We start from the raw sequence: 70546 nt of genomic DNA on the forward strand, positions 1-70546 counted from the left end.
TGAACGGACCTCCTTCTCTCTTTCTATCATGGATCCGCCAAAGTCAAAATAGCGGAAACAAAAATTCAGCGACAACAAAGTTGACGCTCTCTGACATCCCTCCACACATTACAGTTTTTCTCGGTTATTTACACACATTTTCTGAAAGAATGCCTCATATTCTCAGAACTCTACACACAAATCAAAAAACACACACACAATGGGCAAATCCCCTCAATTCTCCTGCAAAATGAAACTTTACATTCAAAACAAACAAACATTTCTTCTCAAAATGGTATTTTGTTTTCAAATGACAAACACAAACCATCATATGAATAGACGTTTATAAGAACCAGTTGAACACTGATGTGCTCAATGTAAAACACTATGATGAATGGAAAACACTTCTTCTCCATTCATCATAATGACTTAGGCCTTTTTTTTGTTCAGTGTTACACTTCCTACAGACAGTACATACATACGTGTGTTGTAAAATATATGAGAATATTGTTTTTATACTCAGAACACACAAATACACGGTAACAAATATATTTTATTTTTCCCACAAAAACAATGTACACAGTGTACATCCCATTCCCAACCAACACTAAAGTTGCACATACACTATATACAAATGTAATGTTATGCCGTTGTTTTCTAGGACCATGTTTATGATTCCATTTTTCTATTCAGGAGACAGAACACGTTCCCGACCACCTTGTGTTGGTAATCTTTCAGTTCTGCCAAACAAATAGTAAAATACTGTAATTACAAAGTAGGTATACATTTCCTAAATACTTGAAACATACTTTACAGTATTTTTACAGTCCTATAGAACAGTCCACAGGCAATACTGTACTACTGTACTCATTGAGTACTGTATTGATATGCAATACTGCAATTTGAGTAGATTTCTTACCTATTCTCATTTCGGAAAGTCCGGATGATGGATTCTACAGTGTACTTGCTCAGATTTCCCATTGAGGGAGGCTGGGCAAAGAGGCCCAGCCTCCCTCATTGTTAGACCATGGTTGACCAGATGATCAACCAAAGTGGCTCGGATCTCATCAGAGATTACGGTCCTTGGCCTTCCTCGTCCTCCTCCTCTTACTCTCACTCCTCTGGCTCTGCCTCTGTTTCCAATGTTGGGATCCATTGCTCCATTAAAGAGCTCACCTGTTGCCCTTTTATGCTAAAGCTCTGATTGCTAATTGTAAAACTGTGTGACGGGTGTTTGCCCTTGTGATGAGTCAGGGTGCATGTTTGAATGGCAGCGTGTTCCTTGTGAAAACAAGATATTTTCTGCATGAAAATTGTGCCAAAAGAAGAGAATTGTGTGTAGTGTTTTGAAAAAAGCGTGTTTTAGACCTGCAATTTGAGTGTAAATCAGGAATTGTGCTTGTAGTTTAGCAGAATTGGTTCAGGGGGTTGGGGAATGAGTTACATGTTGTGGTCATTGTGTCTCAAGTACCACAATTTGTGTGTAAACAATTGAGAAAAACTGTAATACGTGTGAATGGGTCCTCTTTGTGGACTTTGACAACAATACAAACAATGACAGACTGGATTGAGTTAAGATCTGGGTTTCTCCAAAGCAACAAAAGTAACATGAAAATATGTCCCGGTGTGTAACTCTACATACAGTATGCCTCCAAGTGATAGCTCTGACACAGATGCAAAAAACTACTCACAATGTCATTAAAAACTCTTTAGTGCCCCCCGGCCCCCGGGTGACAGATATCAATGGTATTCCCTCAGGCTAACTGGACCCCGACAGTGACTAATGCTCTGGCAACAACACTCAAAGAACAGGAAGTAACCCAGTGTCTAGATGGCTAGTCGGGGCACTCACACTCACTAATACCCTACATTTATTATCAGTGGTGAAACACCAATTTGAAGCAAACGAGTCCCCTGGTAGACATTTTTAGTTTCTCCACAGAAACCTTTTGATGGCATGACATCTCCCACAGTCCACCGGTGAATAAATGTCAGCTTATTTAATGAATTATTATAAGCACATGGGATTTCAATAAGCCTAATTTTGTATAACACATTGTACCAAAGATGTACCTACAGTATATTTAAATACAGCACTACGGTTACATGGCCTCGATAATGGATCAGGCGGTTTAGGAAAAGAGTTATGTCAACCAATCTCGTCCTCCAAGTGAAGCAGCCACCTTCTGGCACTTTGGATCTAATCCAACATACGAAGTAGATACGGACATTCACTTTCGACGTGATTGACGAGCCCTTGTGTTAGCACTACTTACCCATCATCTCATGTTAGACTTAGAACACACTTGATGACATGGAGACTTGCTATTCCCACTTAAGATACACGTTTGTGTGAAGGGCAGGATAGCAGGTTTAGCTGTTTATCATGTTCATTTCAGTAGATATCTACTCATCATCGCACACAGACGTTAAATGAAATGTTTTATCAAAAATACCACTTCCCCAATTTGAGACAAGATAGTATTCTAATAAAGAAGTTGTCAACACACGTGGTCATTTAACTTGTTAATATGCATGTCAGATGATCCTTAATACAAGTATTTGGCCTGCAGAGGGCTGAAGTCCAGTGGACGGACTGTACCGACCTCCTCAAAAATGACACATTCACAGCGTACCTGCACCCGGATGGCAGAGAGTCAACAAAGTTTGTGTGTTGATGGTGTGTTCAGGTGCTCCTTATCAACTCAAGTCTGATTTATTTAGTAGTTGTATTCAAGCAAAAACCTCAAGCAATATCTGCAATAATAAACTTTGTTTCACTTCAACTGTCCTCAGCAGATTTATGTTGGATATATTTTCGGTTCCAATGTCACTATATAGTCCAAACAAACCTTGTTTAGTGAACTTTATCACAGACTTTCCACATGTGATGTTTTTACTTATTTAAGTTTGTGCTCATGATGATTCTCCCCTTTGTCCATGTGACATTGAAGAGGTCCATTTATAAAGACACACGTAATGTAAAAAAATGCACAGTCCTCATTCTGTGCAAAGAAAAGTTATCTAAAGATTATAACGGGCCTCATTAGTATGGTTAGTGAGTGTCTTCTTTTTTTAACATAACATTAACACACTTAGTGACATTTATTTCTCTGCAGAGGAGGAATAGTAACACAAGAGGTTTAAATTCATAATAAAAGGTTACAACTTTGGATGTTTCCCTCTTGATTTGGTTAAATTGGTGCACTGATGCCTAACTTTGCCTAATTCAAGTAATGCTTTTTCTGCATAGAAAGAGTACTGTACTGCCATCACCTATTGGTATCAAATAGGAAACTCTCTTTCTAGTTAGTAGGCCCGTAGTTAAGAGTAACTGAAAAAAATGAACCTACTTTAATTGATGCTGATCAGAGGACAGGACGGCCCCAATGGTGTGCTGGAGGAGTGACCGTCGTAAACATAAGGTGAACCAACAGCACGCTGTATGGATTCAACTGCACTCAACAGCCGGCGAGGAAAACTGCCAGACTGATAAAGGAGTGTATTGTGAATTAGCAAAACCAGGCTAGATGGCAGACATTAAATAAAACAATATGCATTGAACAATATAAATGATTTATAAAGACTTTACAAATGTCTCGGCCTTTAGGCCTCATATTTTTTTATAGATGAGTTACAGCCACTGTCATGTAGTTCTGAAAGTCAAACATCCAAACAGGGTTTAACATTAACATTAAATGATCTTTTGCTAGAGGGAGGGATACAGCTAAGCGGGCAGTGATAGTCACCAAACTAGCATCATTAAAATGATCATATGGCCAAAGAAAATAAATAAAAGGACAGGTGAATACCATTTGAGAAGGGCTGTGAGGGAGGCAGATAGAATGCATGTCCTCCCTATTCCCAGCAACAAAGCAGACATCACGCTGTCCCCCCGTGACAGTTTTATTATCAGAACTGGTATGCAACCCAAGAGTAATTTCCCTTAATGATCTCAGACACCTTCCACACCCCAGGACAAGTGAGTGTGGCTGACATGAGTGGACAGAGGGAGAGAGGGAGAGAGAAAGGGAGGAGGAGACGGAAAGGAGATAATAAACATATAGGAAAGCAGTTGGGGATCAGGCTGAAAAGAAACACTTTCTGCTGATTGGTCAAAGAAAACGGAAAAACCCAGTTATATTATATAACTTTATTATAGATCAATAGACAGCTCAACTGTCTTGAGCGAAGTAGACAGGCAGACAAAAACTGTCCAATCTTACCAGAGAAGAGACACACACCCACTCTGATCTGGCGTTCAGAGGGAGTGAGGCTATCGCAGCCAACCTGCATGGGTTCCTGTAACTACTTGTCACCCCACCCAGAACTCTACCCAACTCTTCCCAGTACTCCGCCACACTTCTTTGGTTCTGTCTGAGATTGAGCAAACGTTTAGTTCGGATCTCCAGCACAAACATTGGTTTGGTTGGTAGGTTGCAAAACTGATGAAATGTGTCTCACAAAATTTAACCTGTTACTTAACCTGTAGAGCGCAGTGATATAGAACACTCGGGTCAATGTGAACAGGTACTTCATTATCGCTCAATAATGTACACCCCGTGAATCACTCTCAACCAATCAAGACTTTTTCCTCCGATTAAAGCTTCAAATAATTTTCGTTGAATGTTGATGTGTAGCGAGTAAGTATGGCTGCAAAGTTCAGTATTTTTAGCAGGTTTATTTTTTTGGAAACTCCATACATTCCAATGGAGCATTTTTCCTCGGTTCTTAGGGATTTTGGAAGGCAGAATAGTCACACTAGAGCACACTTTGATGTATTATGAGGCATGTGCTAGCAATGCTGCTGGAGGAGTAGCGTGCCACTTTTTGTACAGAAGGAAGATAATAGAGAGGAAGACGAATAATACAGAGTGTGCTCTGCTTTGCAGCCACACTGAAAAATACAAGTAGGAGACAGAATTGAAATTCTATATTTCTCCGGCGGCAATATAGACAATTGGAAGATAAACATACTTAAACAGAGAAGGTCTCTGGACAAAAACAATATACGTAATGTTTTATACCAGTGGTTCCCAAATAATTTCAGTCAAGCCCCCCTTTGGACACAACATTGGAGCCCCCCCATACTAATTGGATCGTACCTTTTTTGTTTTTAATTAATTGCACTATAGTATGTAAAGTCTAACTCTAAACTATAACAATTTATAACATATTACTTATTTATAAAATGAATACATATTACCTCACTTTTGCACTTCATTTTATTATTTTCGTTTTTACGAAAATAAAAAACAACAGACAACAAACAAACACAAAAAGTGCAAACATGTTGGCCATTTTTCATTTAGAGGACTTGAAGAACCCCGATGTGTGTGATGATATGGGCACTGAATGTAATGTTGCTTTTTATCAAACCTCAAATAAAACAACAAATCCTAGCTGGAGTACCACACCTTCCTCAATTCCTGCTGCCGTAGACTTCATCGGGAGGAGAGTGATGACAGCTCTAGAGACGGATGTCCTGTCCTTGGTCTGAATCTGTGAGATAACCACACTCCTGAATCTGTGAGATAACCACTACTCATTAGGACAGGAAAGGAAATACGTGTGAGAATAACTGATTTAAATTGGACAGTGTGAAGGGGAAAGAACTGAAATGAGGGCAGGCTGCTGTGCATTGAATCTAGAGAGGAGATGATGGAGCAAATGAAGTGTTTACTGATCAGATTTGACGTAGAGACCACCAGCCATTACTTCCCTTCTGTGTGCAATTGTAACACATGAAAATATTGTCATATTGTATATTTGTCAACAACTGCTTGTCTACCATTTCACACAAGTGTTTCTATTCTTATCTTGCTAATCCTCTATAATGATAGAGACCTGCTCTTCACACATCTACTCACCCATTATGCAGAAAAGGCCATGGTTTAATTAGCCCATAGTTTAAGGGTGGCATTTTGTTAATTGCAACATTAAAAGGAGATAAATGACAGCACGGCATTCAGTCAGCCCGGGGAAATAAGATCCTCTTGTAAATATCATCATTTCTCATAATGAACCCACAGTAGACAAGCTGCTTCAAACCAGAGAAAAACAAGCTGACTGTCACTGTTTGGGTTTGGGTCTTATTTTGTAGTTTTCTGCCTCTTGTGTTACTGGGTAACTTCACTTCCTGCCTTGTCCTGTCACCCCCTGTCTGACTGTTTACACCTGTGTCCAATCACCTGCACCTCCCTAGTGTATTTAAGCCATGTGTGTCTCTTGTCGCGTCATTGTCGCTGTCGGACAGGTGGGGAAGGCAGGACTCAAACGCAGAGATTCAAAAAACAAAAATAGACTTCAGTAGTCAAGACTTTAAAATCAAAAGCCAAGAGGGCAAAACGCAGAGACTCCAAATCAAAAAAAGGCCAAGGGAGAGAAACACAGATATGAACCAGGAACACCCTGACTTGGACTTCCGGACATTCAACAATGAACAATGACTCGACAAGAGACACACAGGGCTTAAATACACTAGGGAGGTGCAGGTGATTGGACACAGATGGAAACAAGGCCGGGCACGAGGTAATGATGGTCTCTCCACTGACTTCTACAAGATGGTCTGAGACATCCATGGTCTTGAATTTTAGAACAGGGTCTTTTCCTTTCACCCACAAGCGGTGCTTTTCTTGCTGCCGAAGACAGACGACCTGGAATTAATTGTAGTCAGATCATACATATTGTGTACCCGACAGGCCAATGATTGATAACCCTATCTATAGAATATACACACACTCATAGGCCACATTATCAGGTACTCCATTCTAGTTAAAGGTTGGACCCCCAGAGCCTTCAGTTATCAAGTTCCTCTTTTGTGGAACCAGCTCCAGTCTCAGTCAAGAGGGCAGACACAGTCACCTCATTTAAGAAAAAAGCATTTCCTATTTGATAACACTTATAGTTAGGGCTCAAGTCGGCCTCGACCAGCCCATAGGCTGCTACAGGCCTAGACTGCCAGGGGACGTCTTAGGACGCACCGGGCTCCTCTCTCACCTTCTATAATCCACACCTCATTATTGTGCATCACTAATTCAGCTTCTTCCCCAGCTTTCTCTCCTCTCAGGTTTCTGTGCATCGTGGTTCTATCTGATGGTGGATGCTCCTGCAGTGGTCCTGCCTGACATCCACTGCTACTGTCTTTGGGCAATATAAAATAAAATGAGTTGTTTGAATAAAATACACAAGGATACACTAAGTTTAGAACAGAAAGAGCTTTATTTGAACAATAAAAAAAGGCACAAGCCAGAGGTCTCTCTGCTTTTTGTTCCACGGTTGCAGCCTTTGTTTGCTATGTGCTAGTTCAAATTCACAAACAAGCACAGGGCGCTGTCTAATATCTCAACAGAAGTCATATTCAACAAAGTGTTTGGCAAACAGTCTCTTGGGTCTGGCTTCACAGAAGGATTTTGACTGTCCACAGATTCTCTTTATCTCGTATTCTGCTCGCCACTTGCCATGTTAGATGTAGTATTTAGTATGCGCAACATAAAAACAACCCTTTTCAAATAACAGGGCAATTCCTAACTAGAAACAATATTATTCAACACAGCATTGGTCCATTTAGAAATCCCATTATATAACAAATCCTTCACAGCACAGGCAGCAAATCATGAACATAAAATCGTATTATCTTAAAAAAATAATCTCTTAAATAAAACAAAGCAGAGAAAGAAACAGATAAAGAATATTTGATGTATAAACATGTAGTCACCAATAATCCATCAACCTGACGTAAAGTGGCTTGTCCATTCCACCCAGTCCCATTTAGTCCCCTTTAGTCCCCTTTAAACAAATGAAACAATGCACCAGTCTAAAGGACGAGAACTAACGTCCTATATTCAACACAAGAGTTCTACTACGACGGGGAATGCCCTGATACAAAACCAAACCTTGTTGATCTGAGTGAGTGACAAAGAAAACATTACCATGTGTCACGAGCGCAAACCACTGCATTGTATTTAAGGTGGTTAGAGTGGTTCCACGTTACCATCTATGTGCAAAGGCTGAAACACTCACAAAGCAAACTCCTCTCAGAGGTCCAGGCAGTCGCAGGCTGAAGGGACGTCGGCCTGCTTTAGTGCATATATTCCAGGTTCTTACACAGTAATTAAAAATGTATAGACAACAATTAAAAGTAAAAGTGCTACAGTGGTAATGACAATAAAGCATGATAAAAGGACATCCAGCAAGGAATCATTTGCACGTGATGTTTCCTGCAAACATTATTTAACGCAAACATTATTAAACGGTTGAATTCAATGCAAAATAAACTGTGTTAGAATGCTAGCAAGCTATTTGGGGCTATGACCTCTTTACTCCGAGGTCTGCCTGCAAAGCAGATTAGTCCATTGTGTCTCCAACCAGCAGAAACAGGGATCCATCGATCACTTGAGACATATGTTGAGGTCATTACCTCAACATATCTCTCCAGTGCTGTTAAATATATTTGACGAATGTAGTCACCATCAAAAAAGCAAAGTGTGCTGCTGCCAGCAAGCCCCACTGATTTTTTTAAAGAAATATTCTGTAATCAGTAAATATTAATAAAAACTAAAGTAGTTTTCAGGGTGGAGGACTCATGTCGGAGGAGCATGATGATAACACTGTGGTCAGCCAAAGAACTGCTGATGTGGCTTATGTCTTAATGCTGAATGCTATCAGATCGTCTGATGGTGTGTCAGAGGAGAGCCACTCAAAGAAAGTGATGAGGAATTATCACATGGATTGCTTGCGGGTACCTGTGGGGTTCCTACACACTGAAAATGACTTGAGTGAAATATAATGGGTTTCAGTGACAGGAGAAACTGTGATTCCATTGTAACACAGACAAATGAACAAAGACAAAGGCTCAGGACCGGGACCAGAACCGGGACCAACCGGGACCAACCGGGGCCAGGCAGTCTGAGTTGGAAGGACGGCAGATTGTCCAGTCGGGTCAGATAGTGATGCTGTGCTGGTGCAGTTTGGCCACAAGGACCTCGTGGGTTAAATTATGTCTTGTGATTATTCCAACAATCTGGAAAAGATGGCAGACAACAAAGAACCAGACACAACATAAGCTCTGTATGCTGGACTGAAACATAACATTTTTATTTTATATTATTTATTAATTCCGCCTCATGGTCTTGATGGTCTTAGGGTATTTAGAAAAGGGCTGCATAAAATGACTACTTACTTCTCCTACAGCGTTAACCACGGGGAGGTGTCGCAGCCCCATGGTCCTGAACAGGTTGAACACCTGGGAGATGTGGGTGTTGGGCGACACTGTGTAAGGACATGGGTTCATGTAGGGGGCGACATCCTGGGAGCACAGGGAACATATTTATTTTCATTGACTCGTTTTTCATCTGTATTGAAATATCAAATTGAATTCTTATTTTCTTTCCCTATGAAACTTTGGACAGGTCGTACCACTATCATGCGGGGGTTGAGCAGGGCCAGATCGAGGTCATGGATATCAGGGTACCGCGGGTAATCTTCAGTCATCTCTGCATACGACAACCTGGGCTGAGTGGCACTCTGGGTGTAAAGAGGAAACCCGTCACAAAACAAACTGAGCGAGCAAGTGAGTGAGTGAGTGAGCGAGCGAGAGACAGACCGACTGGTTTTCAGCATAGCAGACCCCCCTGATGAGCAGGTTGACCAGCTGGGAGCGCAGGATGAGGCCGTGGAAGGTGAGTGGTCGGAAGCGCTCCTCCATCGTCCACTCCTCACTGGGAGACTGGTCTGGGTTCAGGTTGGGGTAAGGAGCGTGTCTGCATGTGGACAGCAACAACACAAGACATATTACTGTACCAAAACAAGACTATACTTATTATATTTATATTTAAATTGCCTAATAATCTAACCAAGAACTTAAATCCAATACAATGCAAATGAATTCCTTATTTTCTATGCATTCATAAATGAAAAAGAAATGTTAACCAACATCATTTCATTAGATGATTGTGTTTTAGAAGTATATGCTGCTCCCTGGTGGATAACATTAAAACAGTTGATTTCAATGCAGCATGAAATATAATGGCAATATGCAAAACAGGTCAGTCAGTAAATAAAGACATAATAATTGTCCTTTTTAATGAATCTTTTCATTTAACTGTGACTGTGTGAATTAGTTTCCTTTCCCTTAGACACTTGAAATCTCTCCTAGTACAATAGTGTGTCCTACCTCCTCTCCAACATCTGCTGCAGCAGGTCCTCTCCCTCCTCTGCCGGCTCCACCGCCACGTTGTGTTCGTCACAGACGTTCCTCAGCTCGCTGGACGGGTACGACTTCATGGACTGGCAGCGGCGCCGCTGTTCCCCCGCACGAGACACAACACTGGACTTCTACATTCAACCGTGGAGGAGAAGAACGCGCCATCAGTGCACACGAGACCCAGATCCATTCTAACACCCTCAAACACAAGGGCAAGTTATACTGCTTCATTCATGTTTTGTGTGATCAGGACAGCCAAATGCTGTTCTCATAATTCACTTAAAAGTTGTATTAGCGATTAGGGCGCATTTTATTCATCGATTGACTGATTAGAAACTCTTTTTGTTCCTTATCGACGTGTTAAAACGCGGAAATGCAGTGAGACAGCTTATTGTCTTTATTGAGAAAAAATACACTGAGGCTCTAATACTTGGTCCTTAGCTGATGACACACACCTCTGCCTCCACCAGCTCTACACTATGTCAGACTGCGAGGCCTTGATGGCCAAAGATGTGAAAAGCCACTGGATATACCTTGAAGCGGATATTGTTGCTGACCAGGATGTTTCCCTTCATGAAGTCACGTTCGTTCTGCCGGTTTTCAGTGACCACAGGGAAGGCGTTATAAACAGTAGTTCGCAGGATGCTGACCAGAGACTGGACCCGGGTGTGGGGGTACACATAGGTCAGGTTTGGCTCCATGATGTCACTGGCTGTCAGCCTTGATCAGATGACGGGAAACAAACACAAAAGGATTCACCCAGGACGGGTTGGTAAGGAGGTGAGAGCTGATGCCCGATGTCTGACCTGGAGAAGCGGGGGACTGCAACAGCAACTTGGCAGCTCTCGCAAGGCCAACAGACGAGAGGAGGAATAGGAGTTTCCTTACCATTACATCAGGGGGCAACACCGCCCCCCTAGAAGGTCAGTTATTACACCAGAAGTCATTTAAGGTTACTTTTCCTATAGAACACGGCTGTACTTTGTTCTTGTATGAAACAAACTAAGTATCTTATGTCATCTTTCATATTTATCGAACCTGTCCATTTCAACCTCAGTCTCCCACTCCAGCAGCGGCACTCCTCTGAGCTGGATGTGGATGTCATAGATGCCCTTGTTGAAGAAGTCTCCAGTCCACTTGGCAACCTGATGAACACAAATCCATTTACAACAGGAAGCACACGACTGAATCGTTCACACTTCTTAAGACAAACAGGAAAAGATTTCATACAGTTGTTAGAATTCAGCGCTGAAACACGTAACATGACGTACCATTAGAGTGATCATGATGGGCAACCCGTATGTGATTTCATTGGTGGATTCAATGAGGATGACAGTCAGACTGATGGTCATTCTGACTACGCCTCCGAGGAAGGCAGCAGCTCCAATGAGAGCAAAGGTCCCCGAGTAGATGTCCAATCCCAGTTTCCTAACAGAAGACAGACACACAGTAAGAAGCAGCATCGCTCCACTCGGAGGGCGAGACTTTAACCAACAACCGTCTCCCCCACCTTCTATTGTATTGACACGCATTCCAGCATGTGGCTGTGAATCTGTATGACCCGGGGCGAGGTCACCGAGCCCTCTGACACAGGAAGGGTCTTTGTTTAGTCATCAGGTGGGTCCCGTATTTCATCTCTCAGATAAGTTAAGTTCACCAGCTAGTCTCTGACCGACGACGTGGCTCTTAGTGAGATCATTTAGTATTTCATAGCCATTGGGATGTGGGGGCAGCCCACATAGAAGACATTGTTCTTACACTTTGAGGATGTTGGCAACCAGACGCCCAAAAGCCGCCCCACAGAGCAGGGAGGGGACAAAGAGGCCGCTGGGTACAGACACGCCGTAGGTCCAACAGGCCAACAGGAAGTACAGCAGGAAGAAGACCGACAAAGTCACAGGGCTGAAGGTACCTGACGGGAAGAGCAGTCTTCATTAGGACTTGACATTGAGTAATATGGACCACCAAGTGAGCGATAGGAAGCTTGGAACATTCTTAGCACTGCACTATACCCAGAGAGAGACTTTTGTAACGCATTCCACCTACTGTGCCGCGCTTGGAATGACTGAAATGGGCTTGGCCGCACCACTGAATGCAGCTCTGCGTAAAGGGCTTGCGCATATAAAAGGCAGTGTATGGTCTGCAGGGTACGATCAATCACCAGTAGCCAGTTTGACGATTAAATTGTAACGACAATAATACTAACAGCCCAGCTGAACAACACTTAAAAAAAATCTGCTAGGAGTTTCTAGAGAGTGGCAGGGTTTAAAATGATATCATTCAACCAGCAAGCAAAGGTTCTGAATGTGTGTGTGCATGGATCTCACCCTCCTGGTGGAAGAGCTGGTGGATGGCGGCCTCCTGTGGGTTGAAGAACAAGGTGGCCATGTCGTTGTACGTCTCGTTGGTGCAAAAGAACTGTCGAATGGTTGAGTTGATGTCCTCACCGCCGGACAGCTAAAAACACAACGATCACGACTTAAAACCCGTTGGAGGAATGCCATGTCACACCCAGGACCCAGGATATGACGCGACCTGACAGACGGATCAACCGTGGAAAAACAGCTGCACTGAGTAGTGACAGTGAATAGCTGCTCAACAGCGGGACGCTGAAAGAAAGGGAGCTGCTACTTACTGTGGTGTTATGGGCCGCGGGGGAGGAAAAGTCACGGCATTCGCCCAACAGAATGGACGCCGCAAATATCACCACGGTCGTCACCATGCTAACCAGCAGACTTTCGAGAACTCTAGAAAAGTGCATCAGACCAACTACCAATGAGTGATTACACGCCGCAACGGACACGAGCACCACATCCCCCCCCCCCCCAAAAACAGGCGAAGACTGCGTGAACACGGCCTGGAGCACTCACCTGATGAACTTGGCCTTGGGGTGGATGTGCTTGATGCGATACTTGGACAGGTACTTGTTCAAGCAGTTGAAGAGCGCCCCCAGCAGCCCCCCCACGACCCCCATCAGGACAAAGAAGGCCAGGTCCACAGCTGTCCACAGGTGGCAGTTCTTGTCTCCATCTGAACACTAAAGACCAACAGGGTAACACAGCTTCATTAGTAGGGATGCGTGTTCACTTTTTCTCTCAACCTGCTCACATAAATCAATGCGCTACATGACGCAACTCACACATTTCATACATTTAAACACACCTGCACCACCAAAAACACCTGGGAATCCTTACAAGATGCAAATAACGTTTGTTAAAGTTGATCCGAGTTTGTCAGCAATAAAATACAAGACTGAATATAATGATTTCAAGAATACATGAGTAGAAACCACACATTTAAACAGCTATTTTGCGTCAAATGAGGAGACAGCAGGAACGAATGATTTCTTTACTTTGAACTCTCCAAAGTTGAGCAGACCAGGCAGCTGGAAGGAGCCCCACTTGTTAAAGTTAATCCCAGAGCGGAAGAAGTTGAGGGTGAAGGTGGCCGACATGGAACAGAAGAGCTGAAACAAAAAGGTGACAGAAGAGCTGACGGAGGAAAACATTGCGCGCTGCTCTACAGCTGTGATGAAAGTGCAAAGCTGGCAGACAGCTGGACGATATATTTCCCTGGTTTATTTGCATCATATCGGAGGTATAAGCAGGTGAGGGATGCCCACTTTATGTGGACCATTAGCCTCTGCGTAGAGTACTCATGCCCACTTGAACAGACTCATTCAACCAGTGTTAATATAAAAAAGGGCAACTGTGGCCCAGCGATAGAACAGGGTTTGATGCTTGAGGTGTCCTTGGGAGAGTCAGCAGAGAGAACACAACTTTTGGACTTGTGCGTTCATTGAACAGGGTGACGCACCACTTTCCAAGTGAGGGCCTGGTTCCAGAAAGAGGAGCCCTCCTCCAGACTGAAGAGCGTCCCGCCTATAGGAGCGCCAAAGGCAGCGGCGACTCCAGCAGCAGCACCCGCTGACACAAAGTCCCGCTTGTCCCTGGAAAGACACACAATGAGCTGTACCTCACAGTGTTTGCCCATAACGAGACGCCTCCGGAAGCATCGCACAGTGCTTTGTTAATAACGGTGCATCACATCCATACCTGTCGCTGCGGAAGTAGGGAAAATCTAATTTGATCTTCTTGAAGGTGATGCTCTGAAACTAGTAGGAGTAGAACAATGTTGATGATCAAACCTCCACCATGATGAGCTTAAGAAATACCACATGAAGTGCTTTTAAAATACCATTCATGATATTTGGACTGTTAGGGGCCTAAAGTGCATTTAGGCTTACATGCAAGGCTGGGACATGGGTATGTTAGCATTAACGCTAGCTATGTGTAGCTGCTAGTCAATCACAAGCATATGGAACGGGTAACGGCTACTCTCTACTGGCGTTAATACTCCTTTGGTTGGTGACTAAAGCTGCCTCGTCATATGACATCCGCCTCCGGACCAGCCAACAGGACATTGTTAACACAACATGTAGAATCCAAAGACTTAGAAGGACTATGTCATGACCTTGATCTGAGTTCTCATTAGGGATTGTTTAGGAATAATGACAGCAAGTCAAAGCTGTTGACTGATATATTGTGTTGTTATGTCCCATCTGTTAAGTGTAGTGCTGCTATTTTGTTCTGAGGAAAGAAAAGCTGGAGGTTAAAGTGAATTATTACATGCGTAAATAGGTATTACTGTATACGCACACAACATTTTAAAATAGTAATCTCATCATAAGCAGCTAAACTAGTCGTACTTGTAGGTGTGGACATGTGGCGGTGTACCTGAGGAAGGCCGGCTCCCACAATGGCTCCGCTGTGTATCATCGGACCTTCTTTCCCCACAAACAGACCTGAGAGGACATAAATGGACAATACGGGGGTAGGGGGGACGCTACAGTGCGGCCGATCGTGAGGTTGAACCTCTGCGGCTCATTTTATCGCATGTTGCAACAGACCTGGTGACTGTCACGCTCAACGCGGGACACTTGTGCGCCCGGCAATGTTGTTGGTCAGCTGTTGGAATTGCTGTCTGAATTATAATCAGACCCCCCCCACTTAAAAAAAACTCTTCGGATCTGCACAATTCAAACTGACGTGAGAAAAGCAAGAGGCGGCGTAAAGCGCGCTGTTTGCGTCCCTGCATTTTGCTCTTTGCTGATGGGGATCCTCCCTACAGTGTTACTTTGTGTGTGCTCGAGATGTCTGGTGTCAGCTTAGTAGAGTAACATTTTCTGGTGCACGTTACTAGGCCTGTCGCAATATGCGATAAAGTGACATATCGCACACTCGCGTGCAATAATGATCGCGCTGCCTCTGCCCCTTTTCCTTGTGGAAAGGGGGGCGGGGCTTATGCAGCACGCACACAGACACGGAGCGACACCGACACGTGAAGAGAAGCAGTGAACCCAACTAAGCTGAAGTCTCGCCTAAAACAACAACCATCCGCCCGTCTTTCAACCTAAACTACTTTCCGCTGGGCACATTTCCTCGAACCCAACCGCGTCGCACCAAGCACGATGCTTCGTCCGATGCTTCGTCCGATGCTTCGTCCGATGCTTCGCCCGATGCTTCGTCCGATGCTTCGTCCGATGCTTCGTCCGATGCTTCGTCCGCCTTGCACTTATTTTTTTTGTTTTATTTATATAGGATATATTTTTTCCACACTCCGATTCTAATGTCTCACTACTCTGACAAATAAAACGTTCTTTGAAGTAGCGTACTTTTATTACTATGCTATTATATTGTCATAACTCAGTGGCATGAAATGGTCTGAAAATTGCAATAATATCACATATCGCAATAAATGTTGCAATAATCGCACAACAAATATTTGATATGGTGACAGCCCTGCACATTACATACTGTACTCGTACTTTACCTCCAGCCACACTGAACAGGACTCCAGCAGCTTTGCAGAGAAAAGTTCTCAGCCGGACAATTCCTGGCATCTTCACTCCGTTCAAGTAACTCTTGATTTCAGGGATCCCCGAGCCGGCAGCTACTGGCTGGAAACAGGACACGAACGCATAGCATGTTCTACAGATTAGTGTATTCTCTAGTATGACAAAAAACTCATACTCATCCTCTTGAAGTATTTTTTTAATTCTTTGTCAAGAGTTCCAGGAGGGAAATGTCACGTACATGTCAGTACGGGTTCAAGCTCGGGTAAAGTTAAACATGATAAATCCAAAGAAAAGAACCACTCATTAGAGCGGTCTTACCTCAATGAGGACGAGCACACTGGCGATGAAGACGAAGGTCATGTTGAACCCCAGGAGCTCCAGCAGAGACAGAGGGAGACAGCCTTTGTCCGTGCACCTCTCTACAGCTGGAGGCATTCAGCTAAGGCAGAACAACGCAACACTCAGGAGAAGCCTGTCTCTTTAGAATACATCCATCCATTGTTGTCAGAGGTATTTGACTGTAACAAGGCAACACATTTACACACAGCAGTTATATTTACACATTGCATGCAAGTATCACAACTAGCTGCGACTTTAACACTCACAAACTGTATTTAGTGTATACCTCGTTTTCATAAAGGTTGATCTCATGTGGATCATTGAACTCGGCCGTGTCCCGTTTACATGAGTGTTAAAAGGATACAATCACCAACCACAGTGAATTTGATTTTGCTGAAGAGGCGCACAAAGAAATCCACAAACAGGCCCACCTGGAAGACACATGAGGACATCGCTTCCTGGTCATCTGCAACATGTTGGAATCCAGCAGACTAACGTACCCAGAATGCACCTACCAGACCCACGGTGACTCCGATGGCGAACATCATTATCCAACGTACTGCTTCATACTTTTTGGCTTTCTATAGAAGACAATTTGAATTAAAAATTTGAAAGAATTATTGTGTTTTTAAATGCATGATTTTTTTTCCCCACTTTTGTGTGTTTTTCGTGACACTAACAAGAGAGTGTACGGCAACAGACTCAGATTAGCCCTGTTTTGGAGGTCTAACTCCATCATGCAATAAAGGCCGGTTGGGGGGCTCGCGGGGTAAAGGGTTTAAAAAGTGACGGCCTGGAGTTTCCTCTCATTTTTGTATCCCCATTTTTTCCTAAACTAAATGAATTGTGTTTTAACAGTGAGTGGAAGTGTATGTAACCTGTTGTGATTTACCAGAGCAGCAGATTTTCTATAAGAATAAAACATCAAATATTAGATGCCAGTTTAAAAACATTATACAAAACCAAATTATGTGACGGGAGAACATTAGTAGTTCTAACGTAAAACCCTGTGGAACACCGTGTTTCATTTTCAGGCAATTCGAGTTCATACGTCAGCAGGTTGGTAAATTCCCACCCATGAAGAAAGCTATAGAAACACACATCTGTCGTCTAAGAAGACACACAATACACATCCAATCTGCACGCTCTCTAAAACCACTGTCCACATGGGAGCGATGACTCAACACGGCACGCATAAAATGGTCAATGGTAATGGTAAATGGTCCCACCTGGTTGTCCATCCCCTCCAGAATCTCCACATAGGGCTCATTGATGCAGCGGTCATAATCCAAGCTCTGTCGAGGCCCAAACAAACCCGTGTGAGTATTACCAGGGACACACATTCGGTGGCTCTCATTTCTCCCTGGTCACTTGTCAACGTGGAGCTCTTGGCCGTTGTCCCCAAATGTCTCACCTCATAATCTTTCCTGGGGAGAATCTCATCTTCGTCACCTTGGATTTCCCCAAGAATTGTCTTGAGGAAAAATGAAGTTTATATTTAAACAATAGAGCCGGAGCAGGGGAAGTAAACAGGACATTAATGCTTTGGATATTCAATAATAATATTTAAAAAAAAACAATACATGAGCTTGTTCCCCAAACAGCATTATCATGAGACAACGTTACAGTTACAGGATAGATCCCGAATGGATTTAAGGTCACTGAGGTGCACTGAAGCCACAAACAGCTCCCCGAGCAGCAGGGTGGAGCAGAGAGCCGGAGGAGCCGCCGTGCGGAGCTCAGGAGGACTTCTGGGAGGAAATATGTCTGATACAATAAGGAGATTCTCACTTTGACCCGTTGTAATGTATTTGTTTATTTACCAGTTCCTCGGGCGTCCGTGTCTCCCCTTCTCTGCAGCAACATTGGCAACACAAACAGCTTCCACAACACGCCATCTTCGTTGTTGCGTCACGCTGCGTTCAGGGTGGATTGTTAAATTGCCACATTTGTAATTAAACGTACCCCGTAAAACCCGAACAAATCACATATTTAGTGTGTAGAACATGGAACATAGAATTTTATAGCGAATAAGACGTTATAAAGTTGTATTTTTTAATATTTGTTAATACTATAGTTGTAGGGTTTTGGGGTTTATATTTCCTATGACATCTAAATGCATCTTAAGCCCTCATACGGTTCAATGTCACGTGAAAGGCTGAAGATTATTTAAGAGTCAAGCCTGCGTTTAATTTACGCATAAAACGTTATCCTTTCATAAACACATCTGATACCAGTAAGATGTATGAACAACACATTGTTAGAACTACTTCACCGATTAGATTGCAAAGAAAAATTATTTTACGAGCTCGTTTTCCAATCATCATCTAATCATATTTTACTACTTACTTACTTATTTACTAAATAGATGAATACACCGTACTGCATTTTCATTTCTGTGGGATAAGCCGTTAAAATATTATTATTATTGTATAAAAATGGGTTTATTTTACGATTCAGCATTGACAAAAAGTATATTAATTCCAATCAAGCTCAACTAAATTAAGACGCACCTCATACTGCGCGAGGCAAATGTGGCGTGTGCGCGATCGAGTGTTCTATTTTTGTTTGATACAATAACACAATTAAATTGTCTTTACAGCGTATGCACGAACACTGCTTTGCGTTCATGCACTAGCGAAGAACCGGCGGTTGTAAACGCAGCACGGTGTCGGTGACGCCCGCTCCGGGCCATCGCTGCTCGGGACACCCGGCGGGGGGGGGGGGGGGGGGCGTTCGCTTTTTAAGGGGTTTACAGCGCTGCAGCAGGTAACGCGCTCAGTGCTGCGTGGAAGACGGTCTGGGAAACGTTACAGACTGACACATCACCGGCAAGACAACCGGCAGGTGGAGGTGGGAGACGCACCGTTCACCCGCCCAAAACCAGCCACAACACAAACGGAACGTACCCGGGTTTAGACCCGGCAGGACGGCGCGAGGGAGAGAGTTGCTTCTGAGTGTTGTTTTCGCTTGACGTTGCTCGTGGGTTACGTAGCTAACGTTAGCTCCAGAGAGATAGCGCGCTCCAAATAACTTCACTACCATACTTGGGACGCGCATGCCCGCGCGCACATGTGTGTTATACGTGGTTTTATAATGAGTGGCTTGTGACACGCTGTGGGTCCACGAGGGCTCCCTGACATCCACTCCAGAGATTAGCCTGTTCCGAGTCGGTCCTTGTTAAAGCTCCGTCACGGTATAGGACGCGGAGGACGGGAGGCTTTTATGAACGTATGTGAACCTGCAAGCGGGACTTTCAGAATATACTTTGATTCATTAATTTAGGTAGAAATCATTTGAATCCCCCCCCCCCCCCCCCCCCCCCCAACGCTATCAGATTATGACTTTAACATTGTTTCATAACATTGTGTAATTTTCCATGTGAAATAACCGGATGCTCTCGTGCTGACCATATGGCTGAAGGCCTCCACGTGTGGACGGAACTCAGTCGGAACCACGAGTGTCTGCTTTCGTTCGCAGCATAATTGGCCGGCATGGTGAACCAGGTCCAGCGAGGCGACAGGAGTTCGCAGTCGTGCAAGAGCGACTCCAGCGGCGGGGAGAGCTCCAGGGAGAGCTCCCGGAGCTCCACTCCCGTGCTGGACGGGGACCGCTGCGACAGGCTGCGGGACAAGATGCGCAGGAGGACGGAGTCCGGAGACCGCTGGTTCTCGCTGGAGTTCTTCCCTCCCCGCACAGCCAGTGGAGCTGTCAACCTCATCTCAAGGCACGTCTCGAGTCACTTGGATCAACGTTAACGTGCTTCTCTGGTGGATGCCAGCCCTCCTGGGATTGACTCCATGTGAACCATTTTGTTTCTTTAGATTTGACCGTATGGGCTCCGGGGGGCCCTTGTTCATCGACATCACCTGGCATCCTGCAGGCGACCCGGGCTCAGACAAGGAAACCTCCTCTATGATGATTGCCAGCACGGCGGTCAATTACTGTGGCCTGGAGAGCATTCTCCACTTGACCTGCTGCGACCAGACCAAAGGGAAGATCACCGGCTACCTGGCCAAAGCGAAGCACCTTGGCCTCAAGAACATCATGGCCCTGAGGGGAGGTAGGGCCGATGACGTGTGCTCACGTCCTGATTTGCAGGAGGGGTTGCGCCGTGAATGGGTTGCTCCGACAGACGCTCATTTGCTTCTGCCAGGTGACGCGCTGAGCTGTGTTCTTCTGACCTCTCCACAGACCCAATAGGAGCAGACTGGGAGGAAGAGGAGGAAGGTTTCAACTACGCCACCGACCTTGTTAAACATATCCGATCGGAGTTCGAGGACTACTTTGACATCTGTGTTGCTGGTACGTTCTCAGCCCCCGTGATCGGGGGAGGACGGTTTAAGCAGAAGTCCATTTGAAGCTTCAGTGATTTTGATCTTCTTGTTTATGTCTGTATGTCCAGGTTATCCCACAGGCCACCCGGAGGCCGAGAGCTACGAGGAGGATCTCCGGCACCTGAAGGAGAAGGTTGACGCTGGCGCGGACTTCATCATCACCCAGCTGTTCTTCAGGGCAGACACTTTCCTCAAGTTCCTGGATGACTGCAGGGCGATTGGTATCACCTGTCCCATCCTGCCTGGCATCTTCCCCATTCAGGTGAGTCACTGCTGCTTCCAGCGATGCTGTCCTCCTACCCGGTGATCACAAGTTACACTGTTTGTGCTAGCGCAGTTTAGCAAATTACATTTTTATTCATAATAACAGACCATTCAGGGGCGCGAAGCTGGCCTTTTAACCTGTTCCTCTGCAGGGTTACCAGTCTCTGCGGCAGCTGGTCAAGCTGTCCAAGCTGGAGATACCAGAGGAGATCACCAGAGTCATCGAGCCCATCAAAGACAACGACGCTGCTATCCGTAACTACGGAGTCCAGCAGGCGGTGGAGATGTGTCGCGTGCTGCTGGACAGCGGCAAGGTGCCAGGCCTCCACTTCTACACGCTGAATCGAGAGGTCGCCATCATGGAGGTTCTTCGACAGCTGGGTCTTTGGATAGAGGACCCGAGGTCAGACATCCCTCCACCTGCACACTGATGCTTTGAGCTAAAGTCAGAAGTAGTAGAGGAGAAAGTCCTAGTACCTGCAGGGCCCCGGTATTCTCAATACTCTAATTCATACATATTCCCTGCTCTGCAACATACAGTATTTTTCTTTCTTTATATTACTGTGCTGCTTAAGTTCTCCATGAGAACTTGTACTAGTTCAGTAAATTAACCTTTTAATCATCAGACTCAATTTGATCTGTATCCTGAGCCTGCCTCTCTTAGCTGGGTGGGAATGTCATTCTGGATCAGCTGTGCAGCCACATGTCTCAGATGTTCTGTGGTCCAGTGTTTGAGGGCTTGTGTTCTCTGCCAGGCGGCCTCTTCCCTGGGCAGTGAGCGCTCATCCCAAACGGAAGGTAGAAGATGTCCGACCCATCTTCTGGGCGTCCAGGCCCAAGAGCTACATCTACAGGACCCAGGACTGGGATGACTTCCCCAACGGCAGATGGTACTAACACGCGTGAACTAGGGCTGGGACGTATACCGGTTAGGGCGGTCAAAATTGCTCAAAAATGACGAATATTCGCTTTAAAAAAACACACATATTCGATTATCTGGTTGTGCATTAGGCACGTCAATAACAGGACAAATGAATACGAGACATAACTACTTGTATAGGTAATTTATTTAAGTTTAATTGCAGCACATCTGTCTCATGTGTCCACTGGGTCATGAAACGGCAAATAATCAAACTAGTGCATGAAGCTGTTGTAGCCTATCTAGTCTATTTTATTCGTGCAATATATAGTCAGTATCCAGGCGCACGCCGACCCGCTAAGGAGGCAGTCGCGCTGCCGCTTTTTTTAAATAGAATTTGTCTTTACCTTTTGGATATTAATTTTCCCATTCAAATAGTCGTTAAATATATATTTGAATATAGAATATTCGTTGACAGCCCGAACACCGGTTCTACCATTCAACAGCTAATGCGCTAACAAGCTAACTCGCTGGATAGTTGCGAGCGGTGAAACGCTGTTTTCAGCGTCAATGATATGCTGCCCAGCCCGAGCTCACAATATCTCAATATGCTGGAGTGTTTATCGTGCTGTTACACAATGATGAAGCCAACTGTCCAACGTCCTGTTGTGGTTCTCTTCAGGGGAAATTCCTCGTCTCCAGCCTTTGGCGAGTTAAATGACTACTACCTGTTCTACTTGAAGAGCAAGTCACCCAAAGACGCTCTGCTGCAGATGTGGGGCGATGAGCTGAAGAATGAAGAAAGCGTCTTTGAGGTCTTCACCTGCTACATCACGGCCCAAACAAACTGCAATGGACACAAGGTAGACCTTCTCTGCCCATGACTTCTAACACGCCTCACAGGAAGCAGTGGTGTCTCCTCCTGCGAGCGCGTCAGTAGGTCGAAGTTGGTATAAATGTGGATCTTAGTGGGAGCTGAAAGATGAGGAACACATATTGATGTTGTGCTATGACAGACATTAATGTCGTGCCAACTCTGAAAGTTAATCTCAGTGAAAGTATTTACTTTTAAAATTTTGATCTGGAATTAAAATGTATTTTTATTTTATATAATGGACCATAATCAAAAATATAAATTGGTGTAAAAGAAAAACATTTAAAAACTAAAACCTGGGGCATGCATGTGTACTTGCCACCTTTTTGTATCAAGTGTATCCTTTTGAAATGGAAAGAATATGACACCACGATAAAGCTGCCAAGAGAAAAAAAGGATATTAATCAGAGAGCATGGACCACTCTGAAGGGCTGGAGAGCTCCACAGCACCAGTTTAAGGCGTGCACTCCATAAGCGGCGCTCACTGAAAGAGTGCTTTAAGAAAGAAAAAACAAACTTGTTTGGAGGACACAATCTTTTGTCTCTGGCTCAGCAGATTTGAGCTTCTCTCTAAAGATGAACTGGAGCGTGATGAGAGCCCCGCAGCATGAGGCGCCCTTTATGCTGTTTGGCATGGTTCAGGTGCGATATTATGTTAAGTGTGGAACGTATCCACATCACCTCTGCCAGGCATCACCAACTGTCCTTACATCCTGATTGTTCCTTCAGCTTTGTCTTCAGCAAGTGAGACGCATGCTCAATGCATTCAGGGCAGGTGATGATACATCGTCTACATGTTTTCTGATAATAAACCCTAAAGGAAGGACAAAGGCTTCAAGGGTTGATGCTAGGCTTACCGTGTCCTGACCCCACTTCTGTACTGGACACATGAGACACACGTGCTGCTGAACATCCCACTCTCTGAAAATGTTCTAAAAGTGAGAGGATGTCAGACTAAGGTTTACACTGCTGCCAGGTGTTGTGTTTGCCATGGAACGATGAGCCTCTGGCCCCAGAGACCAACCTGCTAAAGGATGAGCTGGAGAAGGTGAACAGACGAGGAGTCCTCACCATCAACTCGCAGCCCAACATTAACGGCAAACCCTCGGCAGACCCCATCGCAGGCTGGGGACCTCCTGGGGGCTACGTCTTCCAGAAGGTAAATATACAGATCTATTCCTTTTCCGAGAGGAGACCTTTTGCTCTGGTTTGTGCTTTCTGGACGGGGGACATATGTTCATATGGTCTCTGGTATCTTGTTTGAAATCCGACAGGCCTATCTTGAGTTCTTCACCTCCAGTGAGAACGTGACTGCTCTCCTTAAAGTACTGAAGAATTATGAGCCCCGTGTCAACTACCACATTGTTAATGTGCACGTGAGTGTGACCACTAAGCATCATTATTACCTTACATTTAGCTGTCGCTTTTATCCAAAGCGACTTACAATAAGTGCATTTCAACCGTAAGGAACCAAACCAACCAAAAGAACACGACAGTGAGTTTGTGTTATTGACGTGTCCTTATGAATGTGCTGTGTGCAGGGCCGAAACCTGACAAACGCCCCCGACATGCAGCCCAACGCTGTGACGTGGGGGATCTTCCCCGGCAGGGAGATCGTGCAGCCCACAGTGGTGGACCCGGACAGCTTCATGTACTGGAAGGTAAGACCGACGTGCAGGACGAGAAGCAAACTGTCCTCTACTGGTGATGGGAGTACCATCATCACTCAAATGTTATGTATCCATCTTAATGATGACTGTGTGGAGTGGAAGCACACTTAAAACAATAACTGAACATTGTGAACGTCTTCAGGCCAAGTCCCATTGAGCCGAGAATGTACTTTGAATCCATTATGTACTTCATATCCCAGCTAAAACACAACTAGATTTGGTGGAATTATATCTAAACCGCTTTTCATAGAATCTGTTATCTTATTAGACAGATTTACATATTACCATTTGCTTTATAATCTTTTTAGACCATGTACAGAAATCAATATTTTCTGGCTGTTTCTACTTGATAATAGACGTATTTAAAGTAGATACTTGCATTAAAAAAAGCAGCAGATCCAGAAATACTTTTTGTGATACGCGGGGACAGCAATATACAACTGTAATGTTCAGCAGTTTAGTAGTTCTTTGTATATATGTTGATGGAAGACGGATTTTCTTTCACATGAAGTTTGGTGATCGGGAGTGAAACTGATTTAAAACTCCATTCGCTGGATTAAAAAAAAAAAAACTAACTAATTAATCTATCTCACATTTTGAAATTCATTAATCTAGATTAATCTCAATTTAAAGTGGTTTTCTTCTAAAGACTAAATCTTATAAATTAACGAGTGATCGCTTTAGAAAACGTGTATTTTCGACATTGAAGTCTAAAAACATACAAAGTTTAAAGTACACGCGTGATCACCTTGGTGGTGAAACATGTTGAACTAGCGACTCTTCGTGTTGTCCTCGTGCACTTTGCTCTCAACGCTCCATAACGGCTGTGTTTGAAGTGCCAACAATCTCCCCACATTTAGCCAGGACGTTTTCCAAACCACTGTCTTTTAGGGACACAGTGGTGGTCCTCTGCAGGGTAGATGTTGTAGACAGAAGCAGGCTAGCTTAGCTTAGCCTAGCAGCTACCAACATGTTTCGGGCAATCAGTCCTAAAGTGGTCCATTTGGCACTCATCCCCCATCTCTTTGGTGGAGGAATCCCTCTGCACAGTTCTTCTTTTTGTTTTACCTCCAAGCTCTTTCCATCTTAACTACCGTGAGGGATCAACGCACACCGATGAAAGTTGAATTAACTGCGCTTAAATATTTCAGCGCATTAATCTCACCCACAATAATCCCATTGAGCTGAAAGGACATTCTGTGAGCCATAACTCTTGTTCTCCCGTTGTTCAGCCATGTCCAATCGCTGCTCACACTCCTGTGTGTGTGTGTGTGTGTGTGTGTGTGTGTGTGTGTGTGTGTGTGTGTGTGTGTGTGTGTGTGCGCGCGCGGTTTGAAACCCTTAAGGATGTGGATCAGATCGCTGTGGAGAAAGCTTGTGGAGCAATCTGCTCTGGGGAACATGCTTCCATTTTGATTTTGTCTATTAATTGATTCATTATGTTTGTATATCAATAGTAGGGCTGCAACTAACAATTATTTTTGTTATCGACTTTTTCCGATTATTTGACTAATCTAGCGATTATTTACCACCGTGTAGGAGCGTGGAAAGTATTCCATTTGGCTACAACGTGTGATCGTTTATTTCCATCCAATCACTTTGGATTTTGAACGTCAAATGTATTTGAGTAACAAGTTAATACAAATGTAATCATCATAATAAATACATTGAATAGTAATATAAAAAAAAAAATACAAGTGCAACGCATCCTCCACGAGACGTTCTGTTCTCCGACACGTAAGTGATAAGCTAACATGGCTAGCGTTACTTTAGTTTGCTAAAGCTGCCCATGAGGAGAAGACGTCGTGGCTCCAGCGCGTTTTGAATGTCCGTGCGTTGCCGTGATGCTGCTGTGAAACGACAACTCTGTTTTGCTTTGGTTCGCTGATGAAATACTACCAGACCTTTTCGACTCGTTCAACTTGATGAACTTCTTTTCCTTGGTGCATGTAGACAATAGAAGCGACGGCGCCCGCAGCACTTCCTGTGGTGTATTGCAATGCTGAAGGAAAAAGACCCGTAACTCTGAATCTTTTTATAATATACGACGCGCCGACAATTTTTTATAATTAACGTCGTTGATTACGTCGACTAATCGTTGCAGCCCTAATCAATAGGTAATCTGAATACATGATTTGTTTGTTTTCAATGAGAATTCTTAAGTCGTTCACAATGTCAGAGGCTCCAAGAAGGATCCATTTTTGTATTCATTACTGTTGAAGCGTTTGACCGGGTAGGACTCCTCTGAGCCATCGGCACGAATGGAAGGGCTAAGTTCCTCTGATTTAACAGATTCTGGTGGTCCGGTCTGACACGATGAGTAGTTCTGAGGAGTAGTCTGTGTCCAGCCAGGCGGATGTCCATTTCCTCAAGCCTGTCCCCGTGTGTTCCCCAGGACGAAGCCTTCGCCTTGTGGATCGAGCAGTGGGCCAAGCTCTACGAAGACGAGTCTCCTTCACGCATGATCATCAAGTACATCCACGACAACTACTTCCTGGTCAACCTGGTGGACAATGACTTTCCTCTGGAGAGCTGTCTGTGGCAGGTCATCGATGATATGTTCAAGATGCTTGATGCCCCTCCAGAGCCTGAGGACGGATCCGTCTCTGAATGATTCTATGATGGGATTGTTGCTGCTTTCTACAATACAGAGCATAGAATAAGGAGTGTACCTTGTGGTATTTTTAAAAGAGTTTTTAAGAGTGAATAGAAAGTGGAAGCACACTATCAAGGGCTAATATGCGCGCACATGGCCCTCGCAGCAGCGGACAGACTATTACCTATACCTCAACCCCCTCCTAAAGTTGGAAACCTAGAGGAAACACTATCTCAGCCAACCAGTGTTCAACATGGACTCTCTTTGACCTCCATGATCCGTAGCTTCACCGCACACACTGCTGATAAACTACACCTGTGTGCATACAGGTTTGGGCTTTCCTTAAGAACGGAGCTCACTAAAAAACACCTAAGACAAATGACTGTCTCTAAAAGATTATTTTCATAAGTCAAATGTTGTTGTTTTTTTAGTTTGAACTTGGGGTATAAACCCAATGTAGGTGTACAATGGAGATCTACGGTGTTGTGTATGAGTGAATTTCTGATGATTCTGTAAGAAAGTAAGAGTTGAGCTGCTGATGACTCTGCTGTACCACGGACATAGCTGCCTATCTGCCCTCTGCCTTAACATGTTTTATACGTGAGTCATATTTATTTGTTCTGCCTGCTCACCAAAGCATTAAATCGATTTGAAATACTATATGACTTGGTGAGTTTGTTACTGAGCGTCATGTCATGAACGTATAGGTAGCGGAGTTCAGGCCAGATGACACTGGCCGCAGGTGGGCAGTGTAAACATTCAGGGCCCCGTCCAAACCAAATCTGCACATCACTTCTAAAACATGGCCTGCAACAAAAGTCCTCCTATAGAGGCTGCTTCCTACTGCTGTCCTTTTCTTTCTCTAAAAGTCGGCATTATGAACGGACAACTCGTTTCTTAAAGTGAACTAAGACTTTTGATGTCCAAGGTGACATGTAAAGATCTCAGCCTGTCTAGATGGAAGTCACTTTGCATTACCACCAGCGACATGGGGAAGTGGTAAAGGATAGTATGAGGGGGGTCAAGCAGGAGGATGAAGCCAAGTGTGGTCATCTCAAAGCTACAAGGTCATCTCCAGAGAGATCACTGTGGCAGGGCCCAACATGTTTTGATGACGACTTAAAAAACAAATCTACCAAAGGCAGCGGCGAGTAACTGTGGGAATGGTGGAGAAAGATGTCGGACAACTGTAAGAACGATTCAAGCTAACTTCAGAACACAATTTCCAAATCTATGGTTGCCTAGGGGATGAAACCCTTTTCTGAATGGTAAGTCAGTGAGCAATGGAATAGACTTTGATATGTGGCCTGATCCAAAAGGATGGACTCATGATCCCTGGAGATACCACTGTAGAGAGAAACTGTCACACAGGTGTCCGAATATCTGCAGTAAACAACTGGTAGAAAAAGTCTGATGGTATTATTGCAGAAACTCCTGCGTAGAAGTGGGGTTGTACACATGTAGAGGACATGTGAAGAAGCCTCATGCACTGAGCTGTGAGCCTCCTTCAGTGCTCATTGTGCACAGGATCAGGATGCTGCACAGCCGCTTCTCTCCTCCTGCTGCTCCTCGTTACCCCCCAGTGGACACGCATAGCACGCTGTATTACATTGTTCCACGGTGGCAATGTCCCCTCCGAGTTTCAAAGTTTGGATTTTGCTTTTAGAAATGTAATAACACTTCATGTGACACCTTCACATGGAGCATGATCATCACATGAATGTATTGTAAAGTCTGGACGGTGGTTATTCCTGTCGTGGTCCTGCTATCGTTATCAGTAGTGGTCACATTACTACTATACTGCTAATGTACTACAGCCATTACTGCTGTTATTAGTAGCTGTAGAATGTTTTTACATCATTCTTTTTCACCATATTTAACCCTGTGTTAAATACTCTGTCACAATCTTCTTTTGGTACACATGACATCCACTACAGTCCGTCCAGTACACAAATGTGTCCAGTTTGGGGGAAATGATGTTACAGGACAAAACAAGTCAGAAAACTCAATACTCACAAGTTTTTCCACATCAAACTATGATATTACATGTATTTATTTAATATTGTGTTTCTCTCAAATGACATACTTTCCACATTATTCTCGCAACATGTATTTTCCTGAAGTTTTAGACTTAATCAACACGGTAGTGCTGAGTTTAACTTGACAATGAGAACATTTAAAAAAGACAAACAATATTGAAACAAAGTATTTTTGTTTTACAATATGACATTAATTTAAATATCCTTACAAAACAAAAACTAAATCCGGTAATGTGTTTCTTCTTTTTACGTTCACGTCTGCTGTCCTTTAATCGTTGAACTACAGTTTAAACGTGCATCCAAAGGGCCGTGTTCTCTCCGTTATCATAAAAGGTGATTGTTATCAGCAAATCTTTGTCATATCCTTTTTTTTTTTTAAACGCTGTTCAGTTTAGAACACAAGCATTTCATCACAAATCACTGCACACTTCATTTATTCTGTAATAAAAAGAAATCCTCCTGCTGTTATCTCTCTCAGACACAATGTGTTGACTGGAATCTAGAAACTTTGTAATCCATCTAAATTAATTGCTATTTGTTGATCTGTGTGAATAAAATGTTTTATTGTAGTTGAAAACCTTTTGAATACAGCTGAAAAAAAAGAATAGACACACAATTCCAGTGTTTCATTTTACTTTTGTTTTAAATAGGGTCCTGTCTTTAGATATCTATTGGTACGTATGGGACATTACTTGTATAATACAATAAGTACAATAATTATATCAATGTAATTGTGAATATATTATGTAAAAGTTAGATACTGACTTCAGTAAGTTCATTAGTTATAAGTACACATACAAAGGCTACAATTTACAGTCTGACTTTCTCACTCAAGATTCAGCTATTGTGACGATCAAAAATAATGATAAAACAATTGACATAGTAAATGAAATGATACAGTTATGGGTTTGCTGAGTTCAGTGGTGCACAGTGATGCATGACTGTGAGTCCAATCCCCACTGCTGCAGCTCAACCTCTCACTTCCTTTAAAGTGTGATGTCACAGACGGAGCCCATGGGAACCAAGGAAGTCATCAGTCAGGCCATCCGTCTTTATAACTGTCTGTATGAAGACTAAAGCTCGAATGAAACGGCCCTAACATTAGTTTTATTGGATGTTTGAAACACAACAGCAGTGTCCTTAAAGTGTAACAGGTAACTTTGCTGCACGCCAGATGTGATTGTACAGCAGTTGCTCAAAGGTCAGGGTCGTCCCCCCTGAGGGTGTTGAACTCTTCAGGGGCCGAGTACTTGTCAGCACCCTGACCAGCTGACCGGCGGAAACCCGCTGAAATCTCATCGAAGGTGAGACCCTTAGTCTCTGGAACCTTGAAGTAGGTGAAGGTGAAGAAGCCGATCAGCAGGATGGTGAAGATGACGAAGACGTACGGGCCACAGACTTGCTGCCAGACATCAAAGCATAACATCATTTCATTTGAATTATGGGCACAAGCTATAGTCATGGACTAAAGATAAATGTAGTAGGACAACATTGTCTGATCTTACCTCAACATACGGGAAGCACATTCCTACTAAAAAGTTGGCCGACCAATTTGAGAAACCAGCAACGGCGATGGCAGCAGGCCGGGGCCCCTGGCTGAAGAGCTCGGCCACGATGAACCAGGGAATGGGGCCGGGGCCAATCTCAAAAAAGGCTACAAAACTGAAGATGGCCACAATGCTGATATAGGACATCCATCTGAGCTGGTCCTGAGGAATACAGAAGCCCACACTGTCTATCCCTCACTTTATTTCAAAAGACTAATGCGTAGTTGGACAGCGGTCCGGTTGGCCCGAGACACAGACGTGGATCCCAGACCTATAATCGATAACCCAGCGCTGCTATTTTAACCAGCTCAGCCTTTCCAGCGGTCCAGAAAACACACCAAGCCACTAAATGCATTGTAAATCATCATTATATGATTCCACTCAGCCAATCAAATGTATGTATCCTATCACTTGGATTCACTAAACAACAATGGTGTGAATAGAAAGCAATAGAGCGGAAACTAGTGGTTTAATAAACATGTACATGCACACTCCTTTCTCTTATTAGAAGGAATGGGCTGGAATGTGACATAGTAATATTATATCATTATGTGTGGTTAATCAATATATTATAAAATAATCGTGGCTTTTCTGATTGACCCTGAATGAACTGAAGCTGCACAACGGACAATTCAGTTAAATGTTTTTTTAACTGAAATACTATATTTTAAGATTAACATTTTACAAAGCCTTTCATTTTTTTATTCTATCCCTTATCAACATTCAAATAAGAGAGGAACAATAATCTATCATTAGGATATTCATTATCTATAATTCATCCTGTTCAATTTGAAAACTGACCATGAATATTGTTGAAATATTATACAATGGAACTTTCTTTATTTGATTTAATAGTCATTGATCATTATGGAGGTGCATCACAGCGTCTTATGGTTGTGATCTTCTGGACCTTTGCTTGAGGAAATTCTCTCTAACTGGAGCCTGTTGAATATTCATTGAAACTGGCCTAGTGGGTTAAGTGACAATGATTTCAAACACGTACCAACAACGCCATGGCAACGGTTAGAAGAACAGCAGAAACAGCCATTCCCATCAAACCGGTGAGGTGAAGGGGTCTCCTGCCCACACGCTCCACCACAAAAAGCTGCACAGAAGGATGAATGGATGTTACTACCGAATGGAGGACTCAAGTCATTAGACTGTGATGATTTAGGCTTTAGAACTTACAGAGACCACCGTGAACGCAGTGTTGACCACTCCTGCACCAATAGTTGCGTAGACAGGCTGGGACACGCCTGCTCGCTCAAAGATCCTAGTCGAGTAGTAAAACACCTAAAGATGAGGACATTGACAGTTAGTTGGTGAACATCATGGTGAAAGTGTAGCTCTGGGTTAAATCTTCCTCCAGAAAAAGAATTTACAATGTGACCTATCCAATATATTCTTCCGTGTGATGCATGCAGTCTGTAACTTGTCTGTAAATGAGATTGTGGCATTCCACTTACAGCGTTGATTCCAGACAGCTGCTGTGACAGCTGCATCATGACGGCCACAAAGATCGGCTGGCGGTACACGGGGGAGCGGAAGAGCTCGGGGATGGTCACCGTCTTCTCCCTCATCATCTGCTGGCTCTCCTCCTTCATCTCCTGCATGTCTTCGGCCACATTGTCAGTGCCACGGAGCTTCACCAGGACTAGAACACAGGGCCTCAAGTTACATGCGAGTCTGGAGAGGGTGTGAGTCTGTGTGTGTGTGTGTGTGTGTGTGTTGCTCACTGCTGCGGGCCTTGCTCTCCTCGTTGCGGTTGATGAGCAGGTACCGGGGGCTCTCGGGGCAGAGGGGCAGCAGAACACACTGCAGCACCGCTGGCAGCAGAGTGAAAGCCAGCAGGAGGGGCCACAGGGAGGCGTTGCCCATGATGGATTCCATCCCAAAGATCTGCATCGGATTGGATGGTTTTAATAATAATAATAATTACAAAATACGTACTATGAGTGAACTTTATTACAATTGAATCTATATGTGTGTTTTTCTCTCTTTTTGAATGTTACCTCGATTGCGTTCCCTTTTTATGACTGGGTATGACTTAATGTGAGCACAGTCTGTTTTAATTAGAACACAAGCAGAAAATGAACACTCCGAGGAGAACTGGGTGCCTGGTAGCTTTTCTGCTGCACAGTGGAGGACACACTCCCCCTTGATGGAATAACCTTGGCTTGGTTACTTACCCTGTTGAGACTGCTGTGTGTGGATTGATGTGTTTACTCTGACTGTCAGCTTCATCACGTTGGCACAATGCCAATGTCCTACTGACATTAACACCTTAATCCCATTATGACTGGATTATCGTGGGCAACACATCTAATCAACATCCCTAGATTTACCAAGATGCTACGTATTGTATTATTGAAACCTAAGCTTGAGAGAAGCAGCTCCATGTCATAGATTAGAGATTAGAGATGGCAAAATGTTCTCTATTTCAACTGTCGTTAAGCGTATGCACATCTCCCAGAACCAAATGTATCAACAACAGATTTATGTCACTTTCACACACTGACTCCACTTGATGACAGTGGATATATTCATCATACAGAAGATCGTTCTTTAATGCTTTTTATCCAGTCTTTATTTCTCCTGTCAGCTATTATGCAAGACACGGGAGTTCTTTGCATCCCGGCCACGGTAACCTGAACCTTCACATTTGAAAGTGTTTTTTATTTTTGTCACGCCCCAGTGTGTGAAGGCCTTAAAGCTACTGGAGAAAAAAAGAGGCCAGTCATACTCTAAGAGTTGGTAAGGACCTCACCTGTGCCATGAGAATGCCAATCACAACCCCAAGTTGATGCAGAGTTCCTAATGCTCCGCGGAGAGATGTGGGTGAGATTTCCTCTACATATATGGGCACAAAGCCTGTGCTGAGGCCGGAGTAGAGACCCACTATGAAGCGACCAATGATCAGCATCTCAAAGGAAGCAGCCAGCTTGGAGAAGCCCATAAACGCAGCAGCAATGAAGACCAGCACGTTGGCCATGAGCATGGAGTTCTTCCTTTAGAGATAATAAAGGTTGTTTAGCATTTCAAGGGGCAGGTGATACTACGAAGATTGGTGGTCAAAGAAAGAATTATACCTGCCGAAGCGGTTGACGAAGAAGCCAACAGAGGAGGAGCCGAACATTCCTCCCACAGAGAAGATGGCCACAGAGAGTGACCACAGACCTGTAAGTGTTCCTTGAGAAATGGGCTCCGAAAACCTGCTGCTCCACGTCTCATTGTAGAAGCTCTCAATGATCTAAATCATAAAACAACACACATTTTGACTCAATGAATAGACAGATTAAATTTAGTTGCGTGGCTCTCTGCACTTATTGACTTCAGAGATCCCCTAACTGTTCATTGATTGCCATCATGAGGTTTATATCATTTGTTGAGACTGAAAAGTCTCAAGAACTATTGGATGGATTACTGTGACATTTGGTGCACACATGGTCGCCAGAAGATGAACCCTCCTAATTTGTTGATCCTTTTTCTTAAGTCAGTGTACTTGGTAGCAAGGGGAGGGGTTAGTAACTATAACATAAAGGCTGCATACAAAGCATTCACAATAAGATGTTGCAGTAAGAAAACAGGACATTTGGTGGAGGGATATTAACCTACAATGCATTGCTATAGTTTGTTTGTATATTTTCCCCATTGGATCATTTCACATCATTGCTATAATAACCATAAGGGGTCATAAGCGCTTTGAGTAAGACTAGAGAGCACTATACAAGTACAGTCTATTTAACATTTATTTATGACCTCATGGTCCACCTGCAAGCACAAGATCTTTAACTTGCCTGGTCACCTTGAGCTCCTTAATCCGTAAGGCCCCCGACAAATGTATGCATTATCTCATTAACCCGTCTTTTCCAATATCTATCAAACCTCCTTCAGAGGCTACCGACTAACTGAGCAGCTTTCAGCTGCCTTAAAGACATTAACCCTGCTTTCCTCTGTACTTGAAGCTTGGCTACGTAAACAAATAAAAAGTCTCTTTGAATCCACACTGAAGAAAAAAAATCCAAATTGGATCTTTTCATTCAAGTTGAAGTTAATTGGGATGAGCCTAATGCAGGCATGTCCTATCGAAGATGTCAGGAAAGCTCATCTAGATCATTGGTTTGGGTAACACCCAGACTTGACTTTCTAGGTAGTTGGTCGCTGTCTCTTTTCTGTAGTGTTTTCTGTCATTCAGCCGGCCTCTAGCTTCGACTACCTCGCCTTGAGTCTGGTCCTTGTGGCCCCAGCTCCCTAACAGTTTGTTGCTGAATCGTAATCTTTGTGTCAGGATTGTGTCAATCAGTGGCTAAACAATTAGCATGCGTTAGGTAGCGCACCCCCCCCTCACTTCCCAACACTGGCACACTGCTGCTCTCCTCCTGGCAAAGTGGTCTACCATCAGGGGGGATCGAAAGGTGCTCTAGTAACTAACTAAAAGGAAGTAAGAGTTTCTTTACCCCAAGTATACAAGCGCACATGTTATTGTATGGCGCTGCCACTGTCCACCGTCAACTCTCACACCTTTCTTAATATCTTTTAGATTGTATATGTGTATGTTTCTTAAATATTCTGTACATTTGTGTGTCCCGTTTACCTCCTTCTATCTCACCAACTACAGTAAATACTCACATTCTGAGGAGCGTTGATGACACCAGTGTTGTAGCCAAACTGCAGAGAGCCAATCACAGCTGTGCCCACAGCCAGCATCAGATGGGGCGTCACCTGTTGTTGTGACACAGAAACACAGATAAACGTGTGCACTTCACCAGCAGTCTTGTCATAACTCTTCACCACCTCAGTTCTACTTGTCTTGATATAGAATCTGTGTGAGGAGTTTCAGTGTAGAATTGGTAGGGACATTTGAAAAGGAGTTGGAAAGCTTCTAGTATCACCAGTTATTACAGTAATGTGGAGTTTTTAAGAAACACAGCACTGTGTAGTCGTGAGGAACCTGCAGAACATCACTACCAATCTACTAGCACACTGGGGCGCTTCCCTTTGAGTACCAAAGATAGCGTAGTGTGCGGCCCTGTGTAAGCAGCCAGCAGATGGAGTTAAGCTTAAACGATCAATTAGAGCCATGCTGAGAGGAGTGGGTTGAACGAGAGGTTAATGCTACGCAGATGGACATGTGGTTTGCCTTATCAACACGCCGATCGAAGTTCTGATGGACTGATGGAGAGAGGAGTTAAAACATTGTCTCCCAATTCCACAGTACACATCAAAGCACACAAAGCAGGTTTTTGTGACAAACATAAGACGCAAAGGAGGATGGTTTTACAGTAAGAGCAGCAACACAATTTGGCACACTTATGTTAGTAATTCCATCCTGTGCTACTTCTCAGCCGGAAATAGGCGTTTTAGTCCCCTACATTTATATGAGGTATACATTTTTGCTAATCCACTTGTTGTGTTGTTACACTAAATTATACAAAGTAAGCTACTCGACGTCCGAGCTGAAAATTAAGACACTCTCTCGGTGCATCCCAAGTCTCTTATTTTCATATCTTCTTCAAGTTGTTCTGATCCTCTGTATTGACGCTTCAAACGTCCCAAAGGTCTTGTGTCTGTCTGCAGTAAGGGACAAGGAGCGAGGAAAAGATACAGGTGGGGAAATGTGATGCAATTAGGAGACCTGGAACGCATCCTCTGTTTGTTTAGTTGTCCAAGCTTCACTGGGCTTGGCTAACATAGCCGTCATGCCTTTTAGTGCATGTGAGACCCACTGCGTAAGCCCCCCTGGCCAGCTGATGGCCAGTGGACGCCGCTCCGCACTGCAACGATACAGAAGTTACAGCTTGTAACGTGTCATCATGGGTAAACACTGCTGGCTGCCAGCTCAGCCTTTAATATGTTGAGAGGCTTGTGGTGGAAACCCTGCTTGATTTAAATGTTGAATATTTCAGCTTGAAATACATTTTATTAATATTACCTCTTTACTTAAGCACATTTTCAAATCGGATTTTACTTGTAATTCATAACTCAATTTACACTGTTCAGTTGGTGGTTACCGTTGTCCCACAATGCAGTTTCTTAACACAGGAAATGGAAGTGCAGCCCACAGTTGTATCAAGGTTAATCCCACAAGGATGTAAGACAGAAGCAGAATAATGTGTCTATGGACTATGTGTGTGTGTGTGTGTGTGTGTGTGTGTGTGTGTGTGTGTGTGTGTGTGTGTGTGTTTTCCGCAGTGGGCTGTTTTCATATAATGTTATCAGAGCGGTTGTCTTCTGCTACTGGCTGATTTAAAGCTACCAAACAGAATTTATTTATACAACAACAATGAATATACAAACCTTTAACCTCAATCTTCACTTTACTTTATTCCATCACTATGACTTTATATACACTATATTGGGTGCTACTGTTATCTGCCACACACAACTGTCCCCCATTGCCATGCGTCCTACACAAATAGTCAATTTACAACTTTGTCATGGAGCCCCCTGATGACGATTCAGTTACCTGGCCGCTGCACTCCATCCCGGCTGTTTGGATCACTCACAAAGTCCACACTTAGAAGTATCCTGATCGATAATCCGTCAGATCAGTATATATTCCACTTTTTAGTAAAATAGGTAGTCATAATGCTGTCTGCAATGTTATTAAGTCCAACAACGATCTAAATGTCTGTTGTCAGCCTCCATTCACCTTCTGCCGTAAGCTGCTTAATGACGTCAGCACTAAGTGGATCTTAATGAGAACCAGAGGAGGAAAACTCCAGCGCTGATTGGCTGAGATTACGCTGTTACTTCGCATATGTATACATGTACAGTTGACATGGTCTCTCTTTGACTGGAACCGAATGGTCTTAAAGAATACCTGCAGGCCTATGGAGCCAAATCCATACATATATATATATTCACATTTACAGTTGACATGGTCTCTCTTTGACTGGAACAGAATGGTCTTAGAGAATACCTTCAGGCCTATGGAGCCAAATCCAGGTCAAAAGTTTTGATTATCTGAAAAACAAATATGAACCTGAAAGTTTAAGTTTTATTGTTGAAAAATATAACAATTATTCAAAAGTAAAAAATAAGTGGATGCAAAGTATTTTTGGGTTGAAGATAGTTTTGACTGCTTCAGCATTCCGAGTATTGTTTATCGTTGTATCTTTATTGTTGGAATGTTGCTGCTGCTATTAAGTTGGAGTTCATTTTCAAATACTCTTAAACTTCTTCAAACTATTGTAGGAAACTGCTTGTTGATATCTATTCAACCACTGTTAATGTATCAGTTTTTCAGTCCGTTTCTGAGATTTACTCTCTATGTAAAGAGCTGGAGTGTGAGATTGGAATGGCAGAGGGTGGACCAGCGTCAGGATCTGGTTCTAAAAATATTTGAAGTTCGTCCTGATTGCCACAAATTCACTCTTCGGGCTTCATTTTTGGATAAAAATGATGGGGTGCTGGTCGTAGTCATGTGGCTATGGAATCCCATAAACGTTTACCCGAGAGCGAGACTAGGTCTGGTGACATTTCTCAATGAAACCAGAAGGTACACTTTTCGAAAACATGCACTCTCGTGTTTATGACACGCCGAGACATACACATGATGTTGAAGCGTTCAGGCGCACAGGCGCACGTGGGCAGCCACCACATCCACACGCACAGTGCTAACGCAGCGCTCGCTTACATGACGCTAACATGGCGCTAGCTAGCATTGCACTAGCAATACCAGGACAGCTGAGAAGTGGCTAAAACTGCCATAGAAAATCTCTAAAGTGTGCAGTCAGAGCTGTGATACCATCCTTCTACAACTTAGGTTAGATAAGAATGAAGTGCTTACAATCACAGAGCCGCCAACTTTTCAAAAAACCTTGAGTGAGATGTTGTCGGGGGTGACCATACGGTCGATGGCGAAGGGGAACGCTACCTACCGTTGAGGAGGTTGAAGAGGAACCAACGCGGCTCGGAACAAAGTCCGACACTTGCGCTCGCCGGGAACCGCAAGGTCAGCGGTTTGAGCCGCAGCTGCTCCATGTCCCATGTTGAAGCGTCCCTGAGCAAGACACCGAACCCCTAATTGCTCATCTAACCTAACCACACATCTCTCATTTCCTGCAGTAATCTAGAGGAAAAAGAAAATAAATGGATGGAACAGGTGGCATAGAAAAATGAAAATGACAATAACAATAATCCAAAGAAAAAGAAAATCCTAGTGAAAATGTAACAATGTATTGCACAGCAGATGTATGAGCCAAAGGGTTTAAGAGGCCATGTGATGAGGAAGTACTACGCCCCAGTTGCATCACAGCAGCTTAAGACTGATATGTAGTCCTACCCCAACAGGTTCAACCAGATCATCAAAGTGGAGTGAAGAATAAAAAAAACTCTCAGGTCAGACTGCCTTAGTAAATGTTTTTATTCAATAAAAGCTCTTCACAACATTTGTTGTAGGTTTGTGCTTCATAATGGTTCCCTACTAGTCTACATGCTGATAATCAAAAGTTCTTTTCATGGGCTTAGTTGGGGGTTTGCTGTCTTGTCTTGATTTAAGAGTTAGGTAAGGGGGGAAGCAGGATGTGCCGAGCAGGCAGACACGAGTCTGACAGGATGGGGAGTTAGTTTCTGTCCTGGCTGAGGAATGTAAGGTCTGCGGGTCAACTAGCAGATTTACCAGCCAAAGGGGGGTTTAGAGACACACCAACACTATTCAACATTACACGCTCTGTTCGATGATGTTTACGTTAAGTCAGGAGTCTGGACATTGGATGTGACCGGATCTTTAGATGCGGGGGGTGGAAGGTCCTCCTCTACGCCAGTTTAGGGCCAATAGAAATCTTTCCTTCTCTGTCTTTCAAGGGTTATAAAACATGATGTTCTTGCTGATGTTAGTGAGTTGTTCTTCCGGCCTGTGTGCTGCCTGAACTGCTCCTGCCTTTGCAAACGCAGCGCTGATACTTGACCTGTGATCTGACAAATAAATTTCCCAGAACGAGAGAAGTCGTTCGGCTGAATTTTTGATAACCCCGACCAGGCTCCAATTCTTGAACACGTACTCTTACAATGCATGAGAAGACCAGGCGTGCATGGGTCCTCTAAACTATCTGGTCCAAACAACAACCAGTCAGACTGCATACTTCGATGGTGACGTGAGGACACACCCTCTCTGATGAAGGACAACAAGCTGCGCCACTTCACTCCGTCTGATGGAAGTTAAAGTGAAGCACGGAGCTCCTTTTTTACACAGACTTGCTGAGGACAAAGAGAGCTGCACACTGAGCAAGCTCATGTTTACAAGTTCAGTAAGTGAAGCTGTTATTGGTTGAATAACATCATTGATGGTTGTGAACTGTGATTGTTTAAAGCTGGGAAACAAGATGGCGACTGTGTGAGCAGTTAGAGAGAAGCAGCTGTTAGTCTGAATGATGACACTGTGATGAAGATGAGCTCAGTCTGATCGGGGGTCTATGAGGACTGTTACTGATGAGGAGGGGAAGGTAGCAGACGGAGGGGCACTAGGACCCAGCAGGCACTAGGGAATTCACCTGGGCCTTTGTTTCTGCACACCTGAGAGCCTGTTTGCTCTCACCTGCTGATTCAATCCAAGTCCACAAAGCTTCATGTTCATTTTTTCATCTGCTTTAAACACATTTAGTCACTTTTTAGGGGTTGAATGTGTTTTCGTGTTCAGTTGTTCTCTTGTTGATCACCTTTGTAGTCAACCTTTTACTAACTGATCACATGGTGAAGTGAACATTCCCATCAAAAGAAAGCTTTCCCATCTTACCATGGTAACCACACTGTTTCCTATCAGGACAGCTACACGTCATCTTATTGGTCTGTGTTTTACTGACTTCTAGGCTCTGAATGGAGATCAATGGGAGAAACAGCAATGCTCCATATGCTGGAAGATGATTGATTTATAGGATGATCATTTAAAATGGTGTAACACTTCCGTTAGCTTGTGAGTCTCACACCGTACAAAGGAAGCAGTTTAGCTTATTGGTCATCCCAAGGGAGCCCCCCCTTATTTTCTTCACCCCAGTCCACACCTCGCGTGCGAGTTTGGTCTCCAGCTTCCTCCTGTAAGAGTCCTTGCACTCTTCACCTCAGGTCTCGCTGGACTCTCCTGAGCTCCTCCCTGTCTCCTGGCCTAAAAGCTGCCTTGTTCTTGTTGAAAATAGCTTTCAAGTCACTGTTGATCCAGGGCTTCGATAATCAAAAGTTCTTTTCATGGGCTTAGTTGGGGGTTCGCTGTCTTGTCTTGATTTAAGAGTTAGGTAAGGGGCAGGCAGACACGAGTCTGACAAGATGGGGAGTCAGTTTCTGTCCTGGCTGAGGAATGCAAGGTCTGCGGGTCAACTTGCAGATTTACCAGCCAAAGGGGGGTTTAGAGACACACCAACACTATTCAACATACACACTCTGTTCGCTGATGTTTACGTTAAGTCAGGAGTCTGGACATTGGATGTGACCGGATCTTTAGATGCGGGGGGTGGAAGGTCCTCCTCTACGCCAGTTTAGGGCCAATAGAAATCTTTCCTTCTCTGTCTTTCAAGGGTTATAAAACATGATGTTCTTGCTGATGTTAGTGAGTTGTTCTTCCGGCCTGTGTGCTGCCTGAACTGCTCCTGCCTTTGCAAACGCAGCGCTGACACTTGACCTGTGACCTGACAAATACATTTCCCAGAACGAGAGAAGTCGTTCGTCTGAATTTTTGATAACCCCGACCAGGCTCCAATTCTTGAACACGTATTCTTACAGCTTGTTATTTGGGAAGCAGCGTACAGTCCTGGTTAGTATTTTAGATTAGATTCAACTTTATTGTCATTGCACATGTACAGGTACTGAGACAACGAAACGTTTGGCGCCACTGTAAGAATTACACCTTTAGCCAGTCAGTCTCGGACTGTCCAGAGGAAGCAACAGTGATTATTATGGTTCAAAATAAGTTTTAATAATACTCATGTGTGTCTCCGTGCAGGTTGTGGTGAACATGTGAAGGTGTGGACCCTGCTATGAATCAGGGTGAGGACCGAGAGGAGGGAGTCCCTCCCAATGAAGCCTCTCTGTGTGGGGAACTTGACAGCCAGACCAAAGCTCAGAGGTGAGACCACCTCCAACTGTCCTGCACTATTCTCCATGTCCCAATGTCTTTGATTCAGTGACTCTAGTTCTACATGTGTGACCAGGATCCATCAGAGACCAGGACCTGGACCTGGAGCTGGATCAAGCCCTGAACTCACTTGTGTGTCCTTGAAGAATAACGGGTCTCTGGATGCTTCTATCATCTTCAAAGACTGTCCCTCTGTTGAAGCAAGGTGAGGGTCTCAGACTGATGATGAGGGGTTTCTTTCAGGCGTCTCCGAGCAGTAAAAAAGCTAGTTTTTATACACATGAAGACCATCGTCAGTGCCAGTTTACGAGAAGCCACAAAGCAAGTTAAGGTAAGAACTCAGGTGAAGATGAGGGTAACACACAATGCTTCTTTGATCAAGGGTCTGTGAGAGCAAGTTAACCCCCTTCTCCAGACACAGCTGCAAACCCTAAATCTTTCTGTCTCTGCACATCAGGATCAAACACTTGAGACCTGGCTTTTAGCACCAGACAAATGTTTACAACATGTTTACTACATGCATCTCACATAACACCTCTTGCACTTCTTCCACTATGTCGTCTTATCTGTCTTGTTGTCCATTGTCTGATGGTACGTTCACACCAAAAGACGCGGCGCGTGGGAAGTGAAAAAGCGAAACGAGCAAAGCGAATAAATCGCTCTTTCGCCCGACGCTGTCTAGCGAAAGCCAATCAGTGTTGAGATGCTCGGCTCGTCATCACCGCCGTCCTGCTGCCACAGCGTGATTACACTTTATTAAACAGCCGCTCACCGGAGACACACACACGGCTGAGACTGAACGCCTGTAATTTAGTTAGTGTGTAACCGAGAGACGCACCGATCCGACACAACAGGTCATCAGACTGGCTGCTGGTCCGCCTGAAGCCGCAGTCATCCAGTCGCACTTCCTGGAGGAGTCGGTGAAATTCAAGCTGTGTGCGGTGAACGATGATGTCATGAACCCGAACACAACGCGTTTGCGGTTCCGACGTTTGTGTAATTCACACAACAAATAAAGAGCAGAAGTAGTGGTTATTTATTGCCATGGTGGAAACGATAACGGTCTTTACGGAGACACGTAAAGCCTAGTTTATGCTTCTGCGTTTTCAGAGCGACGCAGACGCAAGACCCCCTTTTCACACCTCCTTGCGTCCTTACGTGCATCGACCCATTTCTCTAGGCTTTGGTCGAAAGCGACGGATGATCAGATTTAAGAACTTGGAACTCGGAAGAAATGCAAAAATATGACCACTTACAAGCCGTCATTGGCGGGTTGTAGAAGCGGGTTGTAGAAGCGAGTTGGATTCATGGAGGGAGATCTCCACAAACGTCGGTTTGCCGGTCGAGAGGTGCACAAAGTTGTGGAGGAAAATACGGGACAAACGTGTGCGCGATGAAAAGTAGTGTTGACGAACTGACCGAAGAGCCGGTTAAATAACCCGATTCGTGTACGTGAACCGGGAGAATTGGGTGCCAAACGTCAATGAACCGACTCACTCCGGTTTTCAACCACTCATTCGTGCCGGCGCTTCAGTGGCTTGAGCGCGCGGTCGGTGTATGCTCCGTGGTCTGTAATCTGGTTTTATTCTGTGTGTAGTAGGCTAATCTAGCTCATTAGCGCCTCCACTGGAGTGGTGGTAGAATCAATCAGGAAATGGGCTACCTTGATCACGCACGACTGAACCTTAAGAGACTCCTATACAGTTGGTGGCGGTATACTACAGAGATAGTCATCTACCAAGAAACAAACGAAGAAGAAAAGAACCGTAACAACCGAGTTGAACTAAGTTGTTGAAGTGTTGTGGAAGCACGGTTGCGGTGTGACCGTGAGAGCGACTCGGATTGTTCCCGGTGACTGTTGACTCAATCACTGAATGCTGTACTACTAACGTGGAGAGCCAATCCCAAGAGCCATTGTATAAGCCATGTATAAGTGCATCGAATAAAACGCTGTGATATAATTTTGCTATTTAATGTTTGTGTTTAGAAAACACCACTTTGCAGTAGGCTATTTTGTAACTGTTTATAATGCAGTGCACGGTATTTAAGTCATGAGGTCAGACCGGTCCTGCACTATAACTGAGAAGTTAACGAACTCTTGCCGAATGAAAATTAACGGCAAGTTAGGTAGGCTAGGTTAGGTCTACCAATTCACAACTCCCATTAGGTTAGGCAGGGAATATTTCTATCATGAGAAGCTTACAGATTTGAACACATCACCAAGTATTGATAAACGGTCTACCATAATGTGTTTAGTTGTATTCAGTAGAGTGTGATTAGTCATTTTAATGACATGTAAGAAGTTCTCAACCGTCTTGAACAATTAAACAAAACAACTCTTCAGCAGTATAGGTAGACCACACTCATAAGTATAGACTACATTCAAAAAATGTAGAACATTTTAATGACACTAACAAAAACACAACGACAACAAGTAGGATAAGAAAAAATATAGGCTCACTATCTATTTACAATTATCATATGCATGATTCAATGTGCAATAGTAGGCCTACAAAGTGTCCAGTATAGCAGCGATTCTCAAAGTGTGGGCCGCAAGGTACTGCAGGTGGGCCGCGAGAGGTCATTTACAAAAAATTAATAAACAGTTTTTAATTTTCAATTTTGAAAAGTTTGAAATTAATATAAAAATATGTATGATGCGGCACATTAGTTATGTGAAACATGAATTGATGAAACACAAACAATTTAAATGAACAGATTAGTTAATCGGTTGATCCATACTGGTTGTACACGGCGCTCAAGGTGCTCTGCCAAACATGCCAAAGCTCGTCTACGACGGCGAGATGCTGAGCGGCGCTCAAGCGTGTGAGATATGGAGCTTGTTTTAGGGCGCGTCGGAGAAACAAAGCGCCTTATTGTGCGGAAAACACGGCACATGAGCTCCGGAGAAAATAGTATACAAAACATACATTGTCGGTCAATACATTTTGAATCAAAATTAAATTCTTAAGGTCATTTAATCATCCCTAGTTTATGTTTTGATCAGAGTTGTGATTAAGGTTTGGGTGGGCCGCAAAAGATTTTCAGATTTCAAAGTGGGCCGCGGCATTCTTGAGTTTGGGAACTGCTGCAGTATAGGATAGCCTACATTTAACAAAGTTGAATAGTCATTTTAACAACAACGTAACACAAATATATAAAACAACAATACAAAATGTAAATAAAGAGGGGAACAAGGAAATAAATATAACTATTTAAAATTAGCCTGTGCATAGTGCAATAGGTCATGTAGTGCAAAGTGTGCAGTTTAAGACTACACACACAAAATATTAATATACAAAGGCACATTGTGCATGTTTAGGGTAGGTTTGCATTTAAAAATACAATTTGCCTGACCGTCTCAGGATTAAGCCTGTTCCTCCTTTCTGTGACAATCTGTCCTGTTTTTGAGAAAACGCTCTCAGATGCAACAGAAGTGGCCACGATGGAGAGTCTGGCCTTCACAACTGCAGTAAGACCCTCATAGACCATTTGCCTGGTCTTCCACCAAGCCAGCGGATCCTCACTCCTGGAGATGAGCGGTTCTGCCAAATAGCCCCTCATCTCCATTAAGGCATCTGATGTGGGGTTTCTAGCAGTGACAGCCACAGCCACTCTTCTGTCAAAGTCCTCCCAAAATAATGCCTGGCTAGAAGGAGGATCTTCTGCGCTGGCACCCTCTTCTTGTGGAGCATCCACCTGCCCACTGGGCATCCCTCTCATCACCCCAACTACACTTTTGGAGGCTTCATCAGCAGCCATTGGATGGTGGAAGGCCCGTTGCTTGAACCGTGGATCAACCAGTGTAGCCTCAGGCAGCAGGGTAAAATGCTCTATCCTGTGAAACCTGGAATCTCTGACAACAGCACATTTACCATGTCCACAGCACGACCTGGAGTGGATAGGCCTCCATGAATGCGTTGCACTACTCTGTGTAGACCCCTTGCCATTAAAATGACTTTTGATGCAGTCACAAATCTTGTAAGGGTTGTGAGGTTGGGGTTCACCAATGCCAGAGTTGAAATTATGGCATCCTTCCGGTCAAGTACACGCTGTAGCATGTAAAAAGTGGAATTCCACCTAGTTGTGACATCTTGCTTCATTTTTAGCGGTTCGAGCCCCATTTGTAGTTGAGTGGCACGTAGCCTTTCTGATGTCACTGTGCTGCGGTGGACATACTCTACGATTGCTTTTCCTTTTGCGACAACATCTTGAAATGGCGTCAACGCTTGTTTTACTATTAGGTTAATAGTATGGGCAAAGCAGGGCACATACTTCCAGCCAACTGCATTGATGGCCGCTCTTATGTTGCTGGCATTGTCTGAGACGCAGGCCACCACCTTCCCTGTTATGTCCCCTTCTGCAGCAATCCTCACAAGCTCTGATGCCAGATTGTCAGCTGTGTGTCTTTCAGTCAGAGCAAAACAGTCAAGCAATGTTGAATCGAGCTTGAAGCTTTCATCAATGTAGTGGCAGGTGACAGCCATGAACCTTGTCGTATTCCTAGAAGTCCAACAGTCTGTTGTCAGACACACATCTGTATCAAGAGTCTGATAAACGGCTATGATAACGATAAATGCAGCATGTAAAAACAACTTGAAATCGTGTGTAGCCTACTCGTTAACAAATGCGGTGCACGCTATGTAAATGACCCGAAGAGACCGTGGCGACCGAGACCGTGTGAAACGAGGAGGCCGCACACCAAGCTGCTGAACGAGACCGAATGTAACCGTGCACCGTCGAATCTGTAATCAAGCGGTGTCTCGGCAAGTTTGCGCTGTCAACCGATCATTGAGCCTTTATTTCTCGCGCATCTTAGATGTTTGTGTAAAGAAATTCATAGGCTACATTAGCCGACATCACATACAAATACACGTCATCTTGGTAGTTATGTTGAGTAGGCTAAAATGTTTGTTACGGGCTGTCATGAGGCCGCACCAGCTACTGAAGGAGAACATAACTGCAGGCTACTGCATGACTCTGTAATCACACGGTCTCTGCCTGTTTGTGATCAACCGATCCACGATCCACCGATTCAGGCGTATGGGGCCCCGCCCCCCCCCGTTGCGAACCGGTGACCGAATCTATTAACTCGGTAGGCCAACCAACGACCGTCCGGTTGAACGACTCGCATAATAGAGTCGGTTGTCCCATCAGTAATGAAAAGCAGCAGTTTCGATGCACGGGGCAATAAAGACGTGACTCTCTAGGTCGTCTTCAACAAAACACGTTACTCCACCTGTTGTTCTGGCGGTGAATTGCTCTGCAACACACGCAAGACCTTTAGAACCATGAATTGAAACGAGTGCGTCGATACAACGGTGCGTAAAGACGCAGAAGCATGCGCCAGCCTTTACGCGAAGCAAATTCGCTTTGCTTTTGGTGTGAACGTACCATAACTGTCTGCTGCTATGTCTGATATATTTATAAATATAAATGTTTCCTGATTCCTGGGAGGACGGACACCATGAGCTGATGGTTCATGATTAAATGATAATGTGATGATGTAATCTCAGTGTTTCTTTCAGTGCACATCAGCAGAGAGAAAAGTCTCCTGAACCCATCTGTGTGTCCATGAAGAGTGATCAGTCTCAACATCACCTGGTTAACTTCAAAGAAGACCACCATTCTAATGACCCAGAGTAAGTTCTTAAAACAGATGGAAAACTTCTCAGATCCTCATTTATGAATTACAGAAATGGTTGGGCATTGTTTCAATATCATGACAGAATGTATTATCTTTATCTAACCAGTCTGTATGTGTTTAAGTGTTAATCATTAACTGTAAACATTCTCAGGTGTCAAAGTCAGCTTAATTGTCAATTCCTCGAAATGTACCAAACATACTGTATAATGGGGATGAAAAATGTAGTGGGTGTCATCATCTTTGGTGATGAGACCCACCAGAGTTGTGTTGTCTACAAACTTGTAATAAGTGCTGTCGTGGGTCAGCAAGGTGAAGGGCAGTGGACTGTGAGCACACAGCCTTGAGGGGCCCCTGTGCTAAGTTTTTGTTGCTGCAGCCACAGGCCTGCTTGATTGATTATTTTTAATGAGTCCCATCATCACAGGAGGCCCCCTCTGGCCACACCTGCACCTGCTTCAGAAACGGTCTAGAGACTCTCACTCTTGGTCTGTATGCTGACATTAGCATGACAGTGATGTGGTCAGAGAGCCCTATGTGGGGTAGGGGTGAGGCCTTGTACGCTCCTTTGTGAGTGTAGACCAGATCCAAGATATTTTCCCCTCTTGTTGGGAAATAAACATTCAATGCAATTCATTTTATTTTGTATAGCCCATAATCGCAAATTACAAATTTGCCTCAGAGGGCTTTACAGTCTGTACACATACAACATCCTCTGTCCCAAAACCCACCATCGGCACAGGAAAAACTCCCCAAAAAATGAAAAAACCCTTTCAAGAGGGAAAAAGGGGAAGAAACCTGAGGGAGAACGTCAGAGGAGGGATCCCACTCCTGGGATGGACAGACTACAATGGATGCCATGTGTACAGAATGAACAATATATAATATATGCAATTCCTATGACAGAAATGATTCAAGTAACTGTGAGTAGTAAGCCAGGCGCACAGCAGGACCACTGCAGGGGCAACCACCATCAGATAGAACCACCACCCACAGAGGCCTGAGGGGAGGGAGAGCACAGAGACTTAAGGAGAGGGTAATGTTGGTTTACGAGTACAGTAATATGATTAATATCTAAAATAATAATGATGATGATGATGGCCGCAGCAGGGCCACGGTAGGTGTCAGGACCAGTGTCCCGAAGGAACCACGATCTACAGAGACCTGCTAGGGGAGAAAGCACAAAAAAAAACTCCCGGAAAGAATCTGAATTAGTCATGTGCATTAATAAAAGGTGAATTATGGTAGAACGAGAGCGTGAGAGAGGAGCTTGGTGTGTCCTAAGAATTCCCCTGGCATTCTAAGCCTATAGCAGCTTAACTAAGGGCTGGTCCGGGCTAACCTGAGCCAGCCCTAACTATAGGCAGAATCAAAGAGGAAAGTTTTAAGTTTTACTTTAAACGAGCTGACCGAATCTGCCCCCTGGACTGAAAGTGGAACCTGGTTCCACAAAAGAGGAGCTTGATAACTGAATGCTCTGGCCCCCAGCCTACTTTTTAAAACCATAGGAACAACAAGTAACCCAGCATCTATGGAGTGCAGCTGCCTTGTAGGGCAATAAGGTGTTACAAGCTCTTTAAGATACAACAGTGCCTCACCAGCAAGTGCCTTGTAGGTGAGGAGAAGTACCTTAAAATCTATCTAGCGGAGTAACGTGTTTTGTTGAAGACGACCTAGAGAGTCACGTCTTTGTGTGTGGAAGTCGTTGGTTATTTATTTATCATAGACTTTTTGCCCCGTGCATCGCCACTGCTGCTTTTCATCACGGACACATTTGTCCCATATTTTCACCCACAACTTTGTTCCCCTCAACCGGCAAACCGAGGTTTGCGGAGATCTCCCTCCATGAATCCAACTTGTTTGTATAAGCGGTCATATTTACGCATTTCTTCCGACAAAAGTTCTTCAATCTGATCTGTTCTCTGTAAACATTCTTTAATAATGGCGGTATCGGGCTATGAAAGCGGAAATGTGAGACTCGTAAAGGATGTAGTTAGCAGACCAATCGCAGCCTCGTGTGCTGCGGGAGGCTTGCATCGAAAGCGACGCAAGCCTAGAAAAATGGGTCGACACACGCAAACAAATATGTGAGCTAATTGCCCCACAGAGTGGATCGGGAGAGGATAGCTGCAGATTTCTGGAGACAGATGACTTGGGTCTGATCATGTGATTAGAATAAATTCAGTGTTTTGTGGACTAGCTGACGTGGTCTCTACAGGTCAGGAACAGCAAGGTTGGTGGTTCGAGCCCCGGCTGCTCCATGTCCCATGTCGAAGTGTCCCTGAGCAAGATCCTAACCCCTAATTGCTCCCTGGGCCAAATGTAAGGCGCTTTGGCAGCCAAATGACCTGTAATGTAGTGTCTCTGGACTCCATGCACAGGTTTAGTGAGTATTTTCAGTAGACTCTGTGAAAACGTCCAAAGACCAGTTTCAGAAGATCTCTAGGGGTTCTTCAGGTCATAGGATGGACTGAAGAGGTTTGGAGTAGTTTCACAAGACGTTGTATCATATGCAGAGGTCTGGAGATGCTGTTTTTATGACTCAAAGTAAGTACTAAAAACCGATGAAACTGATAGCTAACTCTCACTCTGAGGATTTCATAATGATCAATCATGGCAGCAACAAATATCTTTAACTAATTATTGTACTGGTGTTGATGGTACAAACACCATGTGAGCTGATGGTTCATGGTTCCTCCACAGAGAGGATCAGGAGAGCTCAGAGGTTCCCACAGGTCAGTCAGCCCAGCAGCATCAAACACACCTGGACTCCATATTCATGGTGTGTACATGTACAACTGCTTTTACATTCATCAGTTCACAATCATCTCCATACTGCACTGTGTAGACCAACGGATTGTCATTCTGTCCAACATGGACCTGATGTTGGCTTCCATGGTTTTAGTTTGTGTCATTCATAGAATATTCTGTTCCAGCTGCTGGAGGAGAAGATCCTCACTTTTGTGAAGGACGAGCTGAAGAAGATCCAGAAGGTTGTGAGTTTAGATTACCCAGAATGCTTAGAAAAGCAGAGGGAGGATGAAGAGCAGCGGAGGAGCAGAGAGGCATTTGTGGAGATCTCAGTGCACTTCCTGAGGAGAATGAAGCAGGAGGAGCTGGCCGACCGTCTGCAGAGAAGTAAGAGGATTTCTCTAGACTTACTTCTCAAAACCTTCACTAATGTCTCAAGAGATGGACCAGAATATATTCATAGAGCCATTCTTTGAGGAAACGACATGTTGGAATTTGTTTTTTGACTCATTGATCTTCTTTGTTGTCTTTATTCAGAACTTCATGCTCCAAATTGTCAGCGTGAACTCAAATCTAACCTGAAGAAGAAGTTTCAGTGTGTGTTTGAGGGGATCGCTAAAGCAGGAAACACAACCCTTCTGAATGAGATCTACACAGAGCTCTACATCACAGAGGGAGGGACTGCAGAGGTCAATAAAGAACATGAGATCAGACAGATTGAAAGAACATCCAGGAAACCAGCCAGACCAGAATGTATCATCAGACAAGAAGACCTCTTTAAAGCCTCAGCTGGAAGAGAGGAACCAATCAGGACAGTGATGACTACGGGAGTGGCTGGCATTGGGAAAACAGTCTTAACACAGAAATTCACTCTGGACTGGGCTGAAAACAAAGACAACCAGGACATACAGTTCACATTTCCATTCACCTTTAGAGAGCTGAACGTGCTGAGAGAGAAGAAGTACAGCTTGGTGGAACTTATTCATCACTTCTTCGGTGAAACCAAAGCAGCAGGAATCTGCAGGTTTGAAGAGTTCCAGGTTGTGTTCATCTTTGACGGCCTGGATGAGTGTCGACTTCCTCTGGACTTTCAAAACAATGAGATCCTGTCTGATGTCACAGAGTCCTCCTCAGTGGACGTGCTCCTCACAAACCTCATCAGGGGAAAGCTGCTTCCCTCTGCTCGCCTCTGGATAACCACACGACCTGCAGCAGCCAATCAGATCCCTCCTGAGTGTGTTGGCATGGTGACAGAGGTCAGAGGGTTCACTGACCCCCAGAAGGAGGAGTACTTCAGGAAGAGGTTCAGAGATGAGGAGCAGGCCAGCAGGATCATCTCTCACGTCAAGACCTCACAAAGTCTCCATATCATGTGCCACATCCCAGTCTTCTGCTGGATCACTGCTACAGTTCTGGAGGAGGTGTTGAAGACCAGTGAGGGAGGGAAGCTGCCAAAGACCCTGACTGAGATGTACATCCACTTCCTGGTGGTTCAATCCAAAGTGAAGGTCAAGTACGATGGTGGAGCTGAGACGGATCCACACTGCAGTCCAGAGAGCAAGAAGATGATTGAGTCTCTAGGAAAACTGGCCTTTGATCAGCTTCTGAAAGGCAACCTGATCTTCTATGAATCCGACCTGACAGAGTGTGGCATTGATATCAGAGCAGCCTCAGTGTACTCAGGAGTGTTCACTCAGATCTTTAGAGAGGAGAGAGGACTGTTCCAGGACAAGGTGTTCTGCTTCGTTCATCTGAGTGTTCAGGAGTTTCTGGCTGCTCTTCATGTCCATCTCACCTTCATCAGTTCTGGTGTCAATCTGCTGCCAAAAGAACAAACCACCGGCTTGTTGTCTAAAGTCTTTAGAGCCAAATCTAAACCAAAACGTCTCTACCGGAGTGCTGTGGACAAGGCCTTAGAGAGTCCTAATGGACACCTGGATTTGTTCCTCCGCTTCCTCCTGGGTCTTTCCCTGGAGACCAATCAGACTTTCCTACGAGGTCTTCTGACACAAACAGGAGATTGCTCACAGAACAATTGGAGAACAGTAAAGTACATCAAGAAGAAGATCAATAAGAATGTGTCACCGGAGAAAACCATCAATCTGTTCCACTGTCTGAATGAACTGAATGATGGTTCTTTAGTGGAGGAGATCCAACAGTCCCTTTCTTCAGGACGTCTCTCCACACATAAACTGTCTCCTGCTCAGTGGTCAGCTTTGGTCTTCATCTTATTGTCCTCAGAAAAAGATCTGGTAGAGTTTGACTTGAAGAAATACTCAACTTCGGAGAAGGCTCTTCTGAGGCTGCTACCAGTGGTCAAAGCCTCTAACAAAGCTTTGTAAGTACAGAGAATTACATTGATGCATCATAACTTAAATATGCTGCCATCTTTTCTACTTACCATTCATATTTTCTCCACTGTTGTTTCTTAAGACTAAGTGGCTGTAACCTCTCAGAGAGAAGCTGTGTAGCTCTGTCATCAGTTCTCAGCTCCCAGTCTACTAGTCTAAGAGAGCTGGATTTGAGTAACAACAATCTACAGGATTCAGGAGTAAAGCTGCTGTTAGCTGGACTGGAGAGTCCACACTGTGAACTGGAGACTCTCAGGTCAGGATCCACTTGTTTTTTTTATTTTCAACAATGGTACATTTCTGACTTAATTCAAGGTTCTTTCTGCTTGCATGATTTAAACTGAATACATATTTACCAAATAGTGATACCAAAAAGTATGTTTAATTTCAATATAATGTTATAAATATATATAACACATATATAGCTTTCAGCAGGGGTGAGTATCGTTTTTTTTTTTTCCCATACCGGTCCGAACCCGCTACTTTTAAAACAACAGCGGTGCCTAAACGGTGCCTGAACCGTTAGGGGAGAGGAGGGTCGTTGTGGACTCACGCTGTGATCGCTGGTGGGTGCGTGCTCACCTGTGTGTGCGCACGTGTCTGCCTGTGTCCATCGGGGTGGAAACTTGCAGATTTTAATAACGAAGGGAAACACTGACTTAAATAAATATAAATAGAGGTAGCTACTGTAGCTGCACAAGCGGTACGCTATCGTTAGCTGTTGCGGGGATGGTGTCATCAAAGTAGTGTAAATAAAGTTTTTCAATCGGCTCAGGCATCGAAAGCAAGCACCGAAGTCTGCGTTGCGTTTCGTAGATACCGGTACCGGACGTATAGGAACTGGTACCAATATGGCACCTGTTCTCGGTATCCAACCCTAGTTAGTCATTAATAACATTAGTGGGTGTTTGGTTGTGATTGGAAACCACTCAGTAACAATGTTGATGTGACCCCTCAGTATCTCAGTACTGCAGTGACCTTCCACCCCTCACAGCTCCCTGATGATGTCCCACATGTGACATGTGTGTTGTTTTGTGTGTTTGCAGGCTGTCAGGATGTGGGATCACAGAGGAAGGCTGGACCTCTCTAGCCTCAGCTCTGAGCTCCAACCCCTCCCATCTGAGAGAGCTGGACCTGAGCTTTAATCATCCAGGAGACTCAGGAATGAAGCTGCTGTCTGCTGGACTTCAGAATCCACACTGGAGACTGGAGACTCTCAGGTATGAGAAGGCCTGCTGCAGCCACAGACCATCAGTCTGGTAGACAGGGTAGAACTGGAAACCTTTTCTCTGTCACACTGTGGGCCTGGTTAAAATGACTCATCAAACAGTTTGTGTCCCATATCAGACCATCAATACAGACTGAAGTATCAATACAGACTGAAATAGTGAGGGAACAGTAGCCAGAATGAGCTTACACAGGGAAGGTGATGAAAGGCTTGTTTCTCTGGAGCCTTGTCTTGTTTCCACATTAGTACAGAAGACAGTGGTGAATCCTGGCATGTTGACGGTCATCATGGTGAATTGATAATTGAGTCAACGTTGTCAAACTGTAGGTTGTTGGGCTCTGAAAACAATCTGTAAGGTAAAAAAGGTTTGGGGCCCGCTGGTTTAGATGCTCGTCGTCTGCCTCCAGTGCGTGCTGTCCTTTTGTCCAGACACTATGATTAAAAGACCGTCAATACTGTTGCTAGGAGACGGGAAGTGACCCTTTGTACCTTCAACCACTCCCCCGACCTCCTCCATCAAAGGGTCCGTGGTACTGTTGGGATTTCAGGCTGCTTTCTCCTTTACTTCAAGAGTCGCTTGTCAGGACCAAAACATCCAACAATCAATACTTCTACACGGACCACTGATCAGCTGACTGTGTGATGTTGAAGAGTTGCGTGGTGGAGATGAACCCACAGGGTCCATCTCTGCAACTCTATACATCTGGTTAGCCTCTTTTAGCTTCTAGTTTTTGTCTCATTTTCTGTTTGGTTCAGTCTGAGTGTTTCCAGCAGCAGCTGTTTTCATCCAACAAGCTGTGATGAAGCCACAGTTCACTACCTGCTGAGCAGCAAACAGCAGACACGCTGTCAGAGACCAGCTGGAGAACATAGAGGAGCATTTAGCAGCTAGAGACACAGATATTCAGTACAATACTGATAATAATAGATCATGAATAAGTGAACATAATGAGCTGTGGTCATCGACATATAAGTAGAAGCTCCACTGCAGTACAAGAAGTAAAGGTGGTCCATGGGAACATGAATAACAAAGCTCTGTGTATGTAATGCCCATGTCTCAATGCTGTTTGACCCCCCTCCTCCTTTCAGGGTGGAGCCTGCTGGAGTCCATTGGTTCAGACCAGGGGTGAGGAAGTGTAAGTGTGCTTTGAATTTGATTCCTGATTCAAACTGTGACAACCCTAATTCCCCTCTGTGATGTCATCATCAAAGTGTCAATAGATGAACACATGATTAATAACTGCGGTATGGTGTCTCGTTCTCTCATCAGATTCCTGTGAACTCACACTCGACACGAATACAGTAAACAGAAAACTCAAACTGTCTGACAACAACAGGAAGTTGACATACGTGGGAGATGAGGTTCAGTCATATCCTGATCATCCAGACAGATTTGATTTCTATCCTCAGCTGCTGTGTAGAACTGGTCTGACTGGTCACTGTTACTGGGAGGTTGAATGGAGTGGAAACGTTAATGTATCAGTGAGTTACAAAGGAATTGGGAGGAAAGGAAACAGTAACGACTGTAGGTTTGGATGGAATTATCAATCCTGTAGTCTGAGATGCTCTGATGAAGGTTACTATGTCTGTCACAATAAGACAGAAACACCCATCACCTCCTCCTCCTCCTCCTCCTCTGGTAGAGTAGCAGTGTATGTGGACTGTCCTTCTGGCTCACTGTCCTTCTACAGAGTTTCCTCTGACACACTGATCCACCTCCACACCTTCTACACCACATTCACTGAACCTCCTTATCCTGGGTTTGGCTTCAGGTTCTTGTCCAGTCCTGGTTCCTCAGTGTCTCTGTGTTCTCTGTAGGAGGCAGAGTCTCCTCCTGGTAGAGAAACTTTCTCTTTGCTCACCAGATAGTTCAGTTTACAGGATGTCACACAGCTGATGTTGGTTCATGTGGATGTAGATGCAGGTAGATCAGGTGAGGGGTACCTGAGCTGGTCTGGACTCTGGGGTCCAGAGCTCTTTTGAACTTGTGGTGTTGCAGATAGATATCTGAAAGAGCTCAGCGAGGTGCGCTCGTTGCCTCTATGGATGAATCAATAGATTGACATTTAGATATTGGGTCCTAATGTAAGAGTGAAATTGTGTCATCTTCTATACACATATTTAGGGTTACAAAATCTGAACACTAGTTGTGCTGTTCGGCGTCTGGAGGTGAGAGGGAAAAGTGAGGGAGAGAAGAAGAAATGGACAGCGGAGGCACGGGGTTGCTGTGAGAACGTGACTGTGATAAAAAGTTATGAAGAAAACCCAGAACGTGTTGAACTGAATTATTTCCTGATCACACACCCATGTCGCTTACACTAATTAGGGTATAATCTCAATTTTTATGTCACAAAGTTAAAGAACATATTACCATATTAATCAATCAATCAAATTTTATTTTTGTGTGACGGTTTGGGTTTGTTTCCTGTTTTATTTTGTAATTTTCTGCCTCTTGTGTTCCTGGGTAACGTCACTTGCCGCCTTGTCCTGTCATCCCCTGTGATTGTCTGATTGTTTCCACCTGTGTCCAATCACCGGCACCTCCCTAGTGTATTTAAGCCATGTGTGTCTCTTGTGGTGTCATTGTTCATTGTGAAATCTTCAACGCTGTGAGTTCCTGCGTTTTGCCCCCTTGGCCTTTGACCATTAAAGTCATTTGTTTTTGAAGTCTGCGTTTGAGTCCTGCTTACCCACCTTCCTGACACAAGGTCCAGGTACAAAGCATTAAATTGAAAAAAAACCCCAAAACATACAAAATCTGAAGTACATAAACAAATAACTTATGAATAGACAGCTGTAACAATGACTCCACAGCAGGGACTGGTCGCATGTAGTACTAAACTTCATGTTTGATAAACCCAAGATGATTTTATATTAACCCAGCAGATTAAGAGAGATTGGAAAGTATCAACTCCCGCAGCCACAAACATTTCACTGGCAGTACACCATCTCGGTCTCTTCAGTAATATTCTTATGGCATTATTATAAGCTAATTGGAGTCCTTGTAGTGTACAATATACTCTAAACAGAGATATCTGCCATTGGTCATCTGTTCTGTAATCAAATGTAAAGTTCTGAACCTCTAATCAAGGACCACTACGCTTCTCGCCCCTTCTGAGACATCTAAGACGTCATAAAAAGTCAACTGACTAGAGTTTAAAAATGCCAAAGAATTTAATAACTAACAGAGGTAATAACCAATTAAAGTTAAAGTGAAATAAAGTAAAGGATAATATTTCGCAAATAGAGAAGCCCCCCTGTCTGGTCTCATATGACCATCAAACTTCACAGGAGGCTTCTGCCTGCTCCTTCTCCAGCTAATCTTGTCACGGCGGCTGCGCCGTGATCAGGGTGTTTTGTGTTATGTTGTTGTCTTATCCTTCTCGGTGTTGATGTTTTTCCGGTGGCCATGACAACGGGGCGTGGACCTTGAGGATGCGCAGCTGTTCTGGATCACGCACCTGGATCCTGTCCACAACCAGGAGGGTATTCAGGAGCAACCTTCCACCAGAGGAACGTTTGACACCGTGACCAAAACAGGAAAGAAGTGGTCGTTCGATCCCGTTCTCCATGACGAGTTCTGCGTCTTCCACGCTGCCAACAGATATGACCACAGCCCCGTTCATCCGCCCTGCAGACTTCACGTTGCTGTGGCCGACCATCTCGCCCACCGCCAGGCTGCAGTCTTCCACCGAGCACGAGAAGTGCGGCGGTATCTTGAAGCCGTGCTGTCTCGTTAGCTCCGTGAGCTTCATGTCGGCATGTAGCTCAATCTACCCACAAACAAATACCTGAACAACTTTAATGTGCAATAACACCACAAACCCTACATACGACAACACTTATAAAATACCACATTAACAAGTCAGCAAAATGTCGAACGGACTATCACACTCCACAAGCTCAAGACTTCTTCCAATTTTTTAGATTAAAAAAAACACTTCACTTCAAACAACATCTTACGCCTTTAGAAGCCTTTATATTCTCCACACTGTAAAGTTCCTGCTAGCTCTGCATTCAGGGGACGCACTTTCAGCAGGAGAGTCCTCATCCATGCAGGACCCAGAGTCCTCCTCCTCACTAGAGTCTGATACGTCAGCACCTTGAGCTTTTATTGCAGCTTTTTTAGCTTGCAAGTTTCCACCTTTTCCTTTCTTCTTCCTTTGCAGCTGAGGGACAAGCTGCTCCTCACAACCCTCCATGCCCCCCCACTGCCCGCCTCTACCGGTCCTTCAGCACTCTCCCTCCTAACCCTCCTAACATGAGCTTCGTTTCTGCGTGTAGCGCAAACTACCCACAAACAAATACCCAAACCCCTTTAATGTGCACTAACACCACAAAGCCTACATACCACAACACTTATAAAATACCACATTAACAAGTCAGCAAAATATCGAACGGACTATCAGACGTTCACAATCACGATGCACAAGCTCAAGACTTCCAATTTTTTAGATGAAAACGTTTTCCAATTCAAGACAAATAAAATGCCGATGTGCTGAAAGTCACGGGATGCCTTTATTTGTTTTATAAAATACAGTTTATGCCATAAAAACAGGAGCAGGATAAACAGGATTTATTGTTGACAACTGAGCACACAACATCATCGTCTACATCTCCAATGTGTTTATAAAAACGGAACTCTAGTCTGGCCCTGATGTTCACCCGAGACACTTCTTTGCCCTCCTGCCCCTCCTTGTTCTTCATTCTGGTCTTCCTACTTAAATAAATTGCCATTTTGGCTTCCCCCCCAAAGATAGTTGAGGAGCTGCCACTTTTCTTTTTCTGCTTTCTTCAAGGCAGCTCTCATAATAAAAACTTTTCTGTAAAAACCACATTGAGAAGACTGAAAACCAATGTTAAAAGAGAGAAGAAACTTGCAAGTCTCTTCCACTCAGTAAAAACATGATAAATAGTCTCTCTAAGCTCACAGAAGAGGCACTTGCTCAAAACAGTGGGGTTAATAACAGAAATAAAAGCATTGGAGGCGACAGCACCGTGTAAAATTCTCCACTGGAAGTCGGCAGTCCGTTTCTTGAGGGGAGGTTTGTATAAAATCCTCCAGCTTGTTGCACAATCTGGACCTGTTTATGCCCTTCACACAGTTAAAATACATAGTCTTCTTATCTGCTTCGTGCAATGTCAATGCTTCGGGGCATGTTGTAGCGAGCAAGGGGGCGGTGAGTTCCCCTAGCCCTGGGCTCAGGTAGATCTTGTGGAAGGGGTCTGCAGGGTCTGGCTCCACTTCTCTCTGGCTGTAGTCTGTGAGGCGGCTACTTTTCTCCCCTGTCAGCCTCTGGTTCCACAGCTCAAGGAGCCTCCTAGCCACCCGGACAGAATGCAGCACCAGCAAAGAGCCCAGGGCCGGGACATCGCTCAGCGTCGGCCCCACTGCGTCCAGGACTTGTGCCTTCAGCAGCGCCCCCATCAGGCCAGGGGTACCACTGCTGCTAATGTCCAGCTTTGCACTGTGAATCAAAGGTTCTCTCAACAACCAGTACAGAAAGGAAGACTGTGGCCACCTTTTACAATTAAAAATGGCCCAAGACTTAAAAACACCCTGATAAAACGGAGGTAGCCCATTTAACTTTAAAACAGCGGTTCCCAAACTTTTTTCCTGCGCACCCCCTTCCATGTCCCAACCGGGTTGCCGCACCCCCAATTCACACTTTAAAAAAAACGCAACAAAACTTTGTTTTATTGTCATATAGACTCATGTTTAAACATGCGCAAATAACCACAACACGCATGACAATAACAACATCAACACAGGCTGAATTAAACTGCAATGGATTACAAACAATCCACAACATTAAAAAGAATAGGCTCCGAAATAGATAAAATAAATAAAAACGGAAACTTTTCAAGTGCGACAATAAAATTTGCCTACACACGATCCACAACATAATTAAGTAACAAAGAGCGGTAAAACATAAAATAAATTAAAAGACGATAAAAGAGGATCCATCCGGAACTTTTCAAGTCTAGCGCAAAAGTCGCTCAGCCTGGAGAGAGAGAGAGCGAGAGAGAGAGAGAGAATGTGTAAGTATTCCCAACAGGCCTATATGTGTAGCAATAATATCAAATACTTACCCATATTAATGCGACGGGTGGGCCGTGAAGAGCTTTATGCATCTTGGCATAAAGCTCTTCAAAGTTTGGCGAAATGGAAGACAGTTTAAGCCTCAATTCCTTCTCAACAGCATCCAGTCTTTGTCGATGTTTAGTTTTAACTGCTGCCATAGCAGAGAAACCAGCCTCGCAGAGATAAGTTGTGGCGAAGGGCATCAAAACTCTCAAGGCTTGCTTTGCCAAGACTGCGTATGATGTCAGTGACTCGGTCCAAAAATCCACAAGTGGCTTTTGTTTGAACTGTAACTGCAGTGCTCCATCAGATGACAGCTCGATCAGCTGCTCCTGCTCGTGAAATGACAGCTGTGGGACGGGCAGGGAAACTTCAAATGGATTGCGAATCCAAGCGCCAGATGTGTCCATAGGTGGAAAGTGTTTCCGTAGCTGCTCGGCGAGTTGGTTGAGGTGTTCAATTATGAGAGTTTTTACATGCTCACCCAGGTGCACGTCATTTTCCCCCAAGAACTCGTGAAGCGTAGGGAAAAACAGGTGTGTTTTCCCACTCACACAACTTACCCAGAACCGTAGCTTCTTTATCATGGCGTCAACCCTGTCTTGTGTGTTGAACACAGTTACACTGACTCCCTGCAGACGTAGATTGAGTTCATTCAGAGCTGAGAAGATGTCCGCTAGATAGGCGAGCCTTTTCAGAAAATCTTCGTCATGCATACTGGAGGCCAAATGAAACGGATTCTCCTCAAAAAACTGCTGCAATTCGTGCCGGAGTTCAAAGAGCCTTGTCAGCACTTTGCCACGGGACAGCCAACGCACCTCTGTGTGCAGCAGCAGTGATTTGTGTTCGCTGCCCATCTCGTTACATAACAGTGTGAATATTCGTGAATTTAGCGGACGAGCTTTAATAAAGTTCACCAGTTTGACTGCGTCGTTCAGCGCTGCAAGTAGATCAGCTGGCATGTTTTTGGCTGCGAGGGCCTCTCTGTGAATACTGCAGTGTAACCAGCTGATGGATGGGCAGACTCTCCTAATATGAGCTATAAGCCCTGTGTGTTTCCCCGTCATTGATTTTGCCCCGTCTGTGCAAATTCCCACACAGCGCTCCCAGTCGATGCCATTTGTCCTCATAAAAACGTCAATTAAATTGAAGATTTCCTGTCCTGTTGTTGGGGTAGCAAGGGGCCGACAGAGCAAAAACTCTTCTTGTACCGATCCTTCAAAAAGGTAACGGACATAGAGAAGAAGATTGGCCAGATTTGCAACATCTGTAGACTCGTCTACTTGCAGAGAGTAAAACTTTTCTTCACACGGCTGAGTATTACAGCCAGGATGTCTTCAGACATGGCATCAATGCGGCGCGACACAGTGTTATTGGACACACGAATCATGTCCAACTTTTTTGCCTTTCTCTCCAATCATACACTCCACCATTTCTTTGGCCGTTGGCAAACATACGTCTTCGGCCATTGTGTGCGGCAGCCCCTTTTTCCCTACTCTGTAACTGAGCATAGTGAGTCTTTTTCGTAGACCCAACGCATGAATGAAACTGCATTTTCATTTGGCTTTTCTGCAACTCCTCCAATTTCGCTTTAAAAAATGTAAGGGGCTTGTGACTTAAATGGCCATGTTTCGTGTGCATGTGACGACGGAGATAAGATGGCTTCAGACAGCTGTTTGCTAGAACCATACTGCACAACACGCACTGTGGCTTCGGACAATCTGTATCGCCGATCCAAGTGAAGCCCAGACCCAGATAATTGTCATCATATTTTCTTCTTTTTTTTCCCGTCTGGTGTTCACCCTCATCACTTCTTTTTTGACATCTCCTACCCTGCTCTTCGGTTTCCTCCCGTGCATCTTCTGACTCCCGCTAATTTTCTGTCTCTATCCTCTCCGTCTCTGTTGCCTCCAAATCCTCTCTCTCTCTTGGTCCCTCTCCTCCTTCGTGACTAGAAGAAGACAGCAGCTGTTTCTATCAAAAAAGAATATATTATAGTATTTATATTTAAAATAAAAGCGATTACAAAGGAAATGTTTACTTACTTTTATGCTTTTTTATTGTATGGAAAAATCCTTTTATATATGTCAATGAAAAAATCCCACTTAAAAAAACTGACCGCCATTATATTTTTCCTCTCGCGCACCCCCTGGTCGCAGCTTGGGAATCCCTGCTTTAAAACATTAGAATCAATTAAAAACAGAGCAGTATCCAGCCCAGGTTGTTTGCACATCTGAAAATACAGCTGGCCTTGTCCCTCCATACTAAACCATCTGGAGATATTTCTATATAGACTGGAGTCTAAAAGTGGTCGCCCGGCTGGCCAGGTGGACGAGGCCCTGTCCCCCTTCCTCCCTGGCTAAAAACAGCACCCCTTGTGGCACCCAGCGTAGACCCCCCAAAAGACATCCACCATTTTCTTTTGTATGTGGGCCATGAAGCCTGAGGGACGGTCTAGGCAGGTGAGACAGTGACACAGCTGGGATGCGATCAGGTTGTTTATAACCAAAACTCTACCTTTAAAAGACATTTGAGGGAGCAGCCATTTCCACTTGGAAAGTTTCCCCTCAATTCTCTCTGTGACGCCCTCCCAGTCAGTAGAAAACAATAAAGGGACATATGTATCGACCGCGCACGCTAAATAACCCATTTCTAGTGGTCGAGTGAACGGTTTGGCCGGGGTGCGGGGCGGGGGGGCTGCTGTCAGTCCGCTGGTGCTCTCTCTCCGCTCGCAGTCGGTTATCAAAACGTTGCCCAAATGACCCTTTTCAGACTTTATGAACAAATACAGAATCCCTTTGTGTTCATTTCTAAAGCATCGCATTAAGACACACATCACTTTATTTAAGACGCTGCGCTACTTGAAGGTCGCTGTGTTGTGCCTGATTCGCGTGGCCGTGAAGATACTCATTAACATGTCATTTGCTTGACGAGGAGGGGGCGGGTCCATGTCTCCACTGAAAAAGGATCCTTCCACCGACCACCGGAAGAACCTACCACCGACCAATGCAACCTGCCGCTCCGAAAAGGTAACCTGGCACCGACCACCGGAACCTGCCATCCGGACAAAGGAAGCTACCACCGACCACTTTTCGCACTCGGCGTCACTCCTCCCAGTTCTTCTGGACTATGTTCTCTTGTCCCAGATAAATCCCCAGGTATTTCAAACCGTCTTTCCTCCACACTAGGCTTTGGGGAAGAAGTGGGAGGCCGTCACAACATTCACCGACAGCAAGGGCTTTTCTTCCAGTTCACCCTCGCTGCCGATGCCTTGCTAAAACTCTTCACAATGTCAGTTAAAAGGTCTGCATCCTTCTGGTCTTTAATAAAAACAACAACATTGTCGGCATGAGCTGATAAAATCATTCTTCTTCTAAAACCAGGTAAAACCAAGCCCTCCAGGCTATTTTGACGAGGAGGGGTTCTAGGTGGAGTGCCTTGAGCATCCCGGACAGCGCACAACTCTGCCGGACCCCTCTACACACTCTAAAAGGTGCACACAGGCCGCCGTTTATCTTCAGCACACTCTCAATGTCCCTGTACAACACTTTGATCTTAGCTATGAAACCAGCCTCTCTTCACAGTGGACCGAGAAAAAGTGGAATACACAGTTCTAAGAAGAGTTTCCACATCTCGCATCAAAGGTAAATTTTTCCCAAGTCCTCTCTATGGGCCACACAATGTTGTTCTGTTAGTTAGGGTTGTGTGTATTTTAACTCAGTTGTTTTTTCCTAGCATAACTGAGGCACCATCAGAGGTCAGCATGACCATTCTCTGCATGTCCAGTCCATGTTTGGAGAAAAACTGTGTTATTGCCTGCACAATATCCTGAGCCGTGCATGCTGTTAGCTAGATGATGCCACCAAACACAGTTTTATAGTCAACATCATTTTCCTCCCTGTATTTGATATATATGACTATCGTTTTGTGTAGGCTACTGATATGTCTGTGCTCTCATCTACTATCAGTGTATACCAGGGTGCATTTTAAACACTCTCATTGATTGATTTCACAAATTCAAAAGGCATAGTTTTGCTTCGCCGGCTTTCTGGTATACTCACATACTTTGTGATTGTGGATTTGTTGAACTGACAGCATCGATGCATTCATTTTGATGGGAAGTAAAATATTGTCAATGAGAATTTTAACTTGCTTGGGGTCAGATTTTGTTTTCTGTGACAGTTTGTTTCTTTGCTCTCGGCCTTTTACGCTCTCCCGCAATAATGTAGCAATCCCCTGTCCCATCTTGAGTCTTTGTACAATTCCAACAGCTTTCAAATGACTTTTCTGCTGAATGTGACGTTTGTGGTAGTCCAACTTCCATTCAGTCACATTTTTCCCACTGAAAGCTCACTTGGTACTTCGGCTTCGGTGCATGTTTTGCAGAGTAGACCTTTCTTCTAGTCTAGTTTCACTGCTTGTTCTTCTCTTTGCACATACTCAGACAGCCATTCGATTCTAAAAGAACCGCATTTCTTTTTTACTTTGGCTTGGTGATGTGTCGCTGGCGTTGCCCGTTCGTTTCGCCATGATAAGGGGTTGCGTTTCTTAACTCCGCCGCCCTGTTGTTAGCAAGCTAACCTGCACGGCGCGTATGGGCAGGGCACATAGAACTATAAATGCTATGATTGGCTGCATAGCGTAATTAAACCGTATCGTATCATTGGCTGAACGCCTGTCACTCACTGTGTTACATTGAAAAATGGTACAGAAAAACACATTAATTGTCTAATTAAATAGATTAGATTCGGTCTAATATTAGATATTCATTCATACGTTTATGGTGAATTTTATTTTATGCGCTGCATAGATTTTCTTGTGCGCTGAGACTGTGCGCTGAGACTGTGCGAGCAGTGCGCGATTGCGCAGGCGTGCAGCTTAGAGGGAACATTGATTGTGAGTGTTGAGGATGCACAGAAAGGTCTCAAAATCCTCTCTCGAGTGAGGCCACACGCTCCAGACGTCGTCCAAGTATCTTTAATAATACAGTGTTTTTTTAGGACATATTTTCAGGACTGAGTCCTCCCACTCCTTAAAAATGTTTGCATGTGCAGGAGCAAACTTCTTCCCCATAGCTGTACCCTTAATTTGAAGAAAAAGTTCCCCATTAAATTCAAAGTCGTTTTGGGTCAGAATCATTTCCAGTAACTGTAACAATTCTTTCTCTCGTCTCTTTTTGTTGGGGTGTTTCCGAAATGCATTATTAACGGCCTGTATGCCTTCTTTTGTGTCAATGTTTGTATAAAGACTACCTATGTCAATTGTCAATAAAATTGAGTTGTCCAGAATGTGGAGTCCTTTAATTATGTTAACAAAGTGTCCTTTATGTAACTCAGATGTGTGGTCGAGAGAGGATTCAGGAAGTGATCAATATATTCCGCCGTATGATATGTTTCACTGCTGAAAATCAGACACAATCGGCCGGCCCGGAGGGATCTCATTGTCACGGAATGACCAGGAGACCGACAGGAGGTAGTAGAATCAAGTTTATTTGTCAATAATCTAACAGAGAGCGAAAGAGTTTAACCCATAGTCTAATACTATCAAAAGAGAGCGAGTCTAAGTGTCATGATACTAACAAGACTAGACAAGGAGTGAGTGTGCCAGTGCAGTTTATAAAGGTGGTGACTGATGAGGTGTGAAGAACGTGCAGGTGCGTGTGATCAGTACTGAGGCGATAGTGAATTCCTAGGGGCGGGACGATCAGGGTCGTCAGCATGGAACTGGGCGAGGAACTGGGCGAGGAGAGCAGGGTCCAAGATGTTATCACGTGGTTCCCACGACTGCTCCTCTGGACTGTAGACCTCCCAGTCGGCCAGGTACTCGAGACGCGGACCTCCACTGCATGAAAAGTGGGATTTTCGCCAGTATGCGGCACTGTAAATTGTTGTGGAATTTCAGGTTTGCGGCTGTTCACGGCAATTTGCGGGCAACGCCGAAAACTGCCGTAAATTGTCAGAAATTGATGTGGGCCTCCCTTGGCAGTTGTCCCCCCTTGACCCCCCTCCTCCTAATTCTAGGGGAGGCTTTGACATGTAAATGAAAATGCTGTGAGCTATACAAATGCAAATCAGGGTCGCAGAGGGAGTTTTAGCCCAGGTGACATATTTTTAAAAGGTAAGAAAATCTCTGGTACAAATAGATTAGGCTCAGTAGCCTAATTATAGACGCTTACATTTTAGCTTGAATTGATTTATTTAATTCAAATATGCTAGATTACTGTGTACGCCATTAGCAATGGCAAATGTTATGTAAAAAAGATACACAAAATAACTTCTTTAAAAAATGAGTTTTAATCAAGCAATAATGAGCATTCCATGCAAACAACATTTGAATCAGAATGAGGGGTCTGCAGAGATCACAGTCTCCTAGAGCTCAACTACAGTGCATAGGATCAGGACTACAGTGACCTTTTCTTTGGTCTTACTTAAATGCACAGAGGATGTATTAACCACACATGTTCTAGCAATGCGCTCAACTGGCAGAAATGATGCTGGGTATGACGTGTCTGTTCCCTGCAAGCCCCAAACTTCTATTGGCTTTCCATAAAAATGTCTGTCCGGGTGGGGATGAAGCCAGGAAAAACTTGTGCAAGAACATGTTTAAATGCCATACCCTTTGACACAACATTAACAACTATAAACTGCTTTATAATGGCTGGTCGTAGTTCTGCTAGAGGGTCAAGGACGGGTTCCTCAAAACTGTTAGTGTTTCCACACCACTTAGCATGAACATATGCTGACCTTTATGCTCTGCATCTATCGATTGAGTAAGTTACATTCATATATGTTACCCGTTTACATGTCATGGCAAAACATTCAACCTAAGTGACACAAGGGTACATCTGATGATACATTGTCAACATTGCATGTATGTCAGACTCATCCAAGATTGTCTGGTGGAATGGAGAAAGAGGCACCACTGTACAGTTTTCTAGGGAAAGTCGTTCCGCTGACACCAAAACACCGCTTTACATAAAGCATATCAGCTGTTTCATTGCACGACAAAGTCCCAACCATTTGTCTTCCTAAAATACTGGTCCTTCCGTATAACAATAACCTTGTATGTGATTGGAGGACCCTTAGACTCCTCGTCCAATCACGTGTGAGGTCATAGGCATGACTCGGACAGCAGTACTTACTTGACGAGCATACAAACAGACACTATATTCAGAAGAACTGTATCTCCAGTTCCTTTGTTTGGTTTTTGCTGGTTCGTGAATAATGGCTGGACGACGTCTCGCGTTCAACTCGCCTTCAACTCCTCTCCGCGGCCACCAACTTTCGGCCAGTCCGCAGACAGACGAGAAGAAACTGCTGAATGGTCTCAGTGGATCGTCTCGTCAACTCCAACAACAAACTGCCGATATCAACGAGCGGTTAGGGACTCTCCAGGTTGCTGTCCATAGAGGAGAGGTTGGCGGCTCTGGAGGAACTGACTCAAAGAAGAGGAGACGGGCGCACAATCCCAAGATAGCGGTAAGAATATGTTCGATGACTGCAAGCTAAGCTAAAAGTAGCGTAGCCTAAAACGAAAGCTAAGAGTAGGCTAGTAGCCTTACAAATGAGCAGAAACAGCTTTATTAAAGTGTATTTTTTTTGCCGTGTCGTTTACAGGAAGCGGTGTGCCGTCTTCACAACTCCGAGACAAATTACAGGCGCTACGAACTGGAGCAAGGGTCAGATTTAAAGAATATGCTTTCATTCTGCGGTATAAGGAAATATGTACATATAGATACCATAAGATGGATACCGATCATAACTGTACATTTTGTTTTTCACAGACTAATCTCGCCTCATAATGAGGCGGTGACCTCGTATTTGCTCCAGGAAAAGTCCAGATTTAGACGACGTCATTGTGTGTAAGTGACACCGTTTACTGTTTCTCCTTCCTTGTTAAATGTTACTGTGACTTGGGTTTGATTTTTTTTGTATTCATACCACACTCATCTAATTGTTTTCCAGCCGCCTGTGAGACTATTTTGAGACGGTGCGCAGGAGCTTCAGGTTTTCCCAGCCGGAACACTCATTGCGGGCGGAAGCTGCGAAGGATTCAGCGCGGAGTCGAGCAAGAAGAAAGAGTTTATTTGCTGACTTTTTTCAGGTGCATTGATAAGATGTGTTGTGTCCGTACGCATCGCAAAGTACTGATTCACTGTTGTTTTTACAGCTGCTGGAATTGAGACAAAGTGTGCTGGCTGATGATGAGGTGGAACTCTGGAAATCCACCACCGTAGAGCTCACGTCGGACAGAGAGGATGGCGTTGTTGGCGGGGTCTCGGGGGGGATTGTACGGTCGCCACACGCACACAAGGCGCCTGCACAACAGACCTGCCTCGGAAAACACGGCGCCAGTGACGGTCTACAACCCCGAGGAGGCAAACGGACAGTTTACTGAGCTGTAGTTTTTTAAACCGCCTTTACCCAAGTGTGGACAGATCTTCACTTTGTATGTAGTTGTTGTTTGTGTGTTGTTAATAAAGCTCTTTCTTTGCATAAACATGTGGCAAATGTTCATTTTCTCTATAAATTCATTGTCCTGGTTGGTATCCTAATAATAGTGTAGTAGCCTACATAGGATAACCATGAAATGAATATACAGCATAATATGAATATATAAATATATATAAATAAAATGAGGCATGTGACCAATAGCGACAGATCTGCCAACCAATCACGAGTGATTGAAAGTTGTGGTTTCATCCAATCATGAACAAGGAAACTCAAGCCTGGTGTGCCCAGGTGTGGTTTTGCTGCCAATCACGAGTGATTTTATTTGTTAGTAAGTTGTGGTTTCATCCAATAAGGAGTAAGAATATTCAAGCCCGCTCGGCTCGGACACCCGCGGTTTCGCTGCATCCATATGCTAATTCGGGCCATTCGCACCTCCGCCAGCTCTCCACATACGTCCTGGTTCGTTTCCGACAATTTGTGGCACAGACAAACGCGGCGTGCGCGGGTTGCAAATTGTCGGAAATTGTCGGAAATTAGGGAGATTTCCGGGCGTTTACGGGGACGAAAATCTCACTTTTCATGCAGTGCTTGCCGCCGTGAGTCCAGGATGGCGAGACATGGAATGATGGCGAGATCTTATAGTGAGGGGGAAGGTTTAGCCTATAGGTGACGTCGTTCAACTTCTTCTGTATAGTGAAGGGTCCGATGTACCGAGGACTCAGCTTACGACAAGGCAGGCGGAGGCGAATGTACCAAGTAGAAAGCCACACTTTCTGGCCCGGTTGATACAGCGGGGTTTCGGACCGATGCCGGTCTGCTTGTATCTTGTGCTTGCGCACTGCCTGTTGGAGCTGTACGTGAGTCCCATACCCTCTCACTGTTTTGAAACCAGTAGTTGACGGCTGGCATCTCTGAGGGTTCGCCCGACCAGGGGAATAGAGGTGGTTGATATCCCAGCATGCACTGAAACGGTGTGAGTCCCATACTAGCCTGACGAAGGGAGTTCTGGGCATATTCTGCCCTGGGGAGAAAACGGCTCCAGCTGTCCTGGTTCAGGTGGAAGAAAGTCCGCAGATGACGTCCAATTTCTTGGATCTACCGCTCCATTTGTCCATTAGTCTAAGGATGATATCCTGAAGACAGACTGACTGTAACCCCAAGGAGCCTGAAGAAAGCTTTCCAAACCCTAGAGATGAACTGCGGTCCTCTATCTGATACAATCTTGTATTCCACAGGGAGGTTCACTTGGGGTTGGACGTCAGGACTTTTGATGGACGTGGAACAGACGGGATACCAAGGTCTATCCCTAGTGGATGAAGAAGAAGGGCTGGACTGGGGAATCCTCTGAAGCGGTGTGATACACGAATGGAAACAGTCCTCACCCCATCGAAGGATCTCTTCAGTTGTCCAGTTGATGGTGGGTTGATGTTGCATTAGCCACGGCCGGCCCAAGATGAGCTCAGCGGTGGAGTCCTCCAGTACCATGAAGGTGATTTCTTCTAAGTGTGAACTGCCTATGCGGAGTGTCAGTGTGGGGGAGTGGTGGCGAATCCGTCCCTTACCCAGCGGTTTACCTTGGATGGTGTGGACTCTCAATTCTTGCTGGCTCAAGCGTGTGCGGACCCCCAACGTTTGCGTGGAGTGGAGATGAAGTTCCCTGCCGAGCCTGAGTCGATGAGAGCATGCGCTGTGACACAGGTACATGCAGTCAACAGTTGAACGGGCGTACGGGTCACAGTAGCAACTTTAGGAGGGAGTTGAATGGAACTCACCGCTGGGTTCTGGGCCCGGTTTTTCAAAAGTAATCCACTAGGATTTTGGATAACGGATTGGATCAAATCTTGCAAATGGATTTTTCAAAAGAAAAAACCGGATTACATAATTGGATTAGATCACGTAATCCAATCTTGGTTTTGATCCAGATCAAGGGTGGATTCACAACTCTAGTAGAACTACGTACAGCATCGCGGAAGCTCAGCGAGTTGTTGAAGTTTGCAGCATTTGTGCTAAATGCTAATGGCCTGGATTAAAACACTTGCGGTTCTCATCATTTGCTTCGGTCATGTCTGATGGTGGCTAGCCGGACTTCTAATATCACTTTTTTTCGTCTTCTTTAGGAAGTGCACGGAATATGTTTTTCTTTGCTAAAATATAGTTCTCTGTGCTCAAAAATGACGCGCTCAGGATTGTGGCACAGATATAACGCCATACTCTCCTGGCAAAGTGGTGGTGGCGGTGGACAACACCTGCCATTTCACTGTCTCTCTGTGAATCCTCTGAGCTGATTTATATGGCTGTGTAATTGGTCTTTTCAAACACACCTATTACAACTGATTAGTTTTGGCTTGTGTTCAATTGAGGCAATTGAACAGATCAGAGTGACACCTAACCTAATAATATCGGG

The 70546-nt window shown here is 44.4% G+C and overlaps 4 protein-coding genes across 11 annotated transcripts; 2 read left to right on the forward strand and 2 right to left on the reverse strand.

The window, feature by feature from the left end:
* Positions 1-7181: 7181 nt before the first annotated feature.
* Positions 7182-18384, reverse strand: clcn6 (chloride channel 6). 2 transcript variants are annotated; one of them, XM_040193134.2, is made up of 23 exons: positions 18203-18384; positions 17794-17853; positions 17609-17674; positions 16895-16960; positions 16744-16810; positions 16359-16465; positions 16016-16142; positions 14920-14987; positions 14239-14297; positions 14000-14132; positions 13536-13649; positions 13054-13220; positions 12819-12930; positions 12511-12640; positions 11942-12095; positions 11455-11611; positions 11222-11328; positions 10717-10903; positions 10154-10314; positions 9584-9740; positions 9397-9504; positions 9161-9286; positions 7182-9001 (listed from the first exon to the last, which is right to left on the reverse strand). In XM_040193134.2, exons 1-23 carry the CDS (start codon positions 18275-18277, stop codon positions 8921-8923), a joined length of 2589 nt encoding a protein of 862 aa, XP_040049068.1. In that variant the 5' UTR covers positions 18278-18384; the 3' UTR covers positions 7182-8920. The 2 variants fall into 2 exon arrangements, with proteins under 2 accessions (XP_040049068.1, XP_077949293.1); XM_078093167.1 differs by lacking the exon at positions 13536-13649 and having other exon boundaries at positions 18203-18348.
* Positions 18385-18930: 546 nt separating this feature from the next.
* On the forward strand, positions 18931-27639 carry mthfr (methylenetetrahydrofolate reductase (NAD(P)H)). 4 transcript variants are annotated; one of them, XM_040193145.2, is made up of 12 exons: positions 18931-19610; positions 19860-20106; positions 20204-20442; positions 20574-20684; positions 20785-20978; positions 21133-21383; positions 21736-21870; positions 22522-22702; positions 23690-23872; positions 23988-24089; positions 24255-24374; positions 26779-27639. In XM_040193145.2, the coding sequence occupies exons 2-12, from the start codon at positions 19874-19876 to the stop codon at positions 26995-26997; spliced, it is 1968 nt and encodes a 655-aa protein (XP_040049079.2). In that variant the 5' UTR covers positions 18931-19610; positions 19860-19873; the 3' UTR covers positions 26998-27639. The 4 variants fall into 4 exon arrangements, with proteins under 4 accessions (XP_040049079.2, XP_040049077.2, XP_077949297.1 ...); XM_040193143.2 differs by having other exon boundaries at positions 19016-19232; XM_078093171.1 differs by having other exon boundaries at positions 19095-19610; positions 19803-20106.
* A 1375-nt stretch (positions 27640-29014) lies between these two features.
* Positions 29015-38794, reverse strand: LOC120829216 (solute carrier family 2, facilitated glucose transporter member 1). Of its 3 annotated transcripts, none has more exons than XM_040193170.2 (10): positions 38449-38794; positions 35195-35287; positions 33655-33815; positions 33333-33573; positions 32302-32464; positions 32032-32219; positions 31754-31858; positions 31569-31670; positions 30524-30727; positions 29015-30420 (listed from the first exon to the last, which is right to left on the reverse strand). In XM_040193170.2, the coding sequence occupies exons 2-10, from the start codon at positions 35270-35272 to the stop codon at positions 30214-30216; spliced, it is 1449 nt and encodes a 482-aa protein (XP_040049104.1). In that variant the 5' UTR covers positions 35273-35287; positions 38449-38794; the 3' UTR covers positions 29015-30213. The 3 variants fall into 3 exon arrangements, with proteins under 3 accessions (XP_040049104.1, XP_040049103.1, XP_077949310.1); XM_040193169.2 differs by lacking the exon at positions 38449-38794 and adding an exon at positions 37032-37248; XM_078093184.1 differs by lacking the exon at positions 38449-38794 and adding an exon at positions 37032-37227 and having other exon boundaries at positions 33333-33569.
* An 846-nt stretch (positions 38795-39640) lies between these two features.
* LOC120829195 (protein NLRC3) lies at positions 39641-56271 on the forward strand. 2 transcript variants are annotated; one of them, XM_078093159.1, is made up of 11 exons: positions 39641-39816; positions 41499-41621; positions 41707-41835; positions 47159-47272; positions 49978-50056; positions 50211-50412; positions 50563-52363; positions 52459-52632; positions 53423-53596; positions 54694-54740; positions 54875-56271. In XM_078093159.1, exons 2-11 carry the CDS (start codon positions 41533-41535, stop codon positions 55420-55422), a joined length of 3357 nt encoding a protein of 1118 aa, XP_077949285.1. In that variant the 5' UTR covers positions 39641-39816; positions 41499-41532; the 3' UTR covers positions 55423-56271. The 2 variants fall into 2 exon arrangements, with proteins under 2 accessions (XP_077949285.1, XP_040049065.2); XM_040193131.2 differs by having other exon boundaries at positions 39644-39816; positions 47147-47272.
* The last annotated feature ends 14275 nt before the right edge of the window (positions 56272-70546 follow it).

This window comes from Gasterosteus aculeatus, chromosome 2 (assembly GCF_964276395.1).
Source record: "Gasterosteus aculeatus chromosome 2, fGasAcu3.hap1.1, whole genome shotgun sequence".
Taxonomy (NCBI): domain Eukaryota; kingdom Metazoa; phylum Chordata; class Actinopteri; order Perciformes; family Gasterosteidae; genus Gasterosteus; species Gasterosteus aculeatus.

What these genes read in the sequence shown, in the direction of transcription:
- mthfr (XM_040193145.2), top strand. Translation starts at nt 19,874, where the DNA reads ATGGTGAACCAGGTCCAGCGAGGCGACAGGAGTTCGCAGTCGTGCAAG. An exon ending in CATCATGGCCCTGAGGGGAG is followed by an intron (nt 20,443 to 20,573) that starts GTAGGGCCGATG and finishes ACCTCTCCACAG; the next exon opens with ACCCAATAGGAGCAGACTGG. An exon ending in CTGGCATCTTCCCCATTCAG is followed by an intron (nt 20,979 to 21,132) that starts GTGAGTCACTGC and finishes GTTCCTCTGCAG; the next exon opens with GGTTACCAGTCTCTGCGGCA.
- clcn6 (XM_040193134.2), bottom strand. Translation starts at nt 18,277, where the DNA reads ATGGCGTGTTGTGGAAGCTGTTTGTGTTGCCAATGTTGCTGCAGAGAA. An exon ending in TCAACTTTGGAGAGTTCAAA is followed by an intron (nt 13,221 to 13,535) that starts GTAAAGAAATCA and finishes GTTGGTCTTTAG; the next exon opens with TGTTCAGATGGAGACAAGAA. An exon ending in TGGTTAACGCTGTAGGAGAA is followed by an intron (nt 9,002 to 9,160) that starts GTAAGTAGTCAT and finishes CATCTTTTCCAG; the next exon opens with ATTGTTGGAATAATCACAAG.
- LOC120829216 (XM_040193169.2), bottom strand. An exon ending in TTCGTCAACCGCTTCGGCAG is followed by an intron (nt 33,574 to 33,654) that starts GTATAATTCTTT and finishes TTATCTCTAAAG; the next exon opens with GAAGAACTCCATGCTCATGG. An exon ending in AGCTGTCTGGAATCAACGCT is followed by an intron (nt 31,859 to 32,031) that starts GTAAGTGGAATG and finishes CCTCATCTTTAG; the next exon opens with GTGTTTTACTACTCGACTAG.
- LOC120829195 (XM_040193131.2), top strand. Translation starts at nt 41,533, where the DNA reads ATGAATCAGGGTGAGGACCGAGAGGAGGGAGTCCCTCCCAATGAAGCC. An exon ending in AGCCAGACCAAAGCTCAGAG is followed by an intron (nt 41,622 to 41,706) that starts GTGAGACCACCT and finishes ATGTGTGACCAG; the next exon opens with GATCCATCAGAGACCAGGAC. An exon ending in TGTGAACTGGAGACTCTCAG is followed by an intron (nt 52,633 to 53,422) that starts GTCAGGATCCAC and finishes GTGTGTTTGCAG; the next exon opens with GCTGTCAGGATGTGGGATCA.